At 28.0% G+C, this 72,089-nt stretch overlaps 5 protein-coding genes, 1 long non-coding RNA gene and 3 pseudogenes across 6 annotated transcripts in view; 5 read left to right on the top strand and 4 right to left on the bottom strand.

Moving 5' to 3' along the window:
* Window positions 1-7,472: 7,472 nt before the first annotated feature.
* Window positions 7,473-9,077, top strand: LOC132947724 (histone-lysine N-methyltransferase SETDB1-like; annotated as a pseudogene).
* Window positions 9,078-18,269: 9,192 nt separating this feature from the next.
* On the bottom strand, window positions 18,270-19,634 carry LOC132946133 (uncharacterized). The gene is made up of 3 exons (XR_009664673.1): window positions 19,509-19,634; window positions 18,587-18,842; window positions 18,270-18,503 (listed from the first exon to the last, which is right to left on the bottom strand). It is a non-coding gene; the product is annotated as an uncharacterized LOC132946133 (long non-coding RNA).
* Window positions 19,635-19,757: 123 nt separating this feature from the next.
* On the top strand, window positions 19,758-20,798 carry LOC132947725 (uncharacterized). Its single transcript, XM_061017980.1, has 3 exons — window positions 19,758-19,803; window positions 20,169-20,273; window positions 20,389-20,798. The coding sequence occupies exons 1-3, from the start codon at window positions 19,758-19,760 to the stop codon at window positions 20,796-20,798; spliced, it is 561 nt and encodes a 186-aa protein (XP_060873963.1).
* A 6,310-nt stretch (window positions 20,799-27,108) lies between these two features.
* On the bottom strand, window positions 27,109-28,183 carry LOC132946076 (uncharacterized; annotated as a pseudogene).
* Window positions 28,184-35,384: 7,201 nt separating this feature from the next.
* On the top strand, window positions 35,385-37,588 carry LOC132947726 (piggyBac transposable element-derived protein 1-like). The gene is made up of 3 exons (XM_061017981.1): window positions 35,385-35,412; window positions 35,996-36,099; window positions 36,173-37,588. Exons 1-3 carry the CDS (start codon window positions 35,385-35,387, stop codon window positions 37,586-37,588), a joined length of 1,548 nt encoding a protein of 515 aa, XP_060873964.1.
* Window positions 37,589-39,669: 2,081 nt separating this feature from the next.
* LOC132946897 (chromobox protein homolog 5-like) lies at window positions 39,670-47,869 on the top strand. The gene is made up of 2 exons (XM_061017011.1): window positions 39,670-39,954; window positions 47,120-47,869. The coding sequence occupies exons 1-2, from the start codon at window positions 39,944-39,946 to the stop codon at window positions 47,709-47,711; spliced, it is 603 nt and encodes a 200-aa protein (XP_060872994.1). The 5' UTR covers window positions 39,670-39,943; the 3' UTR covers window positions 47,712-47,869.
* Window positions 41,942-44,612, bottom strand: LOC132946590 (uncharacterized; annotated as a pseudogene).
* A 19,442-nt stretch (window positions 47,870-67,311) lies between the features above and the next one.
* On the bottom strand, window positions 67,312-67,779 carry LOC132946483 (uncharacterized; the record flags this gene model as incomplete). The annotated part of the gene is given in 1 exon segment (XM_061016499.1): window positions 67,312-67,779. A coding segment is annotated over 1 exon segment (468 nt), but the record flags the coding sequence as incomplete, so codon positions are not given.
* A 3,688-nt stretch (window positions 67,780-71,467) lies between these two features.
* Window positions 71,468-72,089, top strand: part of LOC132947727 (male-specific lethal 3 homolog) — a 6,405-nt gene continuing 5,783 nt past the window's right edge. Inside the window, exons 1-2 of the mRNA XM_061017982.1 lie at window positions 71,468-71,529; window positions 71,610-71,790. Of these exons, the coding sequence (XP_060873965.1) occupies window positions 71,468-71,529; window positions 71,610-71,790 (243 nt within the window). The remainder of the gene's footprint in view (window positions 71,530-71,609; window positions 71,791-72,089) is intronic.

A 72,089-nucleotide genomic window follows, 5' to 3' on the forward strand; every position in this document is an offset into this window, starting at 1 on the left:
TACAATCCATTATACATTGACCCACTTTTAACCTACTGTACAGCAGAGCGACATCCACTTCCCCGCTTTTTTTATTTTTATTGAGTGTATAAGTCATAACAAATGTTGTAATAGTAAATAGGTAGTATACTTTATACACCTATAACATTATAAAAACTTTAGATTAAGATCTACACATCCAATACAAATTTTACTTCAAGGAGGTGTGTATTAATTTGTAAACGTAAAAATAAATAAATTTATATGTACATAAATAAATACATGCAAATACATTGCAATAAATAAATTAATACTAAATACATGACATGTAGATAAAATAAAAATATATAGGCACTATTAGAATTGTATCATACAAGATTAGATTGTCCATTATAATTAATGTTTTAATCTATGTACCAATAACCATTTAGATAAATACAAAGTCTTAAAATATGTAGACAAATATACGTTGTTCGTAATATTATATTATTATCAAAGACTAAAGGTCGTGAATTCTATTGTAGGATTTATGAATGATATCACACAGATAACCAGTATATTAGTCATGCATGTCTGAATAACGATAGTATATTATTATTAATTATTAAATTGGGCTATCTTAATATAATATTCATTATCGGATAAATAGTTTTTTTTTTATAAATAATTATAATAAATGTATAGAACTATATTATATTTGGAATGATTATAAAATTATTCGCTGTAATCCTGTAAGACTGTGAACGTGACTAGTTAAATACCCGAGGATTTACTTTCCCTTTCATAAACTCCGTTGAACGTTAATTACAGATATTCTTAACCAAGTACCTAATTTAGGTTGTTTTAACCATATACAAAATACTGGTCTAAAATTATATCCAATTATAGTAATTATAGCAATTTTATTATATTTAGCAAATGGTAACCCTACCCAAATAAAATCAAAAAATATTCGTTGTTCGTGAGCCTATATATAAATAATTATATTTGTACTGAACAAAGTTGTTCTGTATTCAGTTCTTAGATTCAATCGTTAGATATTAGAATCAAATTAAATATAGATATCTACCCTCTGCACGTATTTTATCTTTTATCAAAACCATTTAAGCCGTTTTATTTTTCCAAAATTGTAATACATAGGTTAGGTATATTATTTACAATTATATGATTTACGAGTTATATAATGGTATTATATTTTTCATGCCCTACCTATATAATGGCAATATCACATTAGGAACTTATAATAATTGCTGTAGGTGAAAAAATAACTTCCCGGAGGCAGTTCGTTCAAAAAGGTTTGTTTACCTGACATGAGTATTATTATATGGGAATGGCAAAATGGGTTGTAGTCAATTTGCACCAAGATTGGCCCTAAATATTTACAACATGTGTAATTTGCAACAATATTTTTGAACTGCGTATGTAATTTGCACCATCTCAGGTGATAAGACATAAGAAATGTAATTAGAACCAAAATTAAAATCAATTACAATAATATAGGTATTAACGAAAGAATAATCGAACAAGTTTCGATTGCAGAGTATAATATATCCAGATATGAGAAGCTAAAGACCCAGAATATTCCGTTTATAAATTCTGAATGGTTTTTTTTATTTATTAAGTATTTGTATTGTTCTACGGTAGATACGTCAGTATTAAATTAATATTATAAAAAAAATTAGTCAATTAAAAAGTAATTCAAATAAATAATTCAAAAAAGCATAAGTATAAATTTACACCGGTCTATGGTACGTCAGTATAAAATTAATATTATGAAAAAGTTCACAAAATAAAAATGTACAATAATATTCAGTTTCTAAGTTTGTTATTATAAAAAAATCTTAGTCAATTAAAAAAATAGTAATTCAAATAATTCAAAAAAGCATAAGTACAAATTTAAACTGTTTTACGGTAGGTACATCAGTATTAAATAAATATTATAAAAAAAGTTCTAATTATAAAAATATACAATACATACATTCAGTTTCATTCATTATGTTTGTTATTATAAAAAATCTAAGTCAATTAAAAATCGTTTAAAAATGATACTTATATTTGAATAGTCCGTCGAACTATTCGATGTTTAGAACAATCGATAGTACCCATCACTAAGGTACTCATTTTGGTGCAAATTAGTAACTCGTATATTGTGGAGCCAATTTTTTATTTATGTTACTGCGCGCAGTGAATTGACCTATCGTTAAAATTTGTAAAGCAATAATTTAGAAGATGATCTGTTTTAAATTTGGATGTGTGCGGAACGATAAAATATGTATTGCTCGTTTTCGTGATGTGTGTCTTTTCGTATATGTTTTATTAAAAAAAAAAAAAAAAAAAAAATGTTTCCACCTCCGACCTCGGGAGTTGTTATAGTTCCCAAAATAGAACTATAAAGTGGTACTTAGATACTTTTAGTGGGTTGAAATTATCAGTGCTTATAAAAATAATAATAGGAACAACTATAAAATAAAATATGGAAAACAAAATCATTAGATACATACTGCAGCTTGCACGTTTCGATGAAATCGATGTATTGTTAATTTGTTGTAGTATTAACTAGAAATTAGTTAAATTATTACGTTAGTTAGATAACAATGTCGTAACATTGCCATTTTTACAAAATAATCATTTATATTCATTTATTTATATTTATATAGCACTTACTAGACATCATTTATGTTTAAGTCTAGATCCCGGTAGTATAATATACATGCACTGAAAACTAACAAAAATTGTTATGCACTTAAAAACTTTTTTTTGTTTTTGGTGTAACTCAAAAACCAATAACCGTATACTTGACATTTTCACCAGATAATAGCATTATTTATGCATAGTATAGTTTTGACAATTTTTTGAGCCGCGTTCCTTCTACAAAAGTACAATAAATATTATTAGTCTACAAACTCGAGCCATAGTGTTCGAGAAACCTGTGATTACTGATTAATAATTTTTTTAATAACATTACTCGGCGCTGTTGATTATTTATTATTTTAATTATGACTGGCAAAAAAAGAGTTAAATGGATATCAAAATCATAAACAAATTACCTATGTTAAAAGACAAATAACCACTTAATGTTATTACTTCTTAACAAATACAGACAATTTCAAAATTGTTTTCAAAAAATATAATATTAATTTGCATAGTTTAACTATTTAGTTTTATTAAATTTATTTTTATTTTGTTCATATTAATAATATATTAATAATTTAATATAATCCACGAAGTCTGAATATGTAAAAAAAAACTTATATCACATATTTTTAGTGCTTAAAGAACTGTTTATCAAAGTTCTTTATAAGTAGTTTTATATATTTTAAAATATTAAAGATACATTGGCACAATATTATTTTATAAGCATTTGAAGTTTAAATTACAACAACATTTGTCAAAATTAAATTGTGCAAATTTTACACATTGTAAAATCAATACATTCATCGCTTCGCTCAGAATCTAAAACGTCAGACATGCAAAACTACAGGCTACCGCTGAATCCACCTAGAGGGAATTATTTGTATTCTGTACCACTTATCTACCTAACAGTTGAACCTAAAGTCTCATTCCTATCACATAGGTAGATTTTCCTTAGAGAGGAAAAATATCGAGTGCATGCTCTTGTAACATTGATTTTTGTTTTATTATATCTCAATAAAAACACTGTGTGTAAGATTTCTTGTTATGAAAAAAAAATTCGAGTTAGAAAAGTTGTGATATCAAAATAGGACTAAATAATTAATTCTTAAATTCATTCGTATAGAAATTGTTTGCATTTGATGAAGCGTAATAATTTAATACAAATAAATGAACTTGGCTTGGCGGCTACTTATATATATAACTACAATCAACCATAATATTATTATAATGCTGACTTAAATATTTACATCCCCGCTTTATATTTGTATAATATTACCATAACACTATTTAAGTTTACGTACATACTTTAAGTAGCCACCAAACTAAGATAATTTATTTATATTGAATTATCCCACTCCATTAAATACAAACAATTTCTTTTATAGGTAGATATAATATGTACATTAGTAAATATTAAATATTTTATATTAGTGTTAAGTTTTAGATATTGAGTAGAGCAATGAATGTAACAATTATCAATGATGTGTTTTTAAAAAATATTTTGTGTGTATGTTTACACAATAATAGCCAAAATAATGGTTCGGTTTTCAATTTAAGGATTTTCCGGTGGGAAATTGAATCTAGTAGATACTTTTAAAAGATCAAAATTTAAAATTTCCACGAATTTTCAAAAGCGTACGGAAGAACAATGAAGTAAAGACAGAGATTTTTACGCAAAACCAGTTAAATTAGTTTTTGGTTCTTGGTGTAACTCTTAAAAAAAATACCGTAGATACATGAAACTTTCACAAAATATTTATATGATTATTAATTATACATGATACAATTTTCAAGATATTTTGACTTTTTATGACTTATTTATAGGCACATCAAAATTCCTATTTTTATTAGTTTTTTTTAAAACTGTTGTTGATAAAAACTTTGAAAATATATTACGAGGTTCCTTATTATTGTTGTTAGTGAAAAAAAAATTAAGAGTACATCTATATATGATTTTATTAACATATGTAAATTTATAACTAACAAAATTCGTTAAAATCAAGAAAATTTTCAAATTATTTTAAGTTAGAAATTCATAAAAGTCTTATACATAAATCTAAAATTTAAAATTTTAATACAAGATCCTAGCTCGTAAGTTTTCCTTTACAAAACGTTTACTTTTAATAGTTAAGTTTAATTTTTGACGACCGTTTAAACGTACGACATTGGTTTTTAACTCGATTTCTCATAATAATATAACGATTTTCATATTTTGTTTAAACTAAAAAACGAATAATCGTAGATACTTTTAATTTTAACTAAATGTATATTTTATCATTTTCTATTTTCGATAGCATATACAAAACATCTTGACTTTTTTGAGCTACTTATAGTCTATATACATTTTCGATATTCAATTTTTTTTGTTGGGTCCCAATGTCCTCCAGCTTAAAAATTTAATACACGATTTCTCATAAATTGTTATTATATAGAAGCTGAAAATATTAAAGATTTATAGAAACGATTTTTTATTATAAGCATTTGAAGTTCAAATATTGTCAAAATCTCGGAAATTACAAATTATTTTTTGTTAAAAATGTGTAAAATGTTCAATTTTTACAGCTATGATTTGAAAAAAAACAATATTTAAGTTATTTATTTTACTATTAGTAATACAGTAGCTAGGTTGAATTAATTTTTGCCGAAAACATTGCATTTGAAAAAGTTATAATATACCTAATGATACAAATATACATATAATATAAATTATGTACTTTAAAAGTACCCACGAATAATATTTTTATATAAGAACATGGTAAAAAAAATTGATAATCTTTGTTAAAACTTATAATTTCGTAAAATATTTTTAAGATATCTATAATAAATAAAAAATGTATTTATTTCTTTTTAAATTAAAGTAAAAGAATGAACTTTAGAATATAGAAACTGTGTTTAATTATCAAACCTAACCTAACCTAACCAATAGAACTTTTAAATAAATACATTTTATAATATTTTGTTATATGTTATTTTTCGTTCAATGATATTCTTTAAATTTCGTTTTGTGTTATTTTTCGTTTAATGATATTTTATAAAATTACATTTGGCGTTATATTTTGTTAATTGTTATGTTTTGTTTTGCGGTATTTAATTGTTTTTAGATTCTGAGCGAAGCGATGAATGTATTAATTTTACAATGATGTGTGTTTTTTTTTTATTTTTTTTTATTTTTGTGTCTGTCATCACTTTTTAGGACAGTAAAAGTGCTTGGATTTTTTTCAATAGTAACTTTTCTGATAGGAAAGTGAATCTAGTTGGTACTTTGGGGGGGACAAAAGTAAAAATTTCACAGTAGTTTTCACAAGCGACGTGAAAAACAAAAGAAAAATTAAGGAAAAACAGGAATTTTTACTCTAAAACAAATGACAGTAGAGACATGTAATTTTGACTGGATGTTTATATTAGCATTTTCTATACACCATAAAATTTACAAAATATTTTGACTCTTTTTGAGCTGTTTACGGCCATTGTCAGTTTTCAATTTTTTTAGTTTTTTTTTCTATAAATATCAATAAAATTTTATTTGTTGGTTAAAAAAGCTTGAAAATTTGATAGAAGGCTCTATATCAAAGAAATCTAAGATTTGAAAATGTAATACAAGATTATCCATAAGTTTGTCTACCTTTATCAAAATAAAAATTTCTACAAGAAAGTCAAATTAAATTTTTATGATTGTTTGAAATTCATATTTTTACATTTGATATTCACTCGTTTTCTCATGTAACAATTTTGCTATTTCGTTGTTATTCGAAAACGAATAACTGTAGAATGTAGATACATGACAATTTTACCGAATGTTTATATTTTAATATTCTATACACCATACAATTTTGAAAATATTTTGACTCTTTTTGAGCTGTTTACGGACATTGTCAGTTTTCAATTTTTTTAGTTTTTTTTTTCTATATATATAAATAAAATTTTATTTGTTGGGTAAAAAAGCGTGAAAATGTAATATAAGGCTTCTAATTTATCGTTCTAATAGCAGTTGAAAAATATTAAAATACATAGGCACAATTTTCTTTTATAAGCATTTAAAGTTCAAATTTTGACAACATTTATCAAATTTAACGTTTAATAATTATTTTGTAGTTAAAAATGTATGAAATGTTCAACTATTATAGCTAAGGATTGAAAATTTAAAACAAGGCTCCATGTAAATAGATTATATATAAATTACTTTATTCACAATAATATCATCAAATATACTTGGCAATATCATAGGCTGACTGACTGTTTTCGCTCAGAATCGTTTTTCTTATACAATGATGTTATATCATTGAATTCAAATTTAACATCATCCATAACAGTGACCTACTTATAACCTACTGTACAGCAGAGCGACATCCACTTACCCACTTTTTTTTAAAATTTCCAATTATTTTGTTTTGATTTTGAAATTACTATTGTATAATATTATACAATAAATACATATAGTAATATATGGTATGTGTTTTTCGTAAATTATTAAACTTTTTTCATATTACTATAATATCTAAGTCTAATATGTATTGGTACCTACATTATAAAATAGAAACCCTTATATACGCGCATATCTCAAAAACAGATTTTAGTACAGTTTTCACAAATGGGTTGGCTGATTCTCGGGGAAAGTTATATGATAAAAAAATTAATTGGGTTGCCGACAGTAACAAAAATTGTATATAATATTTAAGTTTTATCAGGAATTGACCGCGGATAAACCAACAATAATGCTATAGGTACCTAATAAAGATTTTATTTAGTAGTATATTGCTTACTATTTAAATTAAAGTATACAAAACATACCTATTACAAAAAAACGACAGTTATTAAAGTCAATTTGTATTATAATTTATAATTATTATTGTTACAGCGACATGCCGAAGCAGTGCATCAATAATAATTGCCAATCACCACGCAACAGTGAGAAGCTGTTCAGGGTCACAGAATCCGTTAGTAAATTTTATAATGTTAACTACAAGCCATATCTCTGGGTGTGTTTGACCTGTCGGAAGAAATGCAAACTGAACCATGACAGGGGGGGTATGAAGTTACGAACCCAGAATGTTAATCATTTAAATATTAAACAAAAAAACCTGAGTGGAATGAAAAAAAGTGTTGCTGTTGTCAATAGTGAGAATGCTCGCGAAGATGGTAGCATTAAAACCATTAAATTACCGGCAAACCGTCTGAAACCGTTAAGTTACAACCGCCACCGATGTTCTCGTTCATGTGTGTCACGGGTTACCTTCGACTATGGTAAGACTAAACGTGTGAATGTTTTGAGCATTCCGTTACGTTATGGATTCACGAGGTGCGTGACATCATACGAAAACTCGGAATCGAAAAAAGTTACGTACACCACTCCCTGCGGGCTCATAATAAACGACGAACGCGAAATGTTTAAATATTTGAAAGTCACTGGTTATGGGAACAGGCGAATGACTATCGATATGTTTAGTTTTGATTATATGGTGGAACCCCTGCATATGTTGGAAGTACAGAAAAAGTTTATTCGAATGGATGACATTTCATATGGGAAGGAATTCAAAGCAATAACCGTAGTAAACTGTTTCAAAGATTTTCTGCCGACAAAATTTGAATACATAACAAAATCTGAAACCATCCCCATTAGTTTCAATACCATCAAACCAAATTTTTCATGTGGTTGCGATTGTACCGATAATTGCGAGGACAAAACCAAATGTTCCTGTTGGAAACTTACCTACGAGGGTCCAAAAAGTTATCCAGAATTGTTCAGAGACCCTAACATTGGCTACAGTTACAAACGGTTACATGAACCGGTATTCACAGGCATTTTCGAATGCAATATTCATTGCAAATGTGCGAAAACATGTTTGAATCGTGTTGCACAAGAGCCAATGAAGACGTCGTTGCAGTTGTTTTTAACGGAAAAAAAAGGATGGGGGGTGAGAACGCTCGCTGATATTCCCAAAGGCAGTTTTATTTGTATATTAATTGGGGTGGTCCGCTCGGAGAAAAATACCAATAAAAACTGTGTGACGAACATGTATCAGGCAGATTTGGATTTTATCAGGACAGCTGAAGGAATTATAGATGCATACGAAAGAGATAGGTACCAGTCTGAAGAAATTGAAAGTTCTCATAGAATGTCACAAGGGAAACGTGTAAGAGCTACAAACACAAAAATTGATGACAAACATTACTCTTTGCTAAGGCATGTAAACAAAGACGATGGTCTCTACATATTGGATGCTAAGTTCAGTGGGAACATAGGTCGCTATTTTAATCATTCTTGCGACCCGAACATATTTGTTCAGAATGTTTTTATCGACACTCATGACCTTAGATTTCCGACGGTGGCACACTTTGCGTTATCAAATATTCCAGCTGGAACTGAACTAGCGTGGGATTATAATTATAATATAACAAACGTGAACAAGAAAAAAAAAAAGAAATGCTACTGTGGATCAGAAAATTGCAGAGGCTGACTATTATAATTATTGTTATTTACAACCAATATTTTATAATGTTTTTTTTTTTATTTTTTTTTAACATGTATAGTATACAATGAACTATATTATAAGTACTTAAATTATTTATATGTGTGAATAATTATTATTTGAAATATTTCACTTCGTGATTTTATAATTATGTTTGTTTTTTTATTATATTTTTTATTTCTGTGTCTGTCATCACCAGTTGGGGCAGTACAACTGCTTCGATTATCTTCAACATATCTCGTTCGATTGTACAGTGAATCGAGTTAGTGCATTGAGGAGGTAAAAATTTAAAATTTAAACAAAATTAAAATTAAAGAAAACGGGAATTTTTACGCAAAATTGGTTTTTGACAAAATTATTAATTAAAAACAAATAAATCCTAAATATTTAAACCTTACTGAATTACTTTAGATGGTTACATTTATCTTTTAACTTGTAATGATTAATATTGTCACCTAATTTTAATTAATTTTAAATTTTCATACTCATTACGAAATATGAACAGTAGACAAATTTTTAGTCTTCAATGCAGATAATTGGTAATAATATGCAGTTAGTCCAACTAGACATTTTTACACTTCTTTGAAACTAACTTAAATATCTAAAAATGCGTTTGTCAATACAATTAAATAATATTACAGTAAAAAATATTTTTGCATAGGTAGGTACTAAACTTAACTTGTTGTCTGTTGAAATATTAAAATTCAATATGTGAAGCAATATTTTGGATTTTTTAAAGATAACAATATATGAATATTATTTTAGTATAGGTACCTACGGAATCTTTCAAATTATGTGTAATAGTAGATTTCACTATAGCATATTTTAACTTGGAAAAATGACGTATGTGAAACCAATCTGGAATCATAATACCTATATCAAAAATATAGGCTTTTTCAAGAACAAATTAATATAAACAGACTCATAACAAACATATTGGATTACTGCGTCATTTATCATATAAGTTGTACGACTTTAGTAATTATTGTTAATTTTAGTTTTATATTACCATATTATATTGTATTATTTAACTACACAATTTTTACAGAATACTATATTATAATATTATCTATATATATACAAATGGAGCGTTAAAATGTACGTTACCTCATCTATTGATGCGGTAGATCACGGACACCATGCTTTTGCACGTAAGTGTATGATTTAACTCTAAAGTATAAAAGTTATACCAAGTTTGTCATATTCTACCTATGGTGGATTAATATAATCAATCAATACAAAATCCTAACCTAACCATACTAAAATCAGATTAATAAAAAAACCAAATTTAACCATTTTTAAATTAGCCTTTCTTCTTCCCAGAGATCTAATCTACACAGAAACATTCAATTATATATATTATATTATAAATATAGCTGTCCCTCCCGGCGGTGCCCGGGCAAAAGTTACCTCAGGTGAAATAGTTGGAAATAGCCAATATTATAACTTATGTATATAAGTTCAAGGACTCAAAATACATTAATTGTATATATATTATAGCTGATCTCGTTCACTACGTTGCTCGTTAAAATATGTACCAACTCTATTCAAACTTTGTTCAGTTCGTTTATTTAATATTCGGTGTATGATGTTCAAAACATAAAAATTTTCATCGATCATCTTGAATATATTACACGAGAGACACGCTTGTATGTATTGTATGCGTATTTTTTTACCAAGTGTGGGGTAAACTCGTATTTTTTCAAAACAAAGTAAAACACAAATAACACATATGTAAAAAAAAAAGTTGGGTAAGTGGATGTCACTCTGCTGTACAGTAGATTACAAGTGGGTCAATGTAATGGATGGTGTTAAATTTGATTCAATGATATAATATCATTGTATAAGAAAACGATTCTGAGCGAAAATGGTAAATCAGCCTATGATATTACTAAGTATATTTGATGATATTTACGTGGAATCTTGTTTTAAATTTTTAATTCTTAGCTATAAAAGATGAACATTTTATTAATTTTTAACTGCAAAATAATTAATAAATTATAAATTTGATAAATGTTGTCAAAATTTGAACTTTAAATGCTTATAAAAAAAAATTGTGCCTATGTATTTTTAATATTTTTCAACTGCTATTAAAACGATATATCAGGAGCCTTGTATTAAATTGTCACGCTTTTTTAATTACATATATATCAAATGTTGTAAAAATAACGTAATAAAAAATATATATTTTAGGAAAATTGAAACCATTATATATATAACTTTGTTGTTTAATTATTTATAAGATTACATAATATGAGATAACTTCACAGGGGGTGGTAGGTGTACCTTTAACCCGCTACAAAGTACTGTCTTGTAAATAAGAATCTATTTAAATGAAAAGCCAATGTGACATTTTTTATTATTTTGAGGTTGGTAATTTCTTAGTAAAAACATACTTTTAATTGAGAATTAAAAAGTTGTAATTAAGTGAATAAAATTATATTAACAACCAAAAGGTTCTATCTGAAGAACTCTTTGGTTCTTACCGGAATTTTTTTAAATTTTTGTTTTATTAACGTTATATTTAGTTTCAAAGAAACAAATGGCCATTGTTAACTAGTGTTTTATTGTGATTCTATTCTCTTCACAAATAACGAATCGGACCTTCTATAGCACTGTAAATATTTGATAAATGTTGTCAAAATTCAAACTTTAAATGCTTATAAAAAAAATTGTAACCAAAGATTTTTAATATTTTTCAAATATCATTGTAACAATATAGTAGGAGCCTTGTATTACATTTTCGCGTTTTTTTACCCAACAAATAATGTTTTATTGACATTCATAGAAAAAATACTAATAAAATTGGAAACTAAAAATGTTCCTAAACAGTTTAAGACAAATCAAAATATTTTTAAAATTTTATGGTGTATAGAAAATGGAAATATAAACGACCAGTGAAAATTTCATTAATATACATTCATTTGTTTTAGATTTACATCAAAAACCTAAATAAATTTTTTGGAAAACCGATTTTGCGTAAATATTCATGTTTTTCTAGGCGTTTTTGAAAACTATTGGGAATTTTAAAATTTGACCTCCTGAATGCACCAACTAGATTCACTTTCCTATCAAACAACATACTGTTGAAGAAAATCAAAGCAGTTTGACTGCCCCAAACAAAAAAAAAAAGGAAAAAAGAAAACACACATCATTGTAAAGTCAATAAATTTCTTGTTCCACTCAGAATCTAAAATGTAGACAATTTTAAAATAAAACTTTTTTTTTTGGCCTTAAGAGGACGCCACACCACTCGTAATTCGGTTGTAAAAACTGTTTCGCGCGGGACAACTTTTCTCGCATTATAATTTTAATAGAATAAACAAAATTTTACTACATATAGAGGACAATTTTATCTATGTCGTAGCGTTTTTATTATTTGGATAACATAAATACGTTTAAAGTTATAGGTTTGAGAACATTTGACTTTTTTGTATTTTTCAAATGATTGTTAAAAATTATTGGGTAGTGCTATCAAAAAAAAAACGACGCTACGACACAGATAATTTTCTTCTTAGTAAGGATTTACAATTTTGGTAATTCTAATGTTAATATTGAGGGAGTAATGTTGTCCCGCGCAAAACAATTTTTAGCATATGGAATTATTGTAAAATAATTTTTCTAATTATTATCGAATTATTCCCTGGTGGCGTAAAACGACAAAACGCGGCTTCCCCCACTCCATTCAAGCACTCGCGTTTTTCGTCATCGGCCGGCACCGGGCAGCCGCGCGACAAATTGTGACAAAAATAAACATTTCCGATAATCAGAAGTCGATAGACATACTATTATTATCTTGAATAATGAATATAGACCATATCTAAACTTATTTATAAGCTACACTTGATTATGTCGTCGACCGTCGTAGTCACCATATGACAGAATACGCTGTGGAATTACTATATTATATTACGATACCTATTATAATTTAGCAATATCAGAAAGGCCTTTATATTAATTACTCATTATATAAATTGTATTTAATTTTTATGCTGTTGTATCTAACCATATTTTTTTTCGTGCCAAAATTGTATTAACCATTGTTAACATAATGTCACCAAAAAAAATTCGCGTCATCCAAAAGAAAGGAGCCCGATCGGGTAAGACTTCTTTAAAAAAAAAAATGAAAAAAGTTCGTAATGGGGTTCGTAAGGATGTGCAGTAAGTACTTTTAAATATAAGCTTCAAAATAAAAATACATTATTTCATGTCCTATTTTGTGACTTTTTGTAAGTAAAATATTATGTTATTTTGTAGAACATAATATGTTAAATTATAACTATACAGGTATATATAATAGTTTTATTATTTTATGAATATTACTTGATTTATATGCATATGTTCATATATTTTATATTGATGTGAGTCTCGTATAAATTTGCAAAAATATTTACGATTTACATTTTTTTACCGTTCAAAAAATTGAGTGATCACTTTATTTGTATACTTCTATATTTTTATCGAGATTTTAGAATTATAATACAAATCAATATTTTATAAAATTATATTGATTGATAATATGTTTTTAATTTGTAACATTTTATTAATTATTTTTATTTAAACACATAATAGAAAACTATAATTATTAATTATTATTTTTAATAAAGGGATTAAATACTAATGCTTTATTTTATATTTGTCTTGCCTTCTTTACATAATTTTGTAAAAAAAAAATAAATAGGTACACTATAAATTTAATTTTAATAAAAATTTACTAATTTTACCGTATTTTACCTAACAAATTACCAAAAAATTTTTTTACGTAAAATACTTATCACTTATATTTTATAATACAAAATAAAATAATATATTATATAAGGTATTATTATTACTTAATTTTTTCCTATTTATATCAACAATGTAGGTATCTGCTATTTAATTGTAATAAAATATTTTAGATTCTGAGTGAAACGATGAATGTATTGATTTTACAATGATGTGTGTTTTTTTTTTTATTTTTTTATTTATTTTTTATTTTTTTTTTATTTTTTTTTTTTTGTGTCTGTCATCACGTTTTAGGACAGTAAAAGTGCTTGGATTTTCGACTTCAGTAGCTTTTCTGATAGGAAAGTGAATCTAGTTGGTACTTTGGGGGGTCAAAAGTAAAAATTTTCCAATAGTTTTCACAAGCGCCGGGAAAAACAACATAAAAATTAAGGAAAAACGGAAATTTTTACGCAAAATCGGTTTTTGACAAATTCGAATTTGGTTTTTGGTGTAACTTTAAAACAAATGACTGTAGGAACATGAAATTTTTACTGGCTATTTATATATGCCTTTTCTATACACGATAACATTTTCAAAATATTTTGATTTATTTTGAACTGTTTAGGGACATTTTCATTTTCCATTTTTTTTTAGATTTTTTTCTAGAAATATCAATAAAATTTTATTCGTTGGTCAAAAAAGCTTGAAAATTTAATAGAAGGCTCCTAGTAAATTGTTCCGAAGGCAGATGAAAAATATTAAAAATCGTTAGTCACAGTTTTTTTTTTATAAGCATTTAAAGTTCAAAAATTGACAAAATATGGAAAAATCACGAAAATTAGCAAATTATTTTGAAAGAATTCGTAAAAATTTTCTTTTTAAATCTAAGATTTAAAAATGTAATACAAGATTCCTTATAAGATTATCTACCTTTATCAAAAAAAAAATTTCTATAAGAAAGTATAGGTACTATTATAGGTCAATTTTTTTTTACCGATTTCTAATACCATAGATACGTATGTAATATGTTTTAAACCTAGACTGACATACCGTCTCCACTCAGAATCGTTTTTCTTATACAATGATATTATATCATTGAATTCAAATTTAAAATCATCCATTATACAGTGACCTACTTGTAACCTACTGTACATGCAGAAGAGCGACATCCACTTACCCACCTTTTTTACAGTGTATTACCACTTTTACCTAATGATTAAAAATTAAATTATATTTTTGTATTGCATATATTTGCTATAATATACATCTTATACTTTTTGTTTATAAAAATTTAAATAAAATTAATAATTAATTATTACTGCAAAATTAAAATCAAGTACCTACCTATTTATGTTTGTATTCAATTTTTGAATTACTTGACTGGGTGTAATAGTGTACCTAAATAATTAGTTATTACGAGTAAATAATAATTTATGCAAAGTTAAAAAAAATATACAAAAAATGGTATTCAAAAGTGACTATATATGTTATGAAATAATTTTTCAACATTTTTTTTTGATTTTATATTTATTTAGAAATGAAGATTTAATTAATGAATTAAATAATGTAATTCCGTCTTCTAATGCAGAAAATATGATTTTGAATTATAACTCAACAATTGTTTACAATAAGTATGCATATTTGTATTTTCTTTAGATTATATTTTAATCTATCAATTTTTTTTTAATGCAGTGTTTTAGTACACGATTTAAATCTTGATGAAACGTCTGTATCGTCTGTAGTGAATACATTATCATCGGATATAAAGTAAATATTAAAACCAAGTTAAATTATGAATATATTGAATAACTTTGTTATTTTATGAAGTAATTTAGATGCAACATTGATTTTTCCTGAATATAAGGCCTCATGTTCTCGATTAGAGTGAGCAAAGATTTAATACTATTTTTCTTATAAGTACTATAAGTATTTACAAATAAATTAATATGGGCATAATAATAGTGTATAATATAATTAACAATTATTGTAGAGACAACAATATTTCTGACCATAACCTAAGTGTTATGTATACTGCATCTGAAGATAGTTTATCATCGGAAAATACTACAACTGCCGAGTAAGTGTGTACAAAAAAACTAGTGTTATGCAATTTAATTTAATTTTAATTTTTTACTAGAACTTATAATATACTGTAAAACATTTATTCAACTATGTTATTTTTTGTTTTTTTTTTTTTGAATTCACAGACCTTTAACAGGCCGAAGAATTATTGATATTTTTCACTTTATCAATCAAATCCAAAAGTGTGTTAACATTATAATTGACAAATGATTACCAATAGGCAATACTGTATTTTTTATTTAATTTAATTTGAATATTTAATAACTCAATAGCATATATAGTACCAACGGTAATCGTATCTTTGTAGAGAAAGGTAGAATCTTAAAAATAATAATAGATAGCTTTGATACGGGCTACTGTATCATCTTTAAGAAGTACCCAAAAACTGTAATTTAAAACGTATACCTACCTATGTAGTAGCAGTATAACGTAAAATCATATATTCAATAATTAAATTACTAAAAACTAATACCTATTTAGATATTTAGGTAGGTAATATTAGTTTAGGATACTGTTATAAAGTAGATATTATTTACTGTATTGTTTATATTTTGTATGGAGTAAGCATCTAATAATGCAATAATTATAAGCTGAGTCGCCGAGAAGGTATGCGCGAATATTACGGCGGAAACGCGTCATAATATAAGGTGTTTACATTTTATATTTACGCGATCAGACACAGTCGAAGGTTGAGGAAATAATAAACATCGCTCCCGAATGAGCACAATCGTCCGCCGGTCGCCGACAACGAGTATTGGGCGTGGCTTAAACGCCGCGTGCTTGCGCATCGTGAAAACACTTAACAGCGCGTTCTCTCGGCCGTTCTATTCGTTTCGCTTTAGGTGTAGCGTCCTCTTAAAGCGTCACAAATTAATACAAGACTTCTGATATCTTGCAGATGTCCTAAGGAATCACATATTACATAGGTAATAAATTTACTAAATTTGTTTTTTAGTCAATTTATTAAAAAATTTAAATATGAACAAGTTACTGCTTAGTAGGACTCGGATTTAAAGCCCTAAAAACTATCAAAAAATTCTTTAAATAATAAAAAAAAATGCCTTTTCAACGCAACAATGCTCTTTATAAATAAGTACATTTTTTTTATAAGAATACTACACAAGCAATTTTAACTTTCTTCATTTGTAACACATCTTTATATTAACTAATTAAGAATAATCCTAACTTACAATGCAATTACCCGGTCGACCTTTATTTGAATACCTATATTTTCTTTACCAATTGGCTTTTCAAGAAATGTATTGATTAATTTTAGTTTTATAATTTTTAGGACACCAACATCATCTAATAAAGGCAATATTTTGACATCAAAAGCACCATGTTCTAGTGGCTTTTTGATAAAAAATGAATGTTCATTAAACGGACATAAGGCTATAAATCATAGTGTAACTCCACCATACATTTGCAAAGAATGTTTGTTGGAATCGGATACATTGTGTAAGTATGTCACACATATGAAAATACATTTAAGATATGAAGGATACTGTAGTGAGTGTGTACATAAAATGAATAAACCATATTGTTAATGTGATTTTATTCCTAGATTACTTAAAAAAATAGAAAATTAATGCGCTGACATCCTCTTAATTTAATGAAATTGTGTGTAGCAAATAATAAAAATAAATAATATTACTATACGATTAAGGTTTATATTATGTATATTAATTAATGATATTTCACAACGTACAATACTTAATTTAGATTCATACAAAATATTGCAACATGTTTGTTCTTGTAAATACATAAATAATAAAAATAAAATATATATTATTGATTAAAATATTGTCAGTATATACAGGATGTATCTGGAAAATATGAAAATTTAAATAAGAAATTGTTAATTCTTCCTGATACACACGATTGTTAAATATTAATAAAATTACTTAATTTGATTATTTTAAATTCCTAAAGGTTAGATTATTCTGTCACCATTGTCCCCCTTAACTAGTTTGGCCAATCAAAACTTTACTGTATTATTATCTATAGCCCTAAAGACTTAAGGTATAATCTAATGAATACAAACATATACACAGTAGGTATTACATAAATAAATTACAGATTTTCCCCACAAATTCATTAATATTACTATATGAATAAAGTTTATATTATGTATATTAATTAATGATATTTCACAACGTACAATACTTAATTTAGATTCATACAAAATATTGCAACATGTTTGTTCTTGTTATTTTTAAATTGAGTAAATATATTAAACAAAAGAGTCTATAAAATAGATAAAATTGAAAAAAAAAATTATTATTATTAAGTGTATAACTGTATATTGCAGATACGAAACTGGCTGCCATAAATGGGAATAATTATAAAATGGAATAATAGTAAGCTACAATATTATTATAATAAATATTGTAGGCTGAATATACCTTTTTGAGGTTTTTTATTGTCTTGAAGAGTTTTTAAAGAGATTTTTTATTTCTCGGTCCATTTAAATTTCCTCTAACCGATGGGTGACCATCAATTTTTGTTCTTCAGACAAACGCAACAGCTGACTAAGTGTCTTTTTCTCTTCTCCAGCAGCAACTTACTGTCGCTGTAAATTATCCATGAGAGTCACTTGTTCTTCATGCTATGCAGCAAACATAGCTCTCAAACCTGCAAATAATGAATTATTGAACTCACATGTATTGTAAAAAGAACATAGCAAAGATTGAATGTAAAATTATTCAAATATTTACTTGAAGATGTAGCAGCATCTTCTTTGAGTGTAAGCCGCTGATTACGTAATTTGGTCATGGTTTCAGTAACAACCATTTTCTCGTTATCGTATTTAGATTTCAAATTATTCTTTTCTACACTCACCGATTTAGTATCATTTTCAAGCTCTACGCTTGTGATATTTAGTGATGATTCTTAAGCTGCTGTTTCATGCTGCTCTTGTTCTATACCAGATTTGGCGGTTACTTTATGAGAAGTTTGAAATTTTGTCAAAGCCTAAAATTAAATACAAATCAATAAATTATGTAAACTAAACATTAGGTAACAATAAAAGTTTGAAATAATTTTGTAATTTAGTTATGAGGCATATATGCATGTACGAGTATGAATAAGTATAAAGTAAAAGAATCAATATAATATTATAAAGAATAGTATTAGGTAAAAATGGGCATTAATTTAATGACAGGTAATTTTATTAGCTTATACCTACAGTAAAAAAATGTCTTAAAATTATATTACCTACTGAAAATAATAATAATTAATTTAGTTGGTATATTAGCAACAGCATTATTTTACAGAAAATACTGTTTATTTTTACCATGAATAAAAATTAATCTAAAATTGTTTAAAAATGTTTGTATAAAAATAAAAATGATATGCTATTATTATAGTTGAAGCTAAAAAATGTTAAAATGTATTGATTACACACAATAAACAAAAATTCACTATCTTATCATTTATTTAAGATAGTTTTTGTGGGTTGGATAAGATCATGAGATCTAAGTCAAAGATATTTCATCATCAGATGTCTAATAATTTGTGCTACCTATAAAGAGGAGACCAATGTCAAGTTAGTTATAAGCATAGTTATGGTTTATTTAACGAAGGTTAAATGGATATAAGATATTAAATAGTTATTACCTATTTAATGTATAATATTACCTCTTGAGTGATTTATAATTCTTGTTTCACATGTTCATATAAATTCTCCAGTTCTTCATAACGTTTTATTAATGATTGTTTTCTTCCAATATACTTAGTGCATAAGTGGCCGACTGGACCTTTTCTGTATAAGCTTGATAACGCGTAACGTAAGCCGACTTATCTCGTACTAAAACTCGGCCACGTCCATATCTTCAGGGAGAAATACAAATTAGTTGTCTATAAGAACTAATCAGTTTTACTTTAATAATGTACAAACACAATTTACTTTTTATCCTCTTTACACTATTGCACGGCCTTTAATCAGAATTTCACAGTAGTTATATAGATAATTTATATACCTACCTACAAAATTCTGGTTGTACCTAATAAATAAAGCAATTTATAGACATTTTACACATCTAATTAAAGTACCTATTAAACTATAATAGTATAAGTTATGAGACAATGTTTTTTCAATATAATATCTATTATCACTATTATCAGTCGAAAACTCAGTTCATAAGAGGTTATAAAAACTAAAAAATTATAGTGGATTTCAATCATCGTAAACGGCCTGAACATTAAACCAGCTTTACTACAATAAATTATAAATTATTATACCTACAGTAGTTAGTACTTAGTAGTATAAAGTTAAACATCCAGATACAAATGATTTAGCTTTACCTTCTATTGCTATAGCTACCAATAGTTTATCAAAAGATGAGTTAACTACAATTAAGACAATTGGTTGTAATTTTCATGAAAAACTTGAACACATTTATGGTTAGTAACTATTTTGTATGTAAGTGGATACACATTTTATCAGCTCATTGTTGTCGCTATATTGACATACAACTTGTATCTGGTTGTCATTATGATTTTGATTTATCTAAAACAGAGAGTCCATTTGAGGAACATTTTGATAAAATGAAAATTTCTAAATTTGCTGCAAATTATTCAGATGAAAAGGAAATAAATAAACCGAACACTTTAGCGGCCAATAGTTTCCTAGCGCTTGAAGGTAAATTAGTGACTGTTATTCAAAAACCAATATGGAATAAGCCAGAGTATAAAGCAAATACAAATAGCAAAACTATTACAAATAAAGAAGACAACTTTCCTCCCCTTGGTGATTCGAAAAGTATTCAAATAAATGCTCCTGTACCAGTAATAAACAGCCGGTGTAAGAATGCAGGTCGTGGAAGAGGTGTTATTAGCCAAGTTCAAAGTAATAACCGAAACCAATTAAATGCAAACTCAAAGCAAACATCCAAAGTAGGAAGACTTTCTATTAATAGAAATAAGTAGTGTAGACATAATAGTTAATTAAATCATTCATTACTACATTTTTAAATATTGATTAATTAATTTCTGTCATTTAAAACTGGTTATTTTAATGCACTAAAAAAATAGGAAACTCATGCATAAATATGTATTGACATTTTACAAAAAAAAAAATGTATTAATATTAATAAACATTATTGCAAATCAATTGTCTAGTCTAATATAAAGGCAAACTGTGTAAAAACATAACAATACTACCTGTGTTAATATGAATTTTATTTTTAAATAAAATATATTATTTCTAATCTGAGGTGGTGGTTGGAGGTGGCCTGATAATGGTAACTTTGTTATGAAGAGGTCTGATGGCTGACTTCATAATATATATTTTTATCATACTATATAGTTCTGAAGACTAAGAAAACAGTTAATGTTTTATAAATATGAGTATATAACACTAAAACAGTAATAATTTATACACTATACACCACGTTTTTATACAACTGTGAATTTTAATTTGTTTTCAAAAGCAATATATTTTTAGTTATTCAATAATACAAAACATAGTTAAAAACATGAAGCATCCTCTGGCCCCAGATCAAATATCTCTGAAGGGGCCTGGCTAAGTATGTGACTTGTTTTCAACATCATTCTAGATTGTTCGGGTCAGGTTAAATTTTTGTCCTGTACACAATTTACCTGGGTGGTACCAAAGAGTACTAAGCAGTTAAGCCTTATTCTTTAAAAAAGTTTGTATATGTGTATGCAAATAACCAAAATTTATTTGTATATGTAGCGCAAAACATATGTTATATTTCGGCCATGTCCATGTCTTTAGGGAGAAATAAAAATAAGTTGTTTATAAGAATGAATCAGTTTCAATTTAATAATGTATAAACACAATATACTTTTTATCCTCTTTACACTATTGCACGGTCTTCAATCAGAATTTCACAGTAGTTATATAGATAATTTATATACCTACCTACAAAATTCAGGTTGTACCTAATAAATAAAGCAATTTACAGAAATTTTACACATCTAATTAAAGTACCTATTAAACTATAATAGTATAAGTTATGACCGTGTGTGAAGTTGGGGGACCAAAGCTAGGGGACTAATTATTCTCGGACGACTAAGTGATAAGACACCTTGTACGTTTTGTTGCATTTCATTTAAGTTCAGGGTTGCCGTAGTATTGCACCGAAACCGTCAAATAGATGTCGCCCTATGTCACACAGTAATTGTAAATTGTTTTAAAAGTATATAAATAAATTCTATTGGCGTTATTCCCACGATAATTATACCAAACATACTGACATATTGTCATCATAACATAATGACAAATAAATAATAATGGAAAGTTAGGTTACAAATTCAAAATTCCTCTTAAGACTATACAATCTAACACACATTGTTCAGTTTATCTTTACATTAGCTAATAATGGTTTAAACATGTCATTTATCTTGAAGTATTTAAAACATCAATTTTTGCGGAAACAGGTACGTATAAACTACTGTCTATTGTACTGAATAGTTTAGCCATTGTTTGGAAATGTAAGTCTTTTATTCATTATGTGATGAGTAGTCACCTGAGGCACTAATTACTGTATTATGATTTTTCCGTGGTATGTTTACATCACAGTTTATAGAACCATATTTATTGTAAATACATTAATATTGTATTAATGACAAATGTCTGGTACAGTATGTCTCAATAAGTTATATAAGTAGGTATGTTTAAATTACTTTACACAGAAAGGTTAGGTAACAAAAGATAAGTTAAACCTAGTGGTAACAGTTATTTCATCACAACCATCTGACATAGTTTAAAAACACAATTTGTAACCACAACAGTAATGCATTTAATATATTATCTGCCTTTAATTCAATTTATTCATGCATAACTGACAGTCCGCAGTCTGGTTCAAAGTTAGTGTTTTACTTAGTAATCGATTATAACAAATGTCTGATGAGTGTGAATGTAAAATAAAAACACTTAAGAAATTATGAAATATTCAAACAATATCTATAAAAATAAGTTATTTGTACGTAATAATATATTTAAAACAACATGTAATGCACCTATCTAATTAGATTATTATCACAGATTTTAGATAACTTTATAAGATATTTCTTGCATGCTAAGAAAATGTTCTACACAACACATAGGTACCAAGTGTAGTATTATAATATGTAAAAAAAAATGTACACAGTTTTGTCAAAATGCTATTGAGATTGTTTCTAGGAATTGATGAAAAAATGTATATATACAGAGTAAATTAAGAAATAACCACAAAAAGATACCAGATTTAATTAATTTTATTAGCTGTTTCAAACTAGTCTTGTTACAGTAACTTGTAAAATAAGTTAATTCCAACACTCATTTACATAGGTATGCAAATCACTAGACATAATTTTAAAACACAATTTGTAACCACACCAGTCATGCTTTTATTTAATTTATCCATGCATAGCTGACAGTCCGCAGTATGATATTTCAAGTGGGACGGCAATAAGTGTTTTGATTTGTTTGATTTATATTGAATGTTTAAAAATATACTCACTAGACGTTTCAACAACGATCAATCCAATATAAAAGGTACAATCAATATGGTAATCATAATTTTTGACATCTCCAAAATACATTTTTGATGAAGTTACATTTCTGAAATAAAAATGTGATTAGAACAATTTGTGGAAATTTGTTAAATAGATAATCCTAATCAGTAATTAAAAAGATAAATTTAGTTACCTTAGGTATCTGTCTATTAAGACCTAAAGTCAGTCTTGTAAAGAATACTTTAATTTTGTATTCTGAATACATATTTGAATAAATGAGAATTAAGGTATTCAGAATACGTATTCGAATAGTTCTTAAAAAATATATTCAGAATACATATTCGAATACTTTTTTTCACTACTAATTTTTATCAGTTTTTGAATGGTTGGTAACATTTATTAACTAATAATTAAAAATACATTGTAATCATAAGTTGTACATAAATTCTGACCACATATGATACGGCCGATACGGACCATACGGAATACAACACATTAATGTTCATAAAAATAATCATATCATGGGCCAATATTCTATTTCGTTCAAAGAATGAAATTAATGTTCATGATTTATAATATTTCTTGTTACATATTTAAAACTATTTTTCTGGATCGAAAAAAAGTATTTTTTTAATGAATAAAAAATACAAATAAAAGTATTCAGAATACTTTTTAAAAAAAGTATTTAGAATAGTATTCAAATACTTTTATTAGAATATTTTACAAGACTTCTAAAGTTATAGTTTTTCCCCATCAGTATAATATAGATTTAATTGATTCGTATTCAAATTGAATTAAAGGACTAGGTACATATTGCATATCATGATGAACTAAAATAACGAAAGTTACTTTTTTTTCCTAAAGTATTACTAGTAATACTAAAAGTATTAATTATTAAGAAGTTCAAAACATAAATACCTAGGTTATAAAATTACATGATATCTTTGTATTCATCTAGACAGTGTTTATCAAGGGGCGGACAGAAGCCCTTGTACTAAGTAAAATATGGGGAATTACAATAACAATCATGGGGAATAAGAATTTAATGCATACTGTGAATACTAATTTACAAAATATTAATTAGGATGTTTATAAATTATAACAGACCAATTATAAAAATCATTAAAATAGGTACTGTTTTAAATTAAAATTTTGAATATTATATTCTATGGGTTCAGAACTCATTAATGATTAAGACATTAACTATCCATTTAATAATGTATTACCTTACACTTGCCGCAGCTGTATTTGACCAAAAAAATACTAATTACTCCTTAAAATTTTCCTGACTGTGGAGTCTTTTGTTTTGGCCAGTGTCCCCTGTGTTAATTTTACACAATGTCAAGACAACACTAATCAAATAAAATAAATCAAACGATTTTAAAGTAGCACACACAATTTCCGTAGAGGATACCTACTGCTCAAATCAATGACGTATTGTTAGCTGATAGTTTATTTCCAAATACATTTTCAAAAGCCATAATGCTGTGTGGAAACAATAATATAAATGCTTATAACTGAAAAGAAATAAAATCAATACACTATTAATTATTATAATATCTATACTTACTAATTTAAACTGTATTTGATTCAGACACAATAGGTTTATTTAATGACTGATTCGTGTTGATGAATACCAATCAGAAGTTTGATAAGAATTACCTCAAGTTGTTGCTTACAAATAGCAGTTGTTATATATATTTATTTTGAATATATATTCATTGATTCCCTGTGTTGTTCAGGCCCAGAATGTAGACTATAATATAAAATAACTTTTATAAAAATATAGTTAAAAGTTGAGATACTGTTGTTTATCATAACCTACCAATAATACATTATTGTAATATTGCAACACTACACAACTTCTGTGTTTTACATTATAAGAGTTTAAAAGTGATTGTTGTAGGTGGTAGTCATAACTTGAAATTCATTTACACTTTATTTTTTCAATGGTTTTTTCGTCTCCCTTGATTGTCAATATTGCACCTAGAAATATTTAAACAGTAATGTAAAATAAAATCTACAAAATTAAGGTTTATGGAATTCATCCTTTTGAAAAACTTTGACTGCAAAATAGACTCACATTTTATCCTTGATTTATGAGAAGTAGGCCTGAGAAGTAGATTGTTAACGCTAATTGTTTCATATAATTTGTATACCTGTCCATAAGGGTTTCTCGCGTTGCACATTGCTTGAGATTGTACTACTGGGTGATAACAAATGTTTTTCACACAGCGAGATAAAATTGACATTCTTTCTCATTCTTCAATTGTAGGCGCACAAAACGTTTCTGGGTATTTCTTCATACCAAACTGAAGAATCTAAATCATATTCATATAATTTTAGTAATCATATAATAAAATTGTTTGATTAAATCTTACAAGGACTTATGAAACCCAAAGGAGAATCTAAATATCTAGATTTTTCACTAGAAAGTTATGTTGATGTTCTAGGAGAAAAAGTGTAGTCAATACTATCATGTATTCCTAGACAAAGTTTAAAAATATTATATTAAATAATTATTATAAACGGATCTCTATAAAAAATATTCAAAATCATAATGACTTACTAGGTAAACAAGTTAATGGAAGAGCTGAAATGTCTGGTGTGTTATTGGGAATCGTACGTAGATTTCATTAAAATGTTCAGTTTTATGAATATTCAAGTAGTTATCCAGGACTCCAGGTACTTTCAAAGAATTATACAAATTTAAAAAAATAAGATAAAAGAACTTACTTTATCAATAATCGTGGTTTATTAAACGTTGATAACAAATTATTAAATATAATTGCGGTTAGGGTTAGGGACGGTTATCAATTTAAAGATTGGACATACAATTCATGTTATGTTTATAGATTTCATTATCAAAATCATGATTTAAGATAATACAATCTTACTATCTACAAAACAGATAAATCAATAAATTTCAAAATTCAAATTAATTTTTAAAGTTTGTTTTAATTCTGAATAAAATAGTAAACTTACTTGAGCATTTCTACATATTATATACGCAAATTCTAATGATTTTTCATTGTAGTATTTTCAGTGATCTGACAGCGTACTCATTTATACCTTCCCCCAAACCAACAAACCATATTGAAATATTCGTTGGATTAATCAGTGTATTGTCATGGTACTGGAGGCAAGCATTATAATAATATATGTTGAAAACCCAATACTATGATTATCGGCAGAAAAGGCGCAGCAGTATTACAATAAATAGTTAGTACTAGCTAAATTCAACGATTAGAATTTTGTTATATTAATCACATCCGTGTGGTAACTCAAGTGTTAATACCTGACATCTATTCAACTGTACGTGGGATCACTACAGTATTCTCATTATATTTTTGTTACTACATTTATATGATTAATACATACATTGTATTAACTAAATAGTTATAGTTAACATAAGTTTTATTAACCATTTATTATACTTTTAGGGGTTCTTTGAGCGACGGCTTAACAGTTGAAGCTAAGTCAGGGGTGGACACAACAGCCTCAAGAGTCAAGACCACTATTTCAAATGCGACCATATCCTAATCCAGGTGCAGTTTTGCGAGCTACATCTAGCCAAACTAAGCGTAAAGAAAAGAAAAGAAACTGTTTAATGTCTTTGAATTCTATATTTTACTAAAATTTTCAAATTCAAATTATAAAACGACAAATAAATGTAATAATTAATACAACCAACATAAATCGTTCATTTATGCCATGTATGATATTCCGTGAATTTAGAACTTAACAAAAGTATATTTTGTTAACTTCAGTTTGTTTAAGAATTACTGCTTACTAATTGAAAAATTAAACATGGAGTCAATTCTAAAAAAGCTGAACATATTAGGGATACAATTTTTTCATTTATGAGATCTTCAAATATATGATTATTCATTCTGTGTATAATAAATGTTGGCTGCCACTGATCATTCTTGATCAACATTTTTATTTGTACAAGTCCTTCTTCCAAGTTTTTATATGAAAAATGGTCTGTTGTATTTTTGTTTGTGATGATAACAAATATATGAGCTTCTATTGTGCTGTAATATAAACACTCACCGACTTCAAGATCTGCTTGATAGTCTTTATAATATTGTGACTTAAAGCAGTATTTTTCATTGACTGATTGAAAATGTTGATCCCAATACACTGGTAAAGTAGTTTTCTGAGAAAATAATATAATATTCAGTTTTTCAAATGCTCGCCTTTTTATATCCTTGATACTTCTAAAAACTTTCATAGTACTTGGATGTTGAACTCAAAGTAATTCTGAATCTTTTGACAAATTCTGTAAAAAATAAAAACATAAGTAAACTCATTTCATATAATTGCTTGTTATGAAGGCTGAATTAAGTAAAATTACATGTGTAAAATGACAAATTTTGATTGTACATCCTACATTTTGAAATAAATTTTCAATAATGCCTCTTACTATGGACCACTCTAATTTGTCTAGACCACAACCAATACGTGGGATGGCTAGTTTTTTAACACCATGTTCTACAATAAGATCACGTAATTTTGCAATAGCCGCAGTTATACTATTGTACGTTGGTTATTGGTTGCTAAGCTCCTTGGTAATTAAATAGTAAATAAATCGATCATTTTCTTGCAAATATGCTATGCTGCCAACATCTTGTCTTTGGTCCATCAGTTCGTCAACTCTCTTATAAATGCTCCTAAATTATATTTGAATACATAAATTAAAAACATTAACAATATTTTCTCAATAAAACTATGTTATTCACTAACTTGAAATATATGGCGATACCAGCACTCATACGCATATCTTTGGCCACACAATGTCCTAGAGCATAGTCTCCCGGCATATTCATAATTGAGATATTAATCTCTTCCAAGGTGCCTTGGTTAAGCGCCTTGCAAAAAAAACCAAAACAATTAATTTACAAAAAAATAGCTTTTATCTTGTTAATAAAAGTATTTACAAATTCCCTTTAAGAAATCTTATTTTTAAGCTATTCATAGGCATTTGAAATATTACTGTTGATAAACAATTGTTTGCTGATTTAAAATACTTGGGAATTGAATACAAATTTTCTTATAATTTGGTCTTATAGCAATTCAAAAATGATCAACGGAAATATATAGGTACAATTTTTTCTTTGTATTAACATTTGAAGTTCAAATATTGACAAAATAAAGATGGGGTACGTTTGTAACGTTTTTTTTTTTTTTTATGAAATTTTATGGATTTACTGTGAAAGTCAATGTCTAATATATACATATTTATAATGATTATAAGTTATTTAAAATGAGTGCAATATCTTTTTTTTTTATTATTTTTTATTTACAATTAGGTACTCCTAGTGTTTGCCATCTATACCTAGAGATGAAGAAAAGGTAATAAATTTTGGCATGTTTAACGCAATAATTAAATTATTACAATTTTAAGTTATGTGATAAAAATTGTTAGAGGCTTATGTTTCTTGATAAATTAGGTCATGCGAGCGTCCTCGTTAGAGACGGCGTTGTAGAGGTGGTCTGATGTTGATGTGGTAGTGCATTAAGCCTGTGACTTGTGTATTTTCTTAGAAATAAATAATATTATCGAAAATGTTACAATTGTTCCCAAACTCAGTAGGGAAGCACCTTTGCTGTATTCATTTAATATAATATATAATTAATAAGTATTTACATTATACATTTGTTTCAGTAACTGTAAGAAATCATAAAAATTCTATTGATCAAGATATATAAAATTTTATATGACTAATGCCAAGTTTCGTGGATAAAAAAATATTAATTCTAATTAATTTATATCTTATAAAGTATTGATGTATTTAATTTTATTTTACATAGCTAATTATTATTATTTGATCGTTTGATTATTTATCTAATAATGTCAAATATTAGATTAAAAATATTAAAGCTGCCATCTAATATCGATGAACATATGTACTATTTTCAATTTTAAACATAGTTATCATTAAATTTATGCATATTTTGAAATTACAAGACACCAGTCTTGTAAAGTATTTGAATACTTTTATTTGTATTTTTTATTCATAAAAAAAATACTTTTTACTGATCCAGAAAAATAGTTTTAAATTTGTGACAAGACATATTATAAATCATGAACATTAATTTTATTCTTTGAACGAAATATAATATTGACCCATGATATGATTAATTTTATAAATACCAATGTCTTGTATCCTATATGGCCCATATCGGCCGTATCATATTACTATGTATTTTTAATTATTAATTAATAAATGTTAATTATCAACCATTCAAAAACTAACAAAAACTAGTTGTGAAAGTATTCTAATAGTATTCAAATACTTTTTAAAGTATTCGAATATGTGTTCTGAATATATTTTTTAAGAACTATTCGAATACGTATTCTGAATACATTTATTCAAATATGTATTCCGAATACAAAATAAAAGTATTCTTTTCAAGACTGCAAGACGCCTACAAATTAGTAACTCCAATTAACACTATAATGATGACCAGGAAATGAAAACACACAGAATACATTTTTTTTTTCATATTTTAGTTGACAATACATAATATATTACATATGGTTGTGGTGGTACTGCTGCTGCTGCTGCTGTTGTTGTTGTGGCTGTTGTTCTTGCTGCTGCTGTTGTTGTGGTGGTGGTGGTGGCTGTTGTTCTTGCTGCCGCTGTTGTTATGGTGGTGGTGGCTGTTTTCCCTGCTGCTGCAGAGCAACCAGAGCAGCTTCTTCTTTTAATTTTTTAGCTAATGCGATGGCTGCTTCGGCATCAGAAGCTGCCCTGGCTGCTCTATTAGCAGCCTCAGCAACCGGGTCTTTGGCGGCATCCGCGGCTCGCTTACCGAAAATACACTGGGCGGCGGTATGTCCCCGTTTGAAGCAAACGGGGTATTCTAGAAAATCAAAGGAATCAAAATTAAAATATATCCATGATAAAATGTTAATTTGTTTTTTAATTTAAACAATTTTAGAAAAGGGAAGACATCATTTCATTCCTCAGATTGGGAGATATAAAACATATTTTAAATAAAATGTTATAATGTACGAAGATCAATGTAACTAGATAATTAAATAACATCACTGTTTAATTTATAATAATAAGCATGAAATAAAAAATCAATATTTTATCTTTGTGTGAAACTAAATCAAAGTTAATGCAACCAAAGTACATACAAGAACATTTTAAATAAGTTATTTTCTATAGGTCTACTAAAAAAATGGATAGTTAACAGATAGATAAAACCTCCTTTTCCTGAATACAGTGATAGGTAGGTATAAATTATTTAAAAGTTTATGGTTATTAGTTCAAAATTCAAATCAATTAATTAGCTACTTAGTAAATATTGAATACCTAAGTATTAAAGAAAAAATTATTTACACATGTTTTAGGCATTGTGAAGGTGGTGTATTACATGCGTAATTGACGCATTGATGCATCTGAATATAAATTTTCCGCAGACAGAACTAGTCTATAAAAACTATTAGTTGGTATTATATGATAAATGATAATATTATATACTTACTATTCCTGTTGGGAGTTTTACCGCCGCCTCTGCCACCACCACCACGGCCGCCACCACCACCACCATAACTTCCACCATAATATTGTAAATATAAGTTGTCATCTAAACATAAGTTAAATTATAGGCATAAAGTTTAAATAATAAATGAGACAAAATATTTCAATATTTATATACTATACTTATAAAACAATAATTAATTGAGTAAACTTAAATAAAAAAAAATGTTCCCATTAAAATTAAAAATTGTTTATATTATTCATTATTATACTGTTGTTTTTTTTTTTTTATATATACTTAGTTATCCTATTTACAATAAATTAATGTAATAAATTTGAATTTAAATTAACCAAGGAAAATTAACTGTTATTTTTAAACTTTACAGAATTTATACTACAGAATTAAATCAATCATGATAAATCAAATTGTTGTTCGTAATAATATTACCGAGGTAAAAGTTTAATTATTAGCAATATCACAACAATACTTGTGAATCAAGCCAACCAATGTTAAACAATTTCAAAAACCAAAATTAATAATAATTTAATAACATTTTAAACTGTAAAGTAATTTTATGTAATATACAGATTTAAAATACAACACTTGCCATAAATTGAAGAAATCTCGAAGCAACAAAATAAAATTATTGAATGCTAAAGAAATATTTTAATTTTTAGAAAATGTATTTCGTCAAATTGTATTCTTTTAAAAATCATTATATTTATTTAAAATTGAATCGGTGTATAAGATACGTAAAATATTAAATATATCATATTATACTAAAGTATTCATAAAATAGTTTTAATAGTCTTAATTATATTCAACATTGTACTTACGACTTGTGAGTTTTAAGTTGGACCTGCAGTGTCGTGACCAAATTGCAGAATGAATGATGTTCAGGCAAGGCTCAACCTCAACGGCTACGCGGCGGCGGCATAATATAATGTTTATTAATACCGCCTTGCCGCAATTGAGTGTCTCCTAGTGGCCAACGATCGCACTTAATTTTGACAAATTCCCCATACATGTATTGACTGGTTTTGTGGTTTATCTAGCTATTTTTTAATTATTTCCGGCCGGTCGATCATCGCTTATTGTATATTATAATATCATATATATAATATTAATTATATTTTTAAATTGAATTATTCTTTCTAGCAAGCCGTGTCCCGGCGATCTGTTATTATTACTGTTATTATTATTCAAAAATAATCCGTTCTAAATAAATAAATTATGTTACCTTTACCTACAGTACTAAATGTATTACTTGTTAGTTATTACAATGAATACTTGCAGACTACAGTGGCGTAGACCTAGAGTTTTTGATTATGGGTTTTCCTTTCCTCGTCTTAAAAAATTGGTTTAATTCAGGTGAAAATAAATTCCATTTTGCCGACTAAAAATCAAATATTGCTGAGTGAGGGATGGGGGGGGGGGGGGTGTAACACCTCCCATGACCCACCTTAGGTTCGTCTCTGCATATTGTATGCTAATACATTATATTAGCTATACGCCTATACAGCCTATACACGATGTTGCGATTGAAACTGTCGGTCGGTAGTTTCACTTAATTGACGACCGTCGTCCAAATTACTAAAATAATATTTCTATCAAACTCACTATTTATAGGTTTTAGATATTGTGGTTTTTAACACATTGGAGACGAGTACCGTGTTAAGGTACGGTTTCCTATCCGCTGCGGCCGGCGTCTGTACTCGTCCGTGAGCAGTATGGTGCGGCCGGTCGCTGCGGCCAGCTGTTGCGACTAGAAGCGGCTTGGAAACTGTACCTATAGACACGGCCACGATTTTAAGATACGTGAGACGCTAGAATTTTTACGTTGGACACGAATGCCGCGTTTAACGCGGAACGTGTGTTTAATATAAATATTATACGGACGAACATTTCCCGCCAATTATTTGTTGTGTGACTGTTTTCTCATGTTTTCTATTTTTTTTTGAATAATTCGATGAACTTCTTTTTTTTTCATTGAACTCTCTGAGTGTTGATCTAAAAATAGGTCTAAAAATAAATATGATTATCTAAAACACGATATCTGTAATATACGGCTTATTACGACAGTTCCATTGGTCAAAACAAAAAGTTGACCGAGATAATTATTTTAATTTAATTTTTTAATTGAATGCAAATTTGTGGGCCGTTCCTACCAAATACCAATTCACTTTTTTTTAATTTAACATTAACTACTGTATCTTTTGGAAGTCCTCTACGATTTGCTATCACCGTTCCTACACCGTTCGTTTTATTATCCCAAAGATACTCCAATACCAAAGGACTAGTGTAAAATCTATCCATATCAATAGTATGGCCTTTGTCGAAATACTGTTTTAATAAGCGACTGTATAAAGGTTAAAGGTATAATCGAATTATTTTCCTGTCCTTTCCCAGAATAAATCTCAAAACTTAATGTGTATCATGTTAGCGGGTCAAAAGCAATGTATAAATTCATACCATATTTTTCTGGTTTATTCTTCATAGACACCCTAAAATGTACTCTTCCGCGAAAAGGACACACCCCTTCGTCAACAGTAATATTTTGCCCAGGATAATATAATGTTGACATTTTATCGTTTAAAAAAAGTACATATAATAGCAAGATACATATAAAATATTTTAAAATCATTAAAACAATACTATTAACATTAAAAAGTCATGTAAATAATAAAAAAAAAAACTGCTCTCGAACGAGAAGTGAATCATTCAAAGACACCAATTTATGGTGGCTCATAATAATAAAGATTAGTAAATGAATGTCTTTTAGGAAATTTTCCAAAAATACGAAAAACTGTCCCCTGGGCTGGTCCGACGCATATTACTATGTCCCCGGAAGCCGTGTACACTTTTGAACTATGAACGACTTATAGAGAATTTTCCCGGTTTTCCGAAAATATAGGTTTAATGCGTCGCCACCTTCCGGAATATGGTCGGAAAAATTATAAACAGCACGCCCGCCTGTACCACGGCTCTACAAAAAAAACAGGCCCCTGGGCTTGACTGACGCATATTACTATGTCCCCGAAAGCCGTGTACACTTTTGAACTATGAACGACTTATAGAGAATTTTCCTGGCTTTCCGAATATATAGGTTTAATGCGTCACCACCTTCCGGAACACGGTCGGAAAAATTATAAACGGCACGCTCGCCTGTATCGCGGCTCTACAATAAAAACGGTCCCCTGGGCTTGTCTGACGCATATTACTATGTCCCCGAAAGCCGGATACACTTTTGAACAATGAACGTCTTATAGAGAATTTTCCTGGCTTTCCGTATATATAGGTTTAATGCGTCGCCACCTTCCGGAACATGGTCGGAAAAATTACAAACGTCACGCCCACCTGTTCCGCTGCTCTACAAAAAAACGGTCCCCTGGGCTGGTCTGACGCATATTATGAATTTCATGGCACCATCTTGTGGTTGACGGTAATACAAATGTTGGGTGCTTTGAACATAATAAAACGCAACCGCGCATACAATGACTGTTATCAATAACTGTCCGAGAAAATAGTCCCCAAGCTTTGGTCCCCCAACTTCACACACGTAGTTATGAGACAATGTTTTTTCAACATAATATCTATTATCACTATTATCAGTTGAAAACTCTGAACATTTTATACATTTTTAGCTACACAATCATTATTAAATTTTGTCAAAATTTGAACTTTAAATGCTTATAAATACAAACTGTGACAAAGGATTTTTAATATTTTTCAAATATCATTGTAACAATATAGTAGGAGTCTTGTATTAAATTTTCAAGCTTTTTTATCCAACAAATAAAATGTTATTGACATCCATAGAAAAAAATACTAATAAAATTGGAAACTGAAAATGTTCCTAAACAGTTCAAAACAAATCAAAATATTTTTAAAATTTTATTCTGTATAGAAAATGCGAATATAAACAACCAGTGAAAATTTTATGTATATACGGTTATTCGTTTTAGAGTTGCACCAAAAACCAAAATCGATTTTCTCGAAAACAAATTTTGCAAAAAAATTCCCATTTCTCTTTAACTTTTCTATTTTTTTTCACATCGCTTTCGAAAACTACCGTACCAACTAGATTCACTTTTCTATTAGAAAAGATACTGTTGAAGAAAATCCAAATATTTTTGTGTCCCAAAAGTTGATGACAGACACAAAAATAAAAAAAATCATTGTAAAATCAATACATTCATCATTCCACTCAGTATCTAAAATATGAATTTGAACGTGAACGAATTAATTTTTATACTGAATGTTCCGAAAACTGTATATGTATATAAATAATTGTTATATATTTCGTGGAGACGGCCGTCGTCCGCTGTATGTGTGAACGATAATATTTTAACGATAATATATTTTAACCTTTCGACTCACATAATATTATTATAAATTATAATAATAATAATAATAATAATAATAATATATAGGTACTTTTAAGTAGGTACAATATTCAATGATATCGCTTTATTTTTATCTGGCATAGATCGGTCCGATTCTATAATATAACGACCCGTTTTATCGTCTCCACGGACTGGCTATTTACTAATGGACTACCCATCGATATCCCCGGCAAGTAGGTATAATATTATCACAAAAGATCTTCGAATTTATTGCCTTGTACGCAGTACCTAGGACAGCGATCTCAGTTTGTTCCTACGCGACAATGCGGCGTCAGAGGGTAGTTTTTTTTCATTATTTATACAGATGTAAGGCATACATAATGTAAAATAAATACTCGATCCGAGGCCGTTCCAACCATAGACATATATAAGTTAATGGACAGCACTTAGAGAGAGAAGTCAGGGCGGGTACGTTATATAGAGTGAGTGATGAAATATCCGTTATCAGTCAATGTTGTAATGTGTGTTGTGACGAAAATAAAATCGATGGGAAATCCAAAAAAATATCATCATACTTCATATCTATTATTATTTATGATTATACAAATACCAAGATAATAATTTTATATTGAATACTGTAAAATTACGTATTTTGTTCTAATGCATTGGTGCACTTCCATGCAATATAGGTACCAACAGTTATTAGTGTTATTACTACTCCCGACTCCGTCGATTTTTATATTTTTATGGAAGTATTTTTTCGAATTATTTATTATTTAAAAAATCAAAATGTGTGATAATTTAGTGATAATTTAGTGAATAATGAATCAGAAATTCAACGAATTTTAAGTATACCTATTGAACGCGACGATGAGTTTGCTGATATTGGTCTAAGTGATGACGAAAATTTTGAATTGCCCGTTAGTTACTTATTATTATTTTTATGAGGTATTAGTATTTTATTATATTTAGGATTTTTTATTTTATAATTAGGAATTATTTGAAAATGACGACCGCATTTTAAATGAAACTATAGACGATGCTGAGAATATACTGAATAATCCAGTGTATTTTTCTGAAGAAAATATAACTAATTTCGGTTCTTCAACGTCACAATCCCCTATTGTCATTCAAATTCCATCAGATGTACAATCTTTGCCAACAGAATCTGTTTCAACATCTTCGTCATTTGTTTCACAAATACCTATAAGTAGAAACCGTAGATCCACAAGAAAACTAATTGCTTCTAATAATTCTAAAACAAAAAATATACCAAAAATAAAAAAGTTGGACCCGATTTGGAGAAAAGGAAATTTTTCACAGAATCTCGAGTTTATAAAATTTTTTGGGGAAAAGCCAATGCCTGACGAAATAAAAGAAATGAAATCACCTAAAGAATTTTTTTCTTATTTTTTTGATAACGAATTATTAGCACATATTGCCGAACAGTCTACACTTTATAGTACTCAACAAAATCCCGAAAAACCAAATAAAATAACGATAAACGACGTACGACATTTTTTGGGCATAATTACAATGATGTCAATCGTCCATCTACCAAATACGAGGTCATATTGGTCAGAAAATACTCATAATAAAATAATAAGAAATTGCATGAGTGTAAATGTGTTTGAAAATATTAGGCGGTATATGCATTTTAACGACAACACTTTAGATTTACCTAGAGATAATCCAAATCGTGACAGGGTTTTTAAAGTTCGGCCACTTATTGACACACTCAATAAAAAGTTTAGCTCTGTACCTATCGAAGAAAACTTATCATTAGATGAGCAATTGTGTCCAACTAAAGCTGTATCATATCTCAAACAGTATCTCCCTCTGAAGCCTCATAAATGGGGGTACAAATTATTTGTTTTATGTGGTGTTTCTGGCTACGGTTATAACTTTGAAATTTACACGGGAAATGAAAATAAGGAAGACGAACGAATTATACACAATGAACCAGATTTTGGAGCTACAGGCAACATTGTTGTGAGAATAACTAGAATGGTACCGGAAAATGTGCACCATAAGTTATTTTTCGATAATTACTACACCTCATTACCAGTTATGATATATCTAGAAAAAAAAGGCATTCACACAGTTGGCACATTTAGACGTAATCGTTTTCCAAACGTCTGTTTGACAGATGATCGTTTATTGATGAAAAAAGATCGCGGATATTCTGAAGAGTGTTTCGCAGTGGTTGAAGATGTCCCTATTTCAGCTGTTGCATGGAAAGACAACAAGGTAGTACACGTATCCTCAACTTTTGTAGGTGAACTCGAAAAAAATGTAGTGAGTAGATTTGACAAAAAAAAAAAAAGACCACCGTTATTGTACCTAGGCCGAAAATCATTGAAGTTTACAATAAACATATGGGTGGGGTTGACCTTATGGATTCTATGATTGAGCGCTATAGAATAATAATGAGGTCTAAGAAATGGTACATGAAAATTTTTTACCATTTGGTTGATATGTCGATTGTAAACGCGTGGATGTTGTATAAAAAAGTTACAAAAAAACCAATGAAACTAGCTCAATTTCGAGAGCAATTAGCTGTGGAACTTTGTCAAACAGAAATGGAAATAAAAAAAAAAGGCAGAAAAACAAAGGAATCTTTGGAAAAACAAATGCTAGAGGAGCTTGAAAAAAGAAAAAAAAGGACACCAACTGCAATTATTCCATCAACCCATTTACGTTTGGATGGGCATCAACACAGAATACAATTTGAGAAAATTTGACGAGTATGTAAACTACCAAAATGTAAATTTCAATCATTCGCTAAGTGTACTAAATGCGATGTTTTTTTATGTTGTAATAAAGAAAGAAATTGCTTCGATTTATTTCATTATACCTAACTGAATTTGTTTTATTTTTTATTATTATTTTAGATTTTTTTTTTTTTTTTTAATTTAATTTGTATTCAAAAAATATAATCATGTACTTATTTATATTTTCATTTTATAATATTGCTTTTCATCAATAAATATTATATAAATTTTAAAATTACATGATATACTAATGACGCATAGAAGTGCATACATGCATTTCAATATTTGAGACGTAATAATTATTGTTTGTCGATAGTGCATAGAAGTGCACACATGCATTTTTCAAAATTGAGTCAAATTGAGTACTTACATTTTATAACTGAATTTTTTTAATAATTTTAATGGATTCTACAGGTTGTAATCTATTAAAAACATTTTTTTTATTATTTGATAAAAAATCATGCAGTGAAGGGTTAAAAATTAGAGTGAATCGACCTATTATGAAACTTGATGGTAAAAACATTATCTGTGTTTTTTTGGACAATTTTTTAAGATAATTCAGTTTTTAAGTGAGTTATGCGTTTATAATAAATGTAAATTAAAAATGATCATAACTAGCTCACTTAAAAAACTAAATTATCGTAAAAAAACTTCCAACAGGGGTACGATATAAAGCGAATGAGAAAAGAAACAAAAAGCAGACGCCTTCGCTACTTTACGTTCTTTCTTTCTTAGTTATAGTTATTTGAATAACTGTATAAATGTACAAGAAGATGTTTTTCTTTGTATTATTATAATTTATTATACCTCGTATTTTTAATAAAATAAATAAATACAAATATTAATTTATACTCAAACCATAAAAGTACAAAGATATTTTTATTAATTTTTGCCTACAGACAGCTAGTATTTCCGTATACCTCGTCAACTACTCGTCCTAAGTTCGATTTTTTGTAAAACTAAGAAATATTCTGCTTTGGAATATGAAATTAAAACTGTATGTTGTTGTTCGAAAAAGTAAAAAACTTAAAATAATTTAAATTAATGGTTCGTCATATAGTAAAACGTTACCTATTAATGGATTTGAATCATTAAACAATTATTTAAAACAAAAAAAAATGGTATCCAAAGATTAATAATGTATGTATTGTAATATAATTATTGTCATTTTTATTACTATTGTACTTTCGTATTTTACCGCGATGCAATTTATTTAATAACTATAAGACGTGGTATTCAAATTTGTAGTTGAATACATTTATTTTTAATTTGGGATCGATCAAGTGTACAACAGAGAGACTTAGCGATGCAGTTACATATAATACGTTTGAAGACAACACTGTTTCTGTAGTCCATAAAAATCTTAAATTGGTAGGTAAAATACAAGACGTATTGACCTAATCAGGTAGGTATAAACACAGATCATATTCAATGTTCACATTATAATTATAATCTGTAGTGTAAACTATAAATTAGACATTTTAGTTTTTACCATAAGTAAATGACTTGTCGTAGTTTTAAATTTTAAATTATTAAAATTTAAGACATGAATATCAACATATCTCATTATGTCTTATCATATTATCACATGATAAGTGATAATACGATGTAAACAAATTGCCGTGAGACGTCGTATTACCATGCCCGGTATAATAATATACAACATCTTAGTTTTTGGGCTGTTGGTGGGTGTAACCGCTACCATGACCACGTCACCTGCACTGTCGTCGATTTATTTTCTTCCATTCGGGCGTCGCTGTTCCTTTGTTTAATCTGTAGTCTCACTTGTTGCTCCTCGCTCGTCGCCTGACGTCTGTCCGCTCCTTACCACTCCTCATCAATACCAAACAGCTAACCACATTACATCGCAGCCGAAGCAGTCACCGTCGTTCCAGTGGCCACGCACCTCGCTACTCACGGATCCCGCCGAGTGGTTGAGAGGTATTTCCGGACGCTGAGCATTCATTTCCAGTCGATTCATTCCTTCGATATGTCTTCAAGGTGAGTGTCAACTAATATTCACGCGCGTGCACGGCCGTCCACTTCCCGTTCACTCAGTTTTTACCCACGGGTTTCATCATTTGTGGTCGTTGTTCCCATATCTTCGAGACAGACCGCGCGAGAGCGTGACGGACCGTGACCTGTGTACATTTTCGCGAAATCGAATGAAAACACTAAAAACGTGACCCATACACCATCGTTCAAAATGGTGTCATCGTTGCCGCCTCCCTCCCATCCACAAAGTAGCAACCGACGCCACCAACATCGTTCAAATATTTTATGCTAGTTACGGAATAACGTTTGATAAATCACGAAAACCATTTGGAATATACAGTGGATAAACGATATTCCGATCGCGAATCTCAACTGTTCCTGATCTAATGTTTGCATCTTAAATTTGTGTAATTGTGCTCAGCCAAAAGCACAATATTGAGAATTTGAGAATACGCGTACCAACGTTGCCACCACCAAACTATTCGCGCGCGCGTCCGCGTCCGCTAACAAACAAAAAATAAATACATTAGGTACCTATATTGTTGTGCGCAGACCGTCCGCGATCCAAAAAAACGATTGTTTTAAATAAAGGTTTTTTATATTAGATGTACATTTTATATATTGTGTAATATCAGTATATTTCTACTTCCAGGGACACCTTTTTTTTGCATTTTTTTTCTGAAACTTTTGTAGTTAATCACGTTGAAAACGTATGTGATGAGTATCGACCACCGATTGTAGGGACCATAAGCATGCGTCGTTTACCACTGCGCAACAGTCCTACATACGATAATCTAAAGCATTATAGGTATTTAAGGGTTATTATATAAAGTTAAAACTTCGGTTATCTATAACTTCGTAACTAACTTTGTGTGCCAAGTTCTGATTTCACTAACATTGATGAAATACTAATGAAACTAACACTAATGAAATAGAAAATAAAAAAAGCTCTATCTTCTGCTCATTTAATCGTTGGCTACAACTTATATTGCTAGATAGGGAGATACTAATTATATTTTTGGATGGATGTATAATGTATATAGTATGCACTGTACTGTGTATACTTTAACCTGAATACCTCAGAACAGATTATAATATATACCTCACAAAATATTATATTAATTAATTAAAATATTGTTTTTAATAATTTGCAGGGTTTAAAACCGTTTATAAAATAAATGGTAGGTAATCGGATCCGGTAGGAGCCGACATTTTTAACTAACCGGGTACCAATTTTTTTGTCCTAAGAAGTGCTGTTAACCAGTTATCAGTTACCTTGCACCAGATTAATATACTGGTTACTATAGGTACCAATTTTTAACGGTTTATGATATATTTAAATAACCACTTACCGATTTTAACCGGTTTAAATACCGCTTTTCACAAAACATTTTTTTTTATTTTTACAATTATGAACTATTTATAATGATGTGTTTATACCACGGACTAAGATAAAATATAAATCTTAGTACATAATATTATCTAATCTCTATTCTGTCTTAACTCTTAGACCGTGGTTTACTCTTTACATTAAAGAATTAAACTATCTAATAAGACAATTTATTATTTTGACAGTTGACTTCTGAGTTTTGATCATATTTGGTGATCTCGTCTTCTTGAGTATAACTTATACTGTATACCTAACAGTATAACTTAAATCAAGAACAGAAATTGTAAAGAATTATTATAAACTAGTCTCTAACACTACTTACCAGTAACCAGTTACCAGTTAGCCCTTCTACATTTTCAAATAATAATAATTATAAAACTAAAGTTTCAATATTTAATATTTATGCATCAGTATTATAAAAAGTTAAGACTTAATGTAAAAATATGATCTTTATCATTCTTATAATTCTAGTAGGTATAAACCTTTAAAACTTTAAAACTTTTTATACACCTTTTCATAAATTAACCAAAAATAAAAACTGTAAATATAATAATTTATTATAATTTTATAAAATGTAAATTGTAAAATACACAACATTAAAAATTAGTTATAACTATGATATCCTCGTATGATCATACCAACATCAAGTAAATGAAAGGATATGGATGACCTTAGATCGTTGCAAATATACTTTAATCCAGAAAACGTCCTTTCTACAGTCGCCTATAAAATATTCATATATAATGTACATTATTATTGTTCAATAGGTGTCACAAATTTGATATTATTACCTGTGTACAAGGAACAGCCATAGCAACTTGTGTTAACTGAAATTGTTCATGTCTTTTAATTTTATTCTCTGACCAATATTTTAAAACACAGCTTTTATGATGTAGTCGAGACACAGAATAAGTTCTACTTTTGAAGGTTCTAGTGAAGCCACCTGAAACATAATAAAATATTTTATGTTTTGGTAATTTCTTTTTACAAAATAATAAGTAGGTACTTCAAATTGGATTCAAGAAGTCTATATAACGTGTCATATACAGATGACCTGGTTTCCACATCACGAGTGGCTTGTTTATTAATTTCCTGTTTGAGTATTCCTGCATAAATTGGCGTTCGTAATTTCTTAACAACCTAAAATTAGTGAATTAATATAAAACAATCAGAAGTTAAAAATTTTGAATTAATTACTGTTCTTACACGTGCAAAAGCCCCACGGACATTTTGGATTTTCAGTCCTTCTTCAATTGCCAAGTTTAAAGTGTGTGCTGCACATCTTACTTTTGAAGTAATTGCTTCTGGACAAAGAGCATCAATTACCTCATTTTCAAGATTTATTGGTTCATTATCCACTATCAAGTCTTCAGCTGATTCATGAAAAATTTAAAAATAATTTTTATTTACAAAAAACATATTTCATATCAAGTATTATATACATAATATAACAACCTAGTATATCCAATTATATAACCTATACAGGGTACATTATTTATTGTGATTGGTATTAAACTTTTAAATATATCTAAATCATTAAATTACCTATTTCTTGATCTGGATCGATTATCATTAAATCTGTCATTTTTAGCATATTAGCAGCGTTATCACTTGACATTGAATATATTTGATATTTAGTTGGTCCATATTTACTTTTAACAACTAATAAGTAAGTGAATATAAAAATTAATATTACCAAAATGGCAAAATATAATATTAATTGTCCAATTTCAATAAAAGAACATAGGTGCTAAAGCCCCTTTTTTTTTAGTCTTACGATGCATCACACAATGACCTTACCACCAACCTTACCATATATTTTATAAATTATCATAATATATTTAATAATGGCCTTATAATATTACTAACAAAATAAGACATAAGTACAAATTAACCACAAACGCCATTAATTATGAATGTGCTAATTTAAAAATTGGGGGGCTTATTACCTTTATGCCTCCCAATTTTAGACCCTGAGTATTACATAAATATTAAATAGGTATTTAAAAAAATATTCATTCAATATTTATATATATTACTGTATCTTTTAAGTATTTTGAAAAATGGAGTTCTACAAGCTCGAAAATAGCCAAGGTTTTAATTTATAAAATCAATGTATCTTTGTGCATATACTGAACATTGACTCCCAAAAATGACTTATTATGTCTTGAAACACCATCTATTTTCAAAGAAACCATCTTATGTTTCATATCTTCAGAAATTTCAGTAACTATTTTTAAATGCAGTAGCAGATACATGACTTCTTATATTTTGAGGATTTATAGATATAGCTATAAAATATAAATTTAAAACTCATGTTAGCTGTAGACTATCAATATTAATCAAAATAAAAGTTAAACAAGTTATACAATATGTAACATAATATTCCAAAGGGTTAAATATATTTTTTGCTAACCTGTTAAAAGCACTTACAAATAGGTTCAAAGGCTTCAAATATTGGATTTATTATTTTTTGAAAACCAGAATCTTGCATTAGGCACATTGATTTTCCATTCACTGTTATTAGTTCAACACAAGCTAACAGTAGTTTCTTCTTGTCCATTTAAATTGTTATGGTCTTGTTTGCATTAAAGTAATTCATAAACATTTGACTTGAATCAATGTCTCTCTACATAAAAATAATTAGTATAATTAATGGTAAGGGTATTATTTAAAAATTATACATTTATGAATACATATATAATACTCTTAAATATGACTGCAGTAAAACCATAAATGACACTTGAATGACACTAAAATGCATGAATATTAATAATAATAAGACATATTGTATTGAAATACCTAAGTATTAACCAAGAAACATAAGATACATTCCAAGTTTTTGCTAACAAAAAATAAAGTATAATTATATTCACTATGCAGTATGCTTAAATAATAATTGGGCAGGTAGTACCTGCCTATTGATTTTATTAATGAAGTATTCATTATAATTTCTATTATAATGTTATGAGCAGATAATAATAAGTTCATAATTTATTTTTAACAAATAATATTTATTTGTAAAAAACTATAATGTCTAAATAATATAATCTTAAAGTATAATAACAACTAAAATAGAACAAAAGTTTATCTAACCTAACTTTTTTTTCTTGCCGAATATTATAAATTAGTGCACCTAGTTATGTAAATAATAAAAATACAAATTTACCTTTTGTTTTTTGAATTTCTATGTAGACTCAGGAGTAACGTTTCATTTTGAAGTATTTGCGCTTACGTTAAACATAAAAAACATTTCTAGCACTGGATTTTTCATGATTAATACCTATTAAAAACTTAATAGAAAACAACAACAAAATATTCAAAAATATTAAATATATATAACTGACGACTGCACACTCTACGTCTGTACACTATACAACAATACGATGGTTAGTGAGGAGTGCTATACAAAAATACTGAACGAAATAAATAAATTATAACGAATAATAATAGTAGCAGATAATACCAAGATAAGTAAATAATATGATATTATAATATATATATAAGGTATATACTTTGTAGATAATTAAAATTAAATAATCATGTAGACCATCGTACAGAAAACGGCCAAAAGGGGAATATAAAATAATCAGTACAGCTATAAATAATTAATATATTATTTTTAATTTAAAATATAAAATATTATGATATACTTATATACATCATATACCTATTGGCCATTACCCGTATAGCTGTACGTATTTTAACATTGTACATTTATATAATTAAATTCATAACTTCAATATAACCAATATAGGTATTACACTATTACCCACTGATAAATATTTTTCTACTTAATAGAATATAAACTGAAGTAACAATAAACAATTGGTAATTGAAACAAAATAATCTTTTTCCGTAATTTACTGGTTACCAGGTATCGCTAAATGAACGATTTTCAGAAAATATGTTGATAATATTGGTTTTGTGAAGTATACGACATTATAAACTTTTGTTAATCTGTTACTGATATCCGCTTTCCAAACTGCGGATAAAATAGATAACCCGTTAAGGTAAACGGTTTTAAGCCCTGATAATTTGTTAATAAATAATAATATTAAATCATTTCCTAGTTAATGTGTTTTTGATGTTCAGAGTTATTTTTGAAAAGTATATAAAAAAAAAATTAATATATTACTACATCGGCCCCAAATTTAAAATTGTCGGGACAAAAAAGAATTTGAATAAGTCTTATATTATGCATGACTACCCTAGTACTCTACCTATAACATTTAAGCACATTTATAAACATATTACCTATTTGTTTAGTAAAACCTAAATGAAATTAAGTTCCTATATTAAAACTATTAAATATTTTAGACCAATCCTAAGACTGTGGATGGTATTGGACATTCATTAGGTATGTACTAATTAATGAAACAATAATAGGTATGATAATAAGCTTTCGTTTTTCTCAAAAACCAAGTATAAAGAACAAAGTTTATGTTAATAAATCACGTGAATAGGTATAGTTATTTGTATAATTCTTCTGAAACTGTTTCTTTAACTTCTTGTAATCAATTACAGTGAGTGCTAATACAATTTATTTGCTTATTAACAGTGTCAGAGTTGTATAAAAATACTTTTAAAAAGTATTTGAGTAGTATATTTTAATATAGGTACTATTAAAAAATATTATTTAAAATATTACCAAAAAAAATGTTTTCCTATGTATTTAAAATTTAAGTATTAAATACTATTTATTTTTATCAATACTATTAATGTTTTAGTCAAACATTCTCATTTTAAATATCAGTTTATTATAACTCCATTACCATTTTTAATTGAAAATATCAGTAAAGCTTTGCTTGAAGGTTTTGACAGTTACATTTAAATTATATATTTACAAAATAATACTTAAAAAAATAATCATTATAGCACTAAATTATAGAAACTTGTTTACGTTAGGGATATTGTTGTTCTATATTATTTGTTAATATAAACAATTTATAATATATTTTATAAACCAATTATTAGTATGTAGATAGTAGATGAATGCATTTCAAAACTTTGTTTCTTTGATTCAATGACAAATCAGTTATTATAAAAATGTTCCTAATCATCATATTTTTCCTCACCAAAATGTTTCCCCAATCAGCCCCTGACTATAGGTACTTAATTGTTTTGTTTTGTTTTTTTAAAACGAAATGCACTTAAGAGGACATTACACAGACATTTATTGTATCTGTCTTATAAGTGAGTCAATTTTACATTTAGCAGATGAAATTTAGCTCTGTTAGTTTAAAAAATAGAGTGAATTGACCTCTTATACAATTTAAATGTAAAGCATCTTCTAGGCTTTTTGTTATATTTTAATTTTAAAGAGATTTATGAGTATTTTAAAATTGTAAATTTTTTGTATATCTTAAAATAACCATAACTTGCTTTAAAATGAAAATATAATGAAAAACCTATGAGATACCTTAGATAATAACCTTGCCTTTTTTAAATTGTATAAGAGGTCAACTCACTCTAATTTTTAAACTAATGGAGCTAACTGTGATTTGCTGAGTGTAAAATTTGGTATGTTACAAACTTGTAGGACAGAGACAACAAATGTCTGTGTAGCGTCCTCTTAAATAAAAAATAAAAATATTGATGTACCTATAATTTCAGCGTTCATTTGAATTAATGCTTATTTGCTGACAAACCTAAAGTAATGGCCTACGAATAACAATTGACATGATGATTTTTGTTGTCATCTGTAGTCAAGTTATTTAAAATGAATGATACATATCTTTCATATATTATTATTAACATATTAATGTATTTTTGTTCCAGAAAGAGAAAAGGTGTTGCAAACATAGAACCTAGTAGTAGTGGTACTGCTGCAAAAGAGGATCAAGAAGAGGAATATTCTGTGGAAAAAGTTTTGGACAAACGTACCAGAAATAATGTAGTAGAATACCTCCTTAAGTGGAGCGGTTACGATGAAGAAAGTAATACTTGGGAGCCCAGGGAAAATCTTAGTTGCAAAGATTTAATAAAGGAGTTTGAAAAAAAATTATTACAAGGTGGAAAGAAAAGAAAAAGAAATGAAAAAATTGGGCGTGGTGGCCGTGGCCGGTTACGTACACTTTCAAGATCAACAGTTGCAACTAGTTGTTCATCAGAAACTCGTCGTCGAGAGACCAGGATTGAAACGGACGAAGAAATTGAAAATATTGACACGGTCAATGATATTTCTGACTCACTACCAATACTTAAAATTCCGGAAAAAATTATGGGTACAACTGTTAGAAATGGCCGATTGGTATTTTTGATGAAATGGAGAGGAATAGAAAAATTCGATTTAATCCCAGCTAAAGAGGCTAATTTAAAGTACTCTCAAATCGTTATCAAGTATTATGAAGAAAAATTACATAAAATATAAATGGTGTTTAACTACTATACTATGAATAAGCATTACATGTGTTCAAAACATAACATTTATTTTATATCATATCCTATGGTAAATGTATTCAATTATTTTATTTTTTGATTATATGTGGAAGTTATGCCTTACAAATAAAAATAACAGTTTATCTATTATAAATTACTTAAATGTTAGTAATTGAATATAATTTCATAAAATGGAATTTTTTTTTCTATTAAGATTAATAAAATTGAATGATATTATATATTATTATTATCGATTTATGTTAATAATTAACTTATGAATTTTGAAATTTTGAAATTTTTCATTATTTTTTTGTTTAAATTATAATGTAATAGTGAATCATTTAATCTTAAAAACAAAAATTATATGTTAATTTAAGTTAATTTTTTTGTTCAAATGTTGGGCGTAAGCTTTCTTAATTTGTTTTATTTTAAACAATAAAGTATTTTTCTCCATATTATTTTATCTTTTATTATAACTTTTAAAGATAAGTTAGAACTAATAATATATTTCAAGAGTACCCATTTAAAATCTTCAATTTTATTTTAATATGGCTGTGTATCTATGTTAATGGAAGTTTTTTTTATTTTATCAAGGTGAACAATTCTATATAAACCAATAAAACGTTTATTAATTATACGGACTACAGTTGAATCTCGAGGGGAAAAAATACATTTGACTTACGTATTTTTTTAATTTAAACCTCAAATACAACTTAAAAACACTTCAAGAGGCAAGATAAATATTTGAGGTATTGAGTCTGCTGTATGTAAAAAAAAAATGCAGGATTATTAATTTTATTCTAAATAACCATTAAATGTATCATTTGAAAGTTCATTAAATGGACATTATTAAAAAACCTGTGTTCGGGTTAAAGTTGTAGTCTTAGAGATGGGAGTTCAGTTAATTTAACTGGTATATATTTTTACTGTTTTAAATTTGAGTGACCACCCATTTCAATTGTTTTCAAATACACAACAACGCTATTGTGACTTCCATATCCCCACAACGCATGATATAAATATAAGTTATAACTAGTAATATACATACTTATATTTATATCATGCACATGAGATCTCCCAGCAAATAATTATTACTAAGACAATTTTTAACACAATCATCTCTGATTTAGTTCAATAAAGAGTTTACAGAGTAGCAGTAATAAATTACTACACAACGATTTGGTAGTGTTCGAATTGCCAATCAGGTATTATAGAAAAAATAATAACAATTTTTGATACAATAGTTTAAAATATTTTATTGTTTTAAAATCACTATTATTACATTTAAAATAATTTGTAAAAATAAACCGTACAACGAGAACACGAGTGTTGGAAACCAACTAAACGATCGCTAACGATAGTATAATATTGTATATTTATTATTGTCTGGATCAGGTCTACTTTAGATTATATTTTATACACAAGAAAGGATATTATCTTAATGTTTAGTCGTATTAAATAATCTTTGGCGTAGACATTTATACCCATGCCAAAGAATAAAATCGTATCAAATATCAATGTATATAAGAGTCATAAATTACGAAATTATATATACTTATTTTGATACATGATATTTGAAAATGTTTGGAACTACTTATACATTATTATTACCTATCCATTAGGAGGCAACTAAGTACCTACTGGGCCCTTTTCGTTTACGAGAAAATTTAGAGCAGGTACGTCGGGAGGCAATAGAATATACACAGGTAGGCAGTATTAGGGGAGTTACTTATTTTTGGTAATTAAATTACATTACTACTTCCTTATCGAAATTGTAACTAAATTATTTTTAAGTTACTTTTTTTTTATTTGGTTGAGTTACATTACTTTTGAGTTTAAAAAGTAACTCAATTACAATAGAAGTTACTTTATTTTTCAAAAATATCACTGGAGCTTAATAATCATGTTGTTAAGACAACAATACAAAAAATAAATAGGTAATAACAATCAACAACATGAAATTATTTACAGGTACTCATTTTGCTACACTATTGATATTATTATTATTAATTTTCGATAGTTACAACATTGCTGTATGTGCAGACACCGATGTCATGAGCCGCCCGCGACGATACAACACGCAGAGTAAAGATAAGAATTCCATTCTAAAAGTAACACTTTATAGTCAAATAGTCAATAGCTATAACGAAAATATTCAGTTCAGACAACTTCACCTATAAATTATAATATTTATATAAGTTATATAATATATTTTAATATTTACACACAATATTATCAACACGTTCTAAAAATGTATGAAACCAAAAAAAGTAATGAGTAATTTAATAATAATTACTACACAAAAGTAACTTAAATGACATATAAATTACATACAGTAAAATGTAATTAAATTACCATCAAATTACTAATTATTATTGTATTTGTGTCATTGTAATAGTATTAGTTATTTCAATGAAACTAGGAATATAACGGACGGACGTGGTAATAGCTTTGAATATTAATAAAGTCGAGTAAATCGTGTTCGTCCTGGTCCGGCTGCATATTTGTAGGTAATCGATAATAGTGGTCGTCGCCACGCAGCTACCAATGGTGCATACTAATTGAGTATTTATTTAGTATTTAGTTTTAATTTTATAAAATTTAATAAAATATTGATTATTACACTAATAAATTGAGTCACGCGGGTATAAACAAAAAACATACCAATTGAGTCCTAGCATTAATTATTTATATGTAAAATATAAAATAAATTGCAGTTACTCTATAAGTACTACGTAGGTAACGGCAATGCTGTACTACGTATAAGTTAATAAATCATTAAGTTTATTTAAAAGATTAATTACCTAATATACCATATGTACATGGGTATTATACCACAATATAGAAAATATTATGGAAACTACGTAACTCTACTGATGGTCAGATATATGCAGATTACAACTATTTTTATTTTTTATTTTTTAGCATAGCTACACATCGACTGTTTTAGTTTTTTATTAATTTAATATTTATTATATTTTGACTAACTAATAATCATTATTGATTATTATACGCTTTGTAAAAATATTGTTTATATATATATAATAAATCTGTATGTCTGTACCTATTACCTACATAAAAAGTACCTATTACCAACATTATGTACATGTTATTTCAGGTAAAAACTAATGGAATTTACATGAAAAAGGTTTAAAAAGGTATAAATCATTGGAATTTACATATGCTCCCTATATATTATGATATACATTATTATCTTTTAAATAAACTTATCACTGTAATAGAGATTTCCATATAATATACATCGTTTTGGTGGAAATCGTTAATTGTGGAAACGTGTTACGTCCGTACCTATGCGGTAAGTATTTCAGTATGCCCCCGGCCCAGACAAGGGCCATGCTGCCATTAGCGCACTGTGGGTAAACGGCGACTGGATAAAATTTCGAATTTTAAATGCGTGGTATATTGTTTTCTTTTACTGTAGGTTGTTGTCGGAATGCAACCATCGATTGACCTTCGATCCGGTTAAGAATAATAATATAATACTTCATAATATATATTCTTGTCTATACAGCACACACGAGTACGAGTGTATTAGTACAATAGGTACGCGTTTTTATTGATCGTAGCACAATTCTAAAATACCCAAAAGATCGATAAACGACAAATTTTCGGGCCGTTTTTATAAACACTATAACACTTTATAACACTATATTATTTTACGAAACTATACAATTATTGTATAGGTATTGTCAGCGATGACATAACGACTGCACTTGCAAGGATAAACTGAAATAAATTGTTACCGATATGTGCTAATTAAAAAAAGGATAAGATATTAAATTTAAGGGAACGAACTCGGTCGACGCTCCCAGCATTTTCCGACTTTAACGACCGTTAAATCCACCACTGGCTAATATAAATTTCTATAATATAATAAGTAGTTATTATATAATAATAATATATCATAACGGGGTCCCTTTATACAGGTTTACGTGCAGGTGTGTTATTTCAATCTAACATCCAGCGCTTGCAGAATCGCCTCGGTTGTCTCTCTCGACAGATCGTAGGTACAATAAAAATAAAAATAATGTTCACGTCGTTTTTAATCCACTATATAGTTATATAATTTAAACGCATTACTATAGCTACGCATTTATAGGCGTACCATACCACACCAAACACGCACTCACATACTGTTATACTGGGCACACATGATGAGCACACGTGTATTTTCAAACCTTAGCCCTCGACCTCTCCGAAAATATAAAAGTATAATACCTATTGATAAATAACACAACTATTGTTTTTTTTTTATTGTCCGATAAATATTTTATTAACATTTGGTTACAGACAATATTTACTAAATAGATAAACTCTATTCAGTGTAAATTATTTGTAAACAAAGCGATTATAAATATTGTAATGGAATGTCGCATAGTCATTAACAAATGTTTATAAGAATTAATGGATTTGAAAAAACGATAATATATAATGTTTAGTTTCCAGTCGTATTTAAACGAAAAATATTTGTATGTAATTGGAAACCTAGATATATCAAAAAAGTTTAATTATGTCTAAAAAATAATATATTTGCAGAAAACATTACGATAAAAGGGAGATATTCGGATTATCCGTGTACACTGCTCATTAAAAATTATTTATTTTGGAATAATAATTGGTACGTTATTATTGAAACCAGAAAAACATTTCAACAAAATATCATGCCAAGAAGAATATCTGGCAGTGGAGAACAAAGTACTTATAGGAATAATTTTTTTTGAATGTATAATATAATATCTCTGTCGTACTTCCGTTTTACAACAACACGATCTATGTAGTATCTTAGTGTTTTTGAACGTTTAGTCTCTTATACCTATTAAATTTTGAATTTGTGTAAGCAAGTGTAAAATAAGACTTAAATTGTATGTATTCTAGTGTAGAATAACTTCAACTACTATCAAATAATAATCGATTTTAATTTTGGTGCAAATTACAATTAGTATTTTGTCTACCCGAGAACGCATTTCTGCGGTTATTCGTTTTTGAATGTTACAATGATTTTATTTTTTGTTGTAATTAAAAAATAAACAGGTGACCTTAGATAATATACATTTTAACTAAATATTAATATGTATAAGTATTTATAATATTTTTTAAATATTTTGACTTTTTGTGTGCAATTTATAGATATTTTAAAATTTGTAGTTTTTTTTCAAAAATATAAAATTTTAATACAACTTTCGCATTTATATAAGGTATTAAATGATCATATTATAGAATACTACATGATAAAACTTATCTCTGTAAATTTTCAACATTTTTGACTTGACAGTTTTTTTTTGTATTACCAATTCCATTCAAATTTATAAATTATAGAACCGGTAGTACCTATCAATATTAGAATTGTTACAATATGATATTTTATTTAATTTATTGTATTCTACGGTATTATGAGGTATAAATTCATGTTATTAACAATTGAACGCAGGTTATTTACAACTAATGAGTAATGACCAATTTCAAAATATTATTTTATTAATTTTGGAAAACATTTTAAAAACAACAATAATAAATGAATTATTTGAGAATAAATTTATAAAATATACTGTATTGGTATAATCAACTCTTTTATACGTAGTGACTAGCAATAATTTAAATTCAAATGAATGTAAGTAGATTATCTTTGGTTTTTTAGGACACTAATCCTTACCTAATTAAATCCTGCCTAAAAAGAGCCTACGGGCGTAGCCCGACGTGCCAAAACCCATGGTCCAAACCCAATAGTGTAAGGTCACGTTAAGACCTGATAAAAAATATAATATTCATAATCTATATCTAATATTATAATCTAATCCTAAATCTAAATATATTATAAAATAGTATCCACTTTTTTTATGTACGTGCCATACTGCATAAATCGAAAAGTAAAATACGAATTTGAATTTACCGGTCACTATCGAATTTGGAAGTAAAAATTTTATCTCGGCAATTACGTAGGCTTTTTATTATATTTTAATTTTAAAACGAGTTATGAGTATTTTTAAATTGTAAATTGTCTATACGTTTTAAAATACTTATAGGTAGCGCGCTTCAAAATTAAAATAATATGCATATAGGTATATCATTTATTTATTATTATATTTATAATTTGAATATTAAATTTTTTTTCTTGACATTTTATTTATACCTAACCTAACGATAGACCCCCGAAAACAACAACATTGAGGACACAATATGTTGACTAATTTATAAATATTACATAATATAATATATTGTGGGAATTCTGAGCGTATTAAATGATGTATTTGGCGAGGACGCTACCGGGACAATTGTTGTCTTCGTTTTTCAAGTGCGTAGCATAGCAAATTTACGCTCAGCAGTTCACGTTTTGATCCGTTAGTTTAAAAATTAGAGTGAATTGAGCAATTATAAAATTTAAAAGTAAGTTTATTATTGAGGGTACCTTACAGTCATTTTATTATATTTTAAAACGAGTTATGAGTATTTTTAAATTGTAAATTGTTTGTATGCCTTAAAATACTCATAGGTAGTGCGCTTCAAAATTAAAATATTATAAAAAGCCTAAGTGATTGCCCAGATAATATTTTTACTTCTAAATTTGATGATAGGTCAATTCACTCTAATTTTTAAACCAACTGATTTTTACGTGTTATTCTGAGCCTACAATTAGCTAAGTTACGCACATGTAAGACGGAGATAACACAGCGGCTGCGGCGTCCTCCTAGCACATAACATTATATAAAATTTACTACATTTAATGTGATTTAATGAAGCGATAGTCGATAACGAAATGAAACAAATAATAAATGAAAGGAATCGTTAAAAAATAAAATGCGTCGTCACCGTAGTCACGAAATGAAGTGGTCATTTCATTATAATTTCTCATTAAAAAGTGTCCACGTTTCCTTTACTAACTTAATTCCCAAAAGTACGATTTTGTTTATTTTTGCAAAACGGTCATCTGCACAGTTTGTATGATTTTTTTTCAATTTATTAGTTATTAATTGATTCAGTAGATAATTAGGACACCAACATTTACACTGTTCAAATGGGCAACTACTGCTTCGAGATAATAATATACACTGGCGTGGCGTCGGTATATATTTTTTTACTTAGTTCGAGCCACGGCCATGGCGCTGGATTAATTGGTACAAACATAATAAGTTATAATTACTAGATGCATTAAAAACCAATCAAATATGCACTAAAGAACTTTTCTTTAAAATATTTGTGTTTTACAGGTATAGTTTTAATGTATAAGCAAATAAGAAAATACAACAAATTAATATCAAATATGTATCCTAAAAAGGAATTTACTTAGGTACCTAAATCATTTGTGTTTTGTTGATAGTTTTAGACAATGAGAAAAAAATTAATTCCCTTGGAAAAATCGTTTATATAATATATACCGTATACTGTTTTTTTCTATATTATAATAGTTATTGTTTCAAAAAGGTCTAAAAAAAAACACCAAAAGATAAAATATGAAATTAAAATCGTAAAATAAACCCTTAAATTAAAAACAAATGGGTAAATGTCGAAATTAGCAAAATACAATTTTTATAGTTTAAATCTTTATGTAATGAAACAAATAGGTACTGGGCTTACTATTAGTTATTAGTATATCATACAATCAACCAGATTAAAATATATACAAATACATACAATTCTGCGCTCTAGTAATCAGTGCCTAGTATTTAGGGGCCCTGGAATAGATACCCAGAGGAAGGCAAAATTCTAGCTTTTTTTTAAAAAAATGCTGTTTTTGTTGGAATTTTAAACATTAAAAATAATAATATTAGGTTATTCTTATTATTACTTTATTATAATGTGTTAACACAAAATTATTTACAAATAATAAAATAATACGTATGACGTGTTGAAAATTATAAGTTAATACATTTGTGGGGGGCTTATTATTTTATTAATTTATATTTATTTTAATAATTACAACTTACAAAACCATCAATAAATATAAATAAATTCATCAAAATATGTGAATGAAATAATAAATTGTTTAATATCTAAGTATGCGGCGGCGGTGACAATAAAATACATTAAAACTAATCCTGATACACTAGATACGCACGTAGTAGGTATATATTATTCAATACGGCAATAGTATAAACTAAATTGTAATAATAATTTAATAAAACAAAAACTAACTTTTATGATATTATGCAGAAATTGTTGAAAAAATATTGTAAGGTGCAAAGCGGATTGCAGTCAAATACTCAAATATCGAACATATAACATTAGATAATCAAATAAATATTTTAAGAATATAGCTCTTGCCCCTTCCATAATACGGGCATACGGCAATACGCGGAAAGCCTTTCCAAGCAAAGAACAGAGAAAACAATAACTATAGAGATAATAAACATTTATATTATTAATTATAGTATAGGTACAATACTACAATCCTACTTGTGAGTATCGTCAAAATATTACGTCGTTAAAATACTTCGTCATTTCGATAACAATTTACTTTGTACTATGGCTAAATTTATCTATCGTTTTCCAAATAACCGATGATAGGAATAATATTAATATTATGCACGACGTGTAGAATATAATAACAAATGTATAGACTTATAATTTGTTAATGTAAAATGTTAATAATATGTTTCACTGTATTAATATGATAATTAAAAATCTCGGGGCCCTTAACAAGCGCGAGGTCCTGGACCTTGTCCTTTGTTCTCCACTAGCGCCGGCCGCGTGGCTCTGCTAGTATAATGATTATGTCTTTGTTGTTTTTCAATTAATTGTGTTCCGTGACTTGTACGATAGAACGTTATAATTTCATTATGTTATATAAAATAATTAATAAATGTAGAACAAGAACTAGTTGACTAAATAAACAATAAAGACTTTATAACGCATAATATCTATAACACGAGGGGTGAAGATAATGGCAATTTGCTTATTAATAAACCTAGTACATAAATGCAGAATTATTATACAACTAGAGGTATACTTCCCTCAGATATTAAATTAATAGAGAATACCCTTAATTTTAAATGAATGCTCTGTACTCTATACATGCGATCGTTTAAGTAATGTCCTTATTATTATTATGTTATTACTATTATTATTGTGTTGAAATATACAATTAATTATAAGTATTCAACCTTGTAAGCACACGCGTCAGCGGTGGCTCCAGAGACATGGTTCTGTGCTAATACTTTTTTTTAATGTTTGTACAGTTGAACATCTTGAAATTTTTTTGAATAAGATATTTTTTCAAGTTGAGGCACATAATTTGGGTATTGATTTCACTTCTTTATTAAGCCCCAAATTCTATTTTTTCAACCGTAGCCTTTTTTGGCACAGAACTTTGAGATTGATTTCACAACATTATTAACACCAAAGTTCTATCTTTTCTCCCAATCTCTTCAACTTACGCACAGAAAGCCTTTTTTACTTCTCCGAAGTAGTTTTTTTTGAGGTATTATTATACTTATATATAATCATATTGTCGTGTTACTTATTTGTATAATTACTTATTTGTATACTGTTTATAATTAATTATTTATTATTATAATATTTAGTATAGGAATATCAGTTTCTTGAGGGAACGACATATCGATTTGTCTAAATATTGTCTCAAAACCATCTAAATTAAACATAATTTAAATTTACATATTGTTTTGTTTATTTTGAAAGTCGAATACAAAGTCAACTAACAATATTTTTGTATTGTACTGCATGCAAAAAATCCATAGAAATTGATTATAATTTTTAGATTCTGAGCGAAGCGATGAATGTATTGATTTTACAATGATGTGTGTTTTTTTATTTTTTTTATTTTTGTGTCTGTCATCACCTTTTAGGACAGTAAAAGTGCTTGGATTTTCTTCAACAGTAACTTTTCTGATAGGAAAGTGAATCTAGTTGGTACTTTAGGGGGTCAAAAGTATAAATTTCCCAGTAGTTTTCAAAAGCGACGTCAAAAACCAAAGAAAAATTAAGGAAAACGGGATTTTTTACGCAAAATCTGTTTTGAAACAAACTCTAAAACAAATGACCGTATGGACATGAAATTTTGACTGAATGTTTATAATTGCATTTCCTATACACCATAATATTTTCCAAATATTTTGACTTTGTACTTCGACTAATTTTATCTGTTGAGTAAAAAAGCTTGAACATTTAATAAAAGGCTCCTAGGTTATTGTTTCAAAGGAAGATGAAAAAAATTAAAAATCCTTAGTCACAGTTTTTATTTATAAGCATTTAAAGTTTAAATTTTGATAAAATACGGAAAAATCACGAAAATTAGCAAATTATTTTGAGTTGAGAATTCATAAAAATGCAAGGCTCCTGATATATTGTTACAATAGCAGTTGAAAAATATTGAAAATATATAGGCAACATTTTTTTTATAACCATTTAAAGTTCAAATTTTGACAAAATTTATCAAATTTAAAATGTAATAATTATTTTGTAGTTAAAATTTTATAAATGTTCAACTTTTGTAGCTAAGGATTAAAAATTTAAGACATGGTTCCACGTAAATAGGTTATAATTAAAGACCGGATTTATATGTTTTTACATATCGTTACTGGGTCTATGCAGTCTTATGAGAGTAAAAAATGTGAATGATTTGTTCAATTCTGAATGCATAGAAAAAAGTTTTTTTTGCATATTTGAGAATATTTTATGGGTTAGAGAATATTTAACTCATTTAGCATATTTTGGAATATTTCGTAAATTGTGAGAAAAAATTTGTATTTATTTTTAATTTTAATATTACGGTACCCAGAAAAAATTTTTTTGAACATTTACAATTTTTTATTTTATCATTTCCAACTCTTACTAAAGTGCAATAATATTCCATTAGAATTCAAAACTTTAAATACCTAATAATTAACTCAGTATTAATATAAAATTGAAAAAAAAAAATTTTAAATGCATATTAAAGTAAATATAATGATGTTTATTGATTATTTTTGCATATTTTTGCTTTTTTTTTGTATATTTTGCATATTTTAGCATATTTTTTAAATTTTTAAGAGAATATAATGAGAATATTTTAAGGTTTTTTCGAGAATATTAGCATCATATTTAAGGTATTTTAAGAGAATATAAATCCGGTCTTTAGTTATAATATATAAATGACTTTATTCACAATAATATCATCAAATATGCTTGGTAATATCATAGGCTGACGGACCGTTTTCGCTCAGAATCGTTTTTCTTATACATTGATATTATATTATTGAATTCAAATTTAACACCATCCATTACAGTGACCCACTTGTAAAATACTGTACAGCAGAGCGACATCCATTTAACCACCTTTTTTTTTTGATAATACATATTTTGTATTCTTTAGCACATATTTCTGTTGTATCAATACATACTTTGGTTATATAAATACATATAAATCCGAGTCCTATAACTTATAACCTGATGGGTATACGTGATATTTCGTTATCTGGTTTGGGTCACATAAAATCCAAGTAAAACGCTCAGCGTGGGACGTGTATTTTTATTGGAATGGTCACGATGGTGAACTGGCGACAACCCTTTTTTTTCGTCTGTACGTCTTATTCGGCCTGTTCGTATATTGTTAATGCTGCTACGAGCGAGGCATGTGCGAATTAGTCGCGGACGAAAAAACCCACCCACACACACTCACGTTCGAAGGAATGCCGTGTATATTATAAAAATATATTATTTAGGGCAAAAACTGGTCCGGCTAGACGAGTATTAACAATCGGTATAATAATACTGAATCCACCCTCTGTTTGTGCCGCCACCCCACCATCACCGTGGTCATATTATTGTATTTGTAAGAATGACAATACCACAGCCGGCCGACACTCACTCACACAGGCACAAGCAGGTGCGGTTCAAGGACTAAACTCTCGTATGGACAACAGTATGCATTTATATATATATATATTAGAGCGTTTATGTATGAAATTCTGTAATGCTATAAAATAACTAGTTATTCTATAGAATTACGGGTACTTTCAGTTAATGTATTGAATGAGCCAATAATTACAATATACTTACTTATTCTACATACTAACTAGATATTTTATAAACCAACAATCAGGTTTAGTTAATGTATTTAAAAACATTATTTTATTTACATTATTTTTAGTACAAATTACAAAAAAAAATCAAATGTTAATATTAAGTCAAACAGTATTACAGCGCCTTACAGTATTATATAAAATATAAATATTCATTAATTGTTTCGCATACATTTTTTTCAGTTCATATATCATTCTGTCTCTACCAACGTGTTCAAAGGTGGATGTTAAGGAAAATATCGTATAATTCTTCATCGTGGATGTAAAATATAATATCAGAATTATCTTTTATTGACCGTATAAGTTTTTCATTACCTTGCACTTCTACCACATCGCTGTACTAACCAATAATCTTGGGAGATTCTATTTTTCCTGTTTTAATACGTTTCACTCCACTTATTAAAAAATTATATTTTTTTTCGTGCTGTTATAAAGTGTTGTTGTTGTATAGGTATTTTATAATTGTTTCAAATTTGGTTTTCATAAATTCTATAAAGTACACTTATTAGTTATTACACTGTACAACTCTGAAAATGATCACACTAACTAGTAGGTAGACGCGCGGTACACTGTCACACTAATAAGTCTAGTCTATGCTGAAATGTGTGGTTCAATATTATCTTATATTATTATTTTTATTAATAAAATGACAACGGCAACAAATCTTGTACGTTATTTAATCCAGCCCCGGTCGTATCTACCTAACGATATAAATTTCATACATTAGCGAAAACCCAATCGGCATTCTATATATTAATTAGTAAAACCGTGTATTTTCTTTATTAACGATCATATTTAGAGATTTCATAGAATAACTAGTTATTTAATAAAGAATCTAAGGATATTAGGGATCTTGAAGCGCTACGCCCGCACGCGTTCTGTCTGACTTACGAACCGATGATAATAAACTGATAATACATACCGAATTGTACGCTCAGCAGAACGCGTTTAGCTTTGATAATTTAAAAATTATAGAGTTAATTGACTTCTCAAAAGATTTAAATATAAGATTATTATCTAGTAAACGTCGTAGGTTCTTTTAGATTTTGAGCGGAGTGATGAATGTATCGATTTTACTACGATGTGTGTTTTTTATTATTTGTGTCTGTGTACACAATAAGTACCTATTCAAAATATTTAATTCACAACTTCAGTATTTTGTTCGATGGGAAAGTGAATCAAGTTAGTGCTATGAGGAGATCAAAATTTAAAATTCCCAGTAATTTTCAAAAGCGCCGGGAAAAAACAAAAAAAAAAAATTAAGGAAAAACGGAAATTTTTACGAGAAACCGGTTTACGACAAAATTGATTTTGGTTTTTGGTATAACTCTAAAACAAATGATACATAGATACTTGAATTTTTCATTGGTTGTTTATATTGGTATTTTATATACACGATCAAATTTTTCAAATATTTTGATTTGTTTTGAACTGTAAATGGACATTTTAAGATTTAAATTTTTTTAGTTTTTTTTTTTATAAATATCAAGAAAATGTTATTTGTTTGGCCAAAAAAGGTCAAATTTGTATACAAAGCTTCTGATATATTGCTTAAATGACAGTTGAAATATATGAAAATACATAGGCACATTTTTTTTTTATAAGCATTAAAAGTTTGTATTTTGACGAAATGTATATCAAATTTAAAATTTAACAATTATTTTGTAGTTAGACTCGGTAGACCTGAGTATAGTATAAGTGTAAAAGCTATCCAATGACTTATATATAATTGTGATGCACTTAACGTTAATTAACCTCCTACAGTAAACATTTAAATATGAAGAAATTTGTAGTTTCAGATGTTCTTTATTACGTACACTATTAGTAGAGGTGGAGAATTTACGAAAAAAAAATTTCGGTAAATTTACCAATAAAGTGGTAAAAAGGTGGGCAAGTGGGTGTCACTCTCCTATACAGTAAGTTGAATGTGGGTCACTGTAATGGATGGTGTCAAATTTGAATTCAATGATATAATATCATTGTATAAGAAAAACGATTCTGATGACGGTCAGTCAGCCTATACTGTAAAAAATGTTTTGTGTAAATTTACACAAAATGTGTGACAACACACATTAATAACACCAAGCATGTAAATTTACAAGTTGTATGTTGTAAATTTACATTCTTTTAAAGTTGAAATTTATCCATACTATTTTGTAAATTTAACAATAAATATTGGTTGAAATTTATACGATAACAAAAGGTAAATAACAAACAAAAAAAACGCAAAAAAAACGAAATTCCGGCGGCCGGCATCGAACCCTCAACCAGCAGTCATACTTGGTGCGCCTTATCTACCTACCCTTAAAACGTTAAACATTATATTCAAGGACAACGCCCTAATATTATATATTATATATATAAAAATGAAAAATTGATTATAATAGAATATAATTAGATTCTCGATGTCTCGTTCACAAAATTCCACGCTATTTCTGATACTTGATATACAAAAACTTACTATTTTATAAAACTAAATTACAAATTACAAAATCTAATAAAAAGATATTGCAAATAAAAATTTAAAGAATTTTTTGAAGTTAATATATTTACTATAACTGAATTCTACTTAAGAGGATTGAAATTTTTTTTATTAATAGATACAATATAATAAAATAAGAAATAGTTAAAATGTAATTTAAGAAATAAATTTTCATTTTCAATAATATGCTGAAATAAAATATCCCTGGTTGCTTAGCGAGATTATATAATAATACATTTTATAAAAACTCAAATTATTATACAACGTGCACACGTCTTTACGTGCTACGGCGCAAGGGTTCACGAAGTCGGTCAAGGTCGACGTGAGGCGGGCGGCAAAGCGTCGAAGTAACCGCGGATCGTCGAAAACCGCGTCTACGATACCAGGGTCTCATGCAGAAGGAGCCGTTCTCTGCGTCTTGGTCGTCACTGGCTACAAGTTACAACTGTCTCGTTCGCGTGTCTCAGCGGCGTGGACTACTACATGCGTTCCTAGTACTAATGGTCTAATAGTTTCTTGTGGTTGGTTTACATTATTCTGTTACATTAATTGTTTGTATTACGTAGGATTTCATGTTTTTCAGTCAACGTTGAAATTCGTCATTATTACTTATTGAGTACTTATTGAGTACTTATTTGAGTAGTCAAATCATTTATAATATAATTTAATTATAAAGACCTTTGACACTGTGTAAAAATTTAGATTATTATAATTTATAATACAAAATAAATTACCAAAATCGAAAAAGAGTCAACGAATAGTATTGTCTATTTGATTACGCATGACACGAAAAGCAAAATACTTTAACGGCACGACAATGATAATTAAATATAAAAAGTTAGTTACTACAATAAAAGTTACAACTGAATAAGTTAACTTTAACATTTTAACAAGTTAATGCCCACCTTTGATTTTACCTTGTAAATCAGTGTAATCAGAGAACGTTTGAGTTAACATAATACACATACAATATCAGAAAATATATTTTTATTACACCTTTATCAATATTATAATATATATGACTACAGATTTCTTTATTCATTCAATCACTCAGACTCAGTATCTCAGTTTGATTCGTTTTTATAACTGAACAGTAAGAATCATGAATGTGAATATTACTGAAGTTTTTGAAATCCATCATGGTAAAAAGTGCATTATAAATGATAATATTAAATGTAGAGAATTTAGAGCAAACAAAGACTAGAACAAAAATTTTTCTTGTACGGACTCAACGTAAATGTAAAATTATTTCATTTGTTTATAGTCAATTATTAAAATATTAGCAAATATTTAACAAAAAAAAAATTTTTCAATATTTAGTCAATTTTTTAACTTTAAATGCTTACAAAAAGAAACTGTGACATAGAATTTTTAATATTTTTCAAATGTCAATAAAACAATATAGTAGGAGTAAATGATAATATTAAATGTAGAGAATTTAGAATAAACAAAGACTATCACAACATTTTTTCTTGTACCAACTAAACGTAACTGTAACATAAAATAAATACATTCAAATTAAAAATTTATGAATTATATCGAATAAAAAATTCGAATTTCAAACGCTCAAAAAATTTAATTTGACTTTGTTATAGACATTTTTTTTTTTGATAAAGGTAGATAATCTTATAAGGAATCTTGTATTACGTTTTAAAATCTTTAATTCTTAACTCAAAATAATTTGCTAATTTTCGAGATATTTCAATATTTTGTCAATTTTTGAACTTTAAATTCTTATAAAGAAAAATTATGATTAAGGATTTTTAATATTTTTCAAATGTCAATGTAACAATATAGTAGGAGCCTTGTATTAATTTTTCAAGTATTTTTACTGGACAAACAATGTTTTATTGACATTCATAGAAAAAAAATACTTTTAAAATTGGAAACTGAAAATGTTCCTAAACATTTCAAAACAAATCAAAATATTTTGAAAATGTTATCGTGTAGAGAAAATGCAAGTATAAATGATCAGTGAACATTTCATGTATAAACGTTTTATGAATTTCAAACTCAAAATAATTTGCAAATTTTGGTCATTTTTACGTATTTTGTCAACATTTGAATTTTAAAAGCTTATAAAAAAAATTGTGATTACTCCTTGCTACCTGCAACCCGGTAAACCACACAATCAACCCGATTGTCAGTTTACCACACTTAGATACATTTACAACTTACAACTTACTTGCGTAAGGTTTGTAACACTTCATAGGTCTCTGTATAAGACGATTTTTTATATGTTCCACATCTGCTGGATTCTATTTTTTGCCTTTTATTTTGCATTGTAAATAATATATGAATTTCGGGTTCTGTTGTTCTGAAAACTAAAAACAGGGCATTTCAAAATCAATTATAAATATCGATAAAAATCGTTAATAATCTTCTCTGAAATCATAAGTAATATCAAAAACAAAATTTTGGTTCGAAATTCAGCAGAAACCAACATGTCAATAATATTGATCATCGATGATTTCGTTTTCTTTTATATTTCACGTATTGCTGTCTCGTAGATAGAAATCTTTATTAAAACAGTAAAAACTTAAAATTGATAATTCTAAAAAATAAAAACAATGCTCAAAAGTTAATTATATTTAAAAAGATAAAACAATTAATTTTCAATCATATGAAAATATAAAAATTTTAAAATAATAAAATCAATCCATTGTTTTAATTTTAAACCAAAAAAATCTAATTTCGATAAACAAAATAGAAATTAAAATGAAACATTTGCATTTCAATTTTTATTCCTGCAGTAAAAAAATACATTCTTATTTTCATATTAATAAGTCCAAAAAATACAAAACAAGTAAATAAATAAATAAATAATTAAAGAATAATAGAGTTCAAAAGGTATTATAGAAAACATTTTGTACATCAAAACTAACGTAATATGTTTTGAGGGGATTTGTATCATTAAATATTGTATGATTATTGAAATATTGTTGAATTCAATATAGGCAAATACCTTGTAATATTTGTTTACCTTTATAGTTGTCAACTTAAAATCAAATTTTTTTTTTAATTAATCTGATTATTCCAGACTCCAGTATAACTGTATGTAACAAAACATAAAGACTATGATTTAATTCATATAATAATTTAACACATAAGTAATTTTAATAATAAACAACTAATTTTATGTTGGAACACAGTTACGTTTATAATACAGTGGAATCCGCTTATTGTGGGCAAACAGGTCTGGTCCCTATACAAATGTATATTAACAATGTTAAATCTAACCGCGTAATATGGGCACTCGATTCGGTTTATGTGGGCAATTTTATTTTATCATAGCGTTAGAATATACACATGTGTGTTTATCGAAAGTAATAAAAATCATTATGATCTGCAACTGCTAATCAAATAAGTGGCAAAATAGACATATTATTGCAAGTGATACAGTCTGTATCCGAGAGTTGGCGAGAAGTTAGCTGCTCAACTATTATGAATTGTTTCGCTCATTGTGGATTTTCTAATTGTATTGGTCCACAACCTAGGTTGACTGAGTTGGATGAACAATTTTTGTTTGTTCAAAACCATAACGAATTTGAAAACATTGATAAAAATGCTCCTTGTTTTGATGATAATGAAGAAATTTGTGATGTTGTAGTACAAAATGTTCTTAAAAAAAGGAAGTTAGAAGATGATGATGAAGAAGAAGAAGAAGAAGAAGATACCGAACCACCAGTTACAGCTAGAGAGGCTAAAAAGTGCATTGATCTGTTGCAGAAGTTCTTCATGCAAGAGGTAACGAAAATAGTTCGTCTGATAAGCTTGAAGAGTGTGCCCATTTTATCAACCAGATCCACACTAAACAGCTTAGACAACGAACAATAATTACAACGTTTTGTATACCTTCCACATCCAAATATTAATTTTATTTATTGTATATTATATTTAATTTAATTTATATAGTAATTATTTCACTTTTTTTTTCAATTATATGATAATAAAAATAAAAACTTTTTTGTATCATAATTTTTTTTTTTTTTAACCAATTTCGTTTTTATGGGCAACCGCTTAATGTGGACAAACAGAGCTGGTCCCAACGTGCCCACATTAAGCAGAATCTACTGTAGTTCCAATTTGACCTACGTACGTAGCATACATACACATTACAATTTCTAGCTTACACAAAGGTATAGAATATATAGAGTGAATCACAAGTCATTAGGTTCTCCATATTTGAATTCAACAAATAATTTATTCTATTTCTGACTATCTGTAAAATTATATTGTCGAGTGCCCTAATACATAATATTATAATCCAAACAATTTTGTTGGAAAAGATTATAATGTTAATTTATTTTATATTTTTATAAAAATTCTTTCAGATACTTTCGAGTAATGTGTATTTAATCAGTCTAAGTCATATAGTATTGACATATTTTGTAGTAACTACTGAACCATGTGTGTACCTACTATACTGTACTCTCTACATATTTTTTAATTCTGTTGCCGGACATGAAACTAGAGTATTGGATCATCAATCCCCCGCTAGTAATACACTAAAATATATTGTATAGGGTAGGTACCTACTGACTAATATAGGTAAGTGAGTTATAGAGTGTACCTACCCAGTTTTCGCGTACACGCGGTATGTATGAAAACAATGTTTCAATAAAAATATACTTTTTGATTTGTATTTAAACGTTTTGTGTTGACACCCGGAACACCCTGTACCACCACCTACGTAAGCATATTATTTTATTAGCCTCGGTCGTCAAAAGTCCTAAATCTGACATTGTAAATATTATAAAATAATGGTTATTTAGGTTATTTATTACAACACAATAATTGCTATTATAATATTATATACAGCGTATTATAGGTACTATATTACTATACGCCGTTAAAAAATATGGGCGATGATAAACTGCGGCAAAATTAACCTTTTTCTAAAAGTTGATAATATATAAACTGAGGCAAAAAAAATATTTACAATATACAGGGCAATTTATTTTATATACCTTCCATATATACTACATATTATATATACATATCGATACGATAACCTATATAAATGTGTATTGTTTAATTAGGTATAATACGTATAATTATATTTGTTTCCTTATCAAAATGTTTTCATTTTTGTTAGTCGTAATATTTAAATTTATTAGAACTTGATGTACTTCATTAATATCCTTGGGAAGTGGTGGGGGATATTTGGTTTTTTTATTATATAAATGTCTACGAATATATGAAATATCATTAGTCAGTAATTGTGTATCGTTTCCTAAATTACGAAGTTGTTTTCTTATTATTTTAGGTGGCATTGCTTTCAGATATTTGTCGTTTGATATTATTATACTTACTGCTTGACGTTCAATTGTAGAATCTGTTTCATGACTATAATGATCTTAAACTGATTTTTCTTATAGTAAAGTTTTACCCTTGTTGAAGACCAATTTGGCCTCGCGTGTTTTATTAGCGCATTCCCACGTTTTATAACCACTCAATTTTGATTCATATTTAAATTTGAATTTAAAAATGTTTAACACTGTTAATTGTTGGCCATTCTGGCTAAACATTGTTGTAAATTCCATCACGCTGAATAAATATTAAACTTTTAGCTACTTATACTAACATTTAACACTTGTAAGTAGGTACTAAGTCACTACTAACTACTAACTAGTATTATCAAAAGTAAAAGAACCGATATGTTTTGTTAAAACTTAAAAATACATTTGGATTCACCTTGCCAATTTCTACGCAAGACGCAACATCACATAATTAATTTAACGATATATGTACCTACATAGGTACACGATATGTATTTGATTGAAGTACTATAGTAAAGTATATAATATAGAAGGTATATAAAATAGTATAGTATATAATATAGAAGGCATATAAAACGAATTTCCGCAGTTTGTATAATGTATCTTATTGGTTTTGTCGCAGTTTACGTATTAACTTTTAGAAAAAAGTTAATTTTGCCGCAGTTTCCATACAGACAAAATATACGGTCCGATATTCACGGATAGAAATTTTTGGGCAGAAACTGGTGATTGTCTTGGAAGGTAATAGCAATAATAATAATGTATTATGGTATAATTAATAATAAACATTATCATTATAATTATAAACTAATAATATAATAAATGTGACGATTTCGGATTACAATATTATTCAACTGACCGTATACCAAATACGGTAACAAAATAACGAATATTAGGAAATTTCAAGTTATAACACTTTTATTTGATTTAATTTCTAAATGTGACTATATTATTATACATAAATACTTTCTAAATAAGTCAAATTAATTTTGTTAGGTTATTACATATACAATGACATTGCATAAATTAACAACTTACAATTTAAATATATCTAAATAAGAAACAAACAATGAAATGTTTAAATTTATTTTTTTGGATCGTAATTTTTTTTTTTTTTTTGCTTAAATAAAATTGATTTTTCTAATTATAAAACGGAAATTTAAACAGAGCTTTACATTAACAATGTGATTATAATAATATTAAGGTCATTAAAAGAGTCAAACCTAAACCATAATAAATCATTATTATTGTATCTATTAATTAGTGTATATTACTATAGTAATATATTCATTCATACAGATAAAAAAATAGTTATCAAAATCCGACAATTCTTCAAGGCCTGAGAATTATTCCCGTGAAATCATTATTTTCGATATAATACAGCTTATCAACCTCCTCTAAATAGGCTCCGGGAAGTAGATTAGTGGAAAAGTATTGTATACAATTTAATTTTCAAATTTTCCACAATTCTATAAAATTGAAAAACTGACACTGAGCCCCTTAAGTTAAAAAAATATGTAATAGTACTATGGCGCAATAACTAATAATTACATAATAATCTTTCATTTTTGGGATTAAATATAACTACAAAAAAATAGTTTATTAATTTTACTATAGTAATACGTATGTTTAAGTACGTTTTACTGATGTGTAGGTGTGTTCGTCGTCGTTAAGGAACGCATAGAAGAACGCCAGGACTATAATTTATTATAGTAACCCATCGTGCAGAATAAACATTTTCAAAAACCTTCCAACGTTATCGTTATGACTGGGTACTTGTACAGACATCGTTATCTACTATTTAATATTCATCTATAGTCTATACAATCATTGTAATGGACAGTCGATAGGCGATACACCCATCCGTGGAAGCGCGACGGTATTTAAAAGATATTATGAATTTAAGTGAATAAATTACATTTTGTGTGAATGAAACGAAGTACTTACCTATAAGTTTTTAATTTTTACCAAAATTAGAAATCTATTAGGTATGTCGTCAAAATATAATTTGTAACCGTAGACTATTAGTATAAAACTATAAACAATGCGCATATAAATTAATCATTCATATTTTGAATGATGGTAATTATGAAAATAATATTATAGTAGGTAGGTACCTACAACGTTCTATAATATTGTGTGAGTTGACGGAAATTTTTGGCACGAATAATATTTATCCACAAAATATTAAAATAATAATAAAAACAACTGCACACGGGTGAAGCCGTGATATTCAGTTGGTATTATATAATATTATTATATTTTATTAATATTTTCATTCTAAAAATGAGTTATGTTTTTTTTTTTTTAATTAGTAGCTCGTCCGATTGTAATATTCTGGCCGTGATACAGGAAATAATAACTAAAACAATCAGATGATTTATAAAATCAAAGAGTAGAGTAATGACAAGCTAGTCAAATTATGTTAAGTATACAAGTGGATCTGTATAAATAACACATTACGAACCACTGAACGACGTTTTTTTCGCAGCTAAACGACATGTTTTCTTTATGCGTTCTGGATTCGTGATCACGGGTGTGTGCGTATATATTTTGGGGACCGGTTTCTTTTATTCATCTGAAATCCAAACAGCTATTTATTATGACTTGTAGGTACCTGCAGTGTTGTAAAGACGGTCCTCAGAAAGAGACGGAGGTATCGCGGGTGGGTACATTATTATATTATTTCTTGTTCAAATGACACTTGTGAATTTCCCCTATAGGAATTCCATCGATAATCTGTGTAATACTCTGATGTCTGTTGAACAAAATAAACACCAAACCTTCGTTTCTATGACCGCCTATAACAGCGCCACAAGGTCGAATCTACCACCTTACCAGTTTAGGGGAGTGGTGGGACGACGGGGGAACGAGCAGGCTGTTGTACTGACCACTACCATCAATTGCCATGAGTATAACCAGGTGTGTGACCGTCGTTGAAGAGTGTAACTCATATTAGTTTTTCTTTGTAATAACATAACTAAATATATCCGGTGTACATTAAATTCTGCATTTCAGGTGTCCGTGTATTATCTTAACTTCTCACAAACACCAATTACGACCGGACAACGACAATCAACGACCGTGAAGTCATCGCAGTTCGCGCCGAATTGGCTCCCGTAAGATCAACGCCTATATTCACCCATTCAGGAAAAAGGTAAGGTTTTACACGCGAACGCGTAGGTATCTCGAATCATTGTGCTTAATATATTATAATTTAGTATTAAGTTAGATCATTCTGTTGGTCACGTAAATGCGAAACATATATTATTTACCCAGATGCCACTACCCCGCCACCGCAAACCTCTACCAATCGGGTCACATATCCCCCACGTACACCAATACCCATGACGGCAACGCCGCTACACCGCTACCCCGCATATACCCCTACCCATGGGGCACACGCACACACACACACATACATATTATACTAAACGCAGTACAAACACATATATATTATAATATATTATTCCATATACATACAACATCAAACACACAGCCACACATGAAATACAGTTTCAATATTATATAATCACATTTGAATAAACATGAGCTCGCTAAAGCATACGTAAGCCGAGTGCCACTGCGGATACATCGATCTCGGAGAGCGCGGCGTCATGGCGATTTTTCCAAAATTTTCGTCTGTAGTCGCGTTTTAGTCCTTTTTAAAACGTCTCGCCTCCCCGTTTGCGCCTTATTCACGTTCCCCGCTAAATGTATAGGCCACACGCGGCCGTACTTCCTTCAGGACGAGTTACATAATATTAAGGAATCGACGGGATCGGGCCAGGCGGGCTGTGGAAACGAAGCGGTGTTTAATTTTTTCCTCCACGAAATTCCTGTTAGCTTTTTCCATGAATTCTTCATTTTATAGCATAGGTTATAAAATGTTTGGCCGTTACCTTTGCAAAATGTTATTACTTGTTATATATATTTTTAGGCAAATATAACAATGGTCAAACATTGTATGATTTGTGGCAACGTCGACGGCGTGGATGGCGTTTCAGTGCATCGGTATTTATATACGTCCCTATCACGATTACTTTTGACATAATATTCTAACAAAACTAATCATAATACGATGATTGTATTAGTTTTCCAGCGAATGTCGATCAGAAGCGTCAATGGGTGATGTTCGCCAAGGACAATGGTTTCAGTGCTCGACAGATATTTGCTTATTCCAAGCTCTGTTCAAGGCATTTTGTTGCCGGTCGTGATTACCACGGAGCGGCCGAATATCGTCGTCCACTAACTGTTGGAGCAGTGCCGTCAGTAGTGAGTAACAACCAACATACAATCTTTGATCACTGTACTAAACAAATAGTGTCAGGTGGTACCTGCTGCATAAGATTCACTCGCTTGATCATTATATTACTATACGTTTCACTTAACCTTCACTAATACAGTGTGCATTAAAATATCATATATGTGTTTATTATTTCAATGTACTCAGGTGGCAGATATTTTACAGTTTGATACTATACCTACTAGACTGCAAACCAAATCCAATAGGTACTTGCATTAAGTTATTGTTGTTGGTTAACATTCTGTATTGGATATACTTTTTTTTTTGT

This window comes from Metopolophium dirhodum, chromosome 6, assembly GCF_019925205.1.
Source record: "Metopolophium dirhodum isolate CAU chromosome 6, ASM1992520v1, whole genome shotgun sequence".
In the NCBI taxonomy this organism is placed as follows: domain Eukaryota; kingdom Metazoa; phylum Arthropoda; class Insecta; order Hemiptera; family Aphididae; genus Metopolophium; species Metopolophium dirhodum.

What these genes read in the sequence shown, in the direction of transcription:
- LOC132947725 (XM_061017980.1), top strand. Translation starts at nt 19,758, where the DNA reads ATGTACAAACACAATTTACTTTTTATCCTCTTTACACTATTGCACG. An exon ending in CCTCTTTACACTATTGCACG is followed by an intron (nt 19,804 to 20,168) that starts GCCTTTAATCAG and finishes CAAATGATTTAG; the next exon opens with CTTTACCTTCTATTGCTATA. An exon ending in AAAACTTGAACACATTTATG is followed by an intron (nt 20,274 to 20,388) that starts GTTAGTAACTAT and finishes TATCTAAAACAG; the next exon opens with AGAGTCCATTTGAGGAACAT.
- LOC132947726 (XM_061017981.1), top strand. Translation starts at nt 35,385, where the DNA reads ATGGACTACCCATCGATATCCCCGGCAA. An exon ending in CCCATCGATATCCCCGGCAA is followed by an intron (nt 35,413 to 35,995) that starts GTAGGTATAATA and finishes GTGATAATTTAG; the next exon opens with TGAATAATGAATCAGAAATT. An exon ending in ACGAAAATTTTGAATTGCCC is followed by an intron (nt 36,100 to 36,172) that starts GTTAGTTACTTA and finishes TTTTATAATTAG; the next exon opens with GAATTATTTGAAAATGACGA.